Below are 71540 nucleotides of genomic sequence, written 5' to 3' on the forward strand. Positions count from 1 at the left end.
TTTTTGCTCAGGTTTCTGCAGCGGCTAAACCGCAGTGTTTACACCATGTGGGACCCTGGTTTGTAGCTGCTTTACATTAATTTATTTCTTGCCAGAAACCTACATTGATCTGTTAAACACCAGTGAAATGATCCCAAGTCAGACCTCCACCATAGCGACCCTTTAAAACTTACCGAAAATGTCACGCCTGGTGAAATCAGAAAATGTTACCTGCAATGGCCTGAACTGAATAGCTGCACTACTCTGTCTCTGAATATATACCATTTATTTCAGGCCAGCCATCTCAAGCAGCCATTCCTGGAGTTTGTCCTCCAACAAAAGATTTAGAGCTGGAAATCTGCAACTTAAATCCCTGTGAGGAAGATGGAGACTGTTCAGAAAATATGAAGTGCTGTCTCAACAATTGTAGGACAAAAACCTGCAAAAAGCCAGGTAATACGGTGGTGACTTGTATATGGATACAAATATATTGGGGAAAAGGAGAACACAACTTGATGTTTTTTTTGTTGTTTTTTTAATCTACCCACAGTTCCTCCAAGTACACAGTCAGAACCTACAGAACCTGGGAATAACACTATAGCAGCGCCAGAGTCCTCCGAACAAAACGACACTGAAATACCATAATGGCGTCTGTCGCCAGACTCGTGGTATCTAAAAGAGGACAGTGCAGTAATTGTGGTCTAGTGGCTACATGTGGCCAAAGCCATGGCTACTAGCACTGGCCAATGGCCACATGCTTTTGCAGGTCAAGCCATGCAGCTTTCGGCCATGTGGGTACCATATCTCCTGGACTAACTGCGGAAATCACACAGAGATGGCCGTCTGAATGGGCACCAAGTAATACTTTACTGTTCCCCAACACCCCTGTGCCACCAATTCCTGGATTCAACGCTGGTCTTTGTCTGCTGCCCTCCAGCCATGATGTGTTGACACATGAAAGCAATATTCCCAGTCCTGGTGCTCAGGACCATGGTTCATCTCCTCCTGAGAAGTACACACCACCAGTGGTAATGAAAATCCAGCATAGTCACAGGACTTGTTTTACCCTTTAATGAATTGGTCCATGATCATGAAGATCAAAGCACACACCTAAAAAACTCCATCTTAAAAGCCTATGTTCACATGTGAAGATGAATATTACAGTTAACATATATACAGTATAAAACCTTCTTAAAAGTTGACCAATGTTGTAAATACAGTGCATTATTTATGTAGTACTGATCCTGAGTTACAACTTGTCCTGTCCTGCAGAGCTGCGCTTCCAATTCTGCTGGTTGTTGTTAGCTTGCCAACACACCTACACTTCCCTAAAAGTTTTTCTGAGCTCCATTTACACTGTGGGATATTATTGTTGCCTACTTCAGATAACTCTACGCAGACACTTAACCAACAAGAGACAGAAACTTCAGAATTATGAATACAGCTCTGGAGTATCCGAAAAAGTAATGCAATATATGTACAAAGCTACCCAACTTTCCATGCACATTAATTCTATATGTAAACTGTTGAACATAATCTCTCAGGTTTTACATACCAGGGCGCCCCAACAATTCCAGAAGTGATCACCGTACATTTCAATTCATTACCATCCACTGGTACATAACAGCGTATAATAAGTATGGCAGTGACTGTTCCCAGGAGACAATACCTGTCATTAGACGCAAATGTCCTGTACAGTCTTCACACAAGTGACATGTAGGGTAAACTCCAAAATTTAGGATCAGTGTAAACCTAATAAATAAGAAGACGAAATATGTTTATGTAGTGGAGGTAGGCAGACGGCCCCACACCGGCAGAAGCATAAGCCAATGGGCGTCGGTCAGAGAGAGAAGCCAGCTCTCAGGGTACCCATGTAGAAGGTAATATCCTGGTCTCTGCCGCCATACTCTTAGTAGTAGGATACCACATGGGTCACCGCTCTTCACATGTGGGGAAATGTAGCACAGCCTCCATACTGTGCTAGGGGAAATTCACATCATCAGTTCCTTCCAAAGTTTTTGAGGTCCGTCTGGTCTACTAGTTCCATGTCCTGCAGTGAGTTTGGAAGTCATGTCTCCTCATCCTCCTCATCTTCACCTCCTCTGAGTAGAAGCTCCATGTCTGTGCTTAGAGACACTCTGTGTTCTTTGTGGATTGCACATAATAGAAAAAAAAAAAAAAGAGAGCCATGTACACTTGCAGTTATAGTTATCCATCTATGTGATCAATATATTTTATTTATGTACCTATGAGATCTAATCTACCCACCTGTCGCAGTTACAGTATCTATCATATCCCATCTAGCCTTATCTATTGCACATATCACATTTCCAATCATCCTATCTATCTATGGTATCTACTGTGTCCATCTATCCGTAGTATCTATTGTGTCCATCCATCCGTGGTATCTACTGTATCCATCCATCATTCATGGTATCTATCTATCTATCTATCTATCTATCTATCTATCTATCTATCTATCTATCTATCTATCTATCTATCTATCCTACTCACTGTGTCCTATCTAACCTACCTATAGTATCCATCATATCCATATCTATCCCACCTATCACATTTCCATTCATCATAGCTATCTATCTATGGTATCTATTGGGTCCATCCATCAATAGTATCTATTGTGGCCTCCATCCATTCATGGTATCTATCTATCTACGGTACCTATCTGTCGTATCTCTCCTACTCACTGTATCCCATCTATCCTACCTATAGTATCCATCAAATCCATCTATCTTACTATAGACTGTATAAATATAACTATATACACATCCTTGCTGGCAGTTACCTTTAGTATGAGTGGTCCTTAAAGCGACATGCAAGGCAATACCAGAGATGCAGACAGCGAATCCAGACCAGTTGAGCAGTGTTAATTTATCACCAAAGAGATGTGTCGCCAATAACAGCACGCAGAGCTCCTGACAATAAAATCAGTACGTCACTCGGTGTTATACAATACGTTCCTATTAGAGATGAGCGAACAGTGGAATATTTGATGTTCATTATTCGTTTCGAATAGCCCCTCAATATTCGACTATTTGAACGAATATCGAATCCCATTATAGTCTATGGGGGAAAAAAAGCTTTGTTTCAGGGGAAACCACTATTCGACTCAGGAGAGTCACCAAGTCGACTATGACACCCCAGGAAATGATGCCAACTCCCTGGAATGTAACTGGGACAGCAGGGGAAGTATGCCTGGGGGCATCTAACATGCCCAAGTCCCTGTATTATGCCACTAATAATGCGGGAGCTGACTTTTTCCCATAGGAATGCATTGACCAGTGTTGATTGGCCAAATGCCATACAGTGTACAGCATTCGGCCAATCAACGCTGGTTCTGCCGGAGGCTCATCTTTGAGGAGGCAGAGTCTAAGATCGGTCCACAGCAGTCTCCATTGTGGTCCAATCTCAGGTATAGCAGAGTTGACACAGCTCTATATACCCGATGTATTCTTTCAGTGATCCTAGTAGCCAAAATGGCACAACATGTGGTTGCTTGGTTGCACTTAAAGTGCCACCACAAACATCTGACAAACATAGATGTCCAGGTTAGACAACAAGGACATCCTTAAAAACAGCAAACGTCTGTACCTTGAAAATGCCAGCTATGGAGAGAGTGAGACTGGATGTTTTTGAAACCAGCAGAAACTCAGAATATCCAAGGCCGAATGCAAGTAGTCCTCCGACACCAAGAGTAGCTAACAGTACAAGCAGGCTCTCAACATCATGATACCGAAAAAGCTGTGTGGATGTGGATACGTGTAAGCCTAAAAGTCAAGCCGAACAGTTAGAAGTAGTGTTTATGATAAGATTGTGAGAAGGTAGGCACAAAGCTGGCAGCAATATCACTTTATTACCTAAAATGTATCACTGCATAATAATACAGGAGCGATGATCACACATCTGGGAAAGCTAAGTGACATCAAACATAGAGGCTTTAAAAGGGGTTTCACATGAACATAATTATGTAATTTTTAATTTTCTCTAACCATCTTAGCGGTGACATCTGTTGTCTTGATCGGTTGCCATGAATGCAGAAACTTTCTATAATCTGGGACTTGTGAGAAACTCAGCCATGATGTCCTTATTGTGGACAAATTATCAGGCAGGAACACGACATGTATAATAAGATAACCCGGATAACCCGGACACAATAAGGAAATCATGGCTGGGTTACTGACAAGCCCCAGATCATAGAAAGATTCTGCATTCATGGTCATGTCCATTGGCAACAGATGTCACCACTAAGATGGTTAGAGAAAATCCTTAAAAACTAAAATTTTTATTACTTATGTTTGCAAAAATGTATAACTACTAGAGATGAGCGAACACTAAAATGTTCGAGGTTCGAAATTCAATTCGAACAGCCGCTCACTGTTCGAGTGTTCGAACGGGTTTCGAACCCCATTATAGTCTATGGGGAACATATACTTGTTAAGGGGGAAACCCAAATCCGTGTCTGGAGGGTCACCAAGTCCACTATGACACCCCAGGAAATGATACCAACACCCTGGAATGACACTGGGACAGCAGGGGAAGCATGTCTGGGGGCATATAAATCACTTTATTTCATGGAAATCCCTGTCAGCTTGCGATTTTCGCAAGCTAACTTTTCCCCATAGGAATGCATTGGACAGCGCTGATTGGCCAGAGTACGGAATTCGACCAATCAGCGCTGGCTCTGCTGGAGGAGGCGGAGTCTAAGATCGCTCCACACCAGTCTCCATTCAGGTCCGACCTTAGACTCCGCCTCCTCCGGCAGAGCCAGCGCTGATTGGCCGAAGGCTGGCCAATGCATTCCTATGGGTATGCAGAGACTTAGCAGTGCTGAGCCAGTTCTGCTCAACTACACCGTGTGCCGGTCAGCCCATCTGATATAGCAGAGCCAAGTGTGCACACTCGGCTCTGCTACATCAGATGTAGCAGAGCCGAGGGTGCACTAGAACCCTTATGCACACTCGGCTTTGCTACATCAGATGTAGCAGAGCCGAGGGTGCACTGGAACCCCTGTGCAAACTCAGCTCACGCTAATAGAATGCATTGGCCAGCGCTGATTGGCCAATGCATTCTATTAGCCCGATGAAGTAGAGCTGAATGTGTGTTCTTAGCTCAACTACTCCACCGGCGTAGTTGAGCTAAGCACACACATTCAGCTCTACTTCATCGGGCTAATAGAATGCATTGGCCAGTGCTGATTGGCCCATGAGATGTAGCAGAGCCGAGGGTGCACTAGAACCCTTATGCACACTCGGCTCTGCTACATCAGATGTAGCAGAGCCGAGTGTGCATAAGGGTTCTAGTACTCCCTCGGCTCTGCTACATCTGATGTAGCAGAGCCGAGTGTGCACACTCGGCTCTGCTATATCAGATGGGCTGACCGGCACACGGTGTAGTTGAGCAGCACTGGCTCAGCACTGCTAAGTCTGTGCATACCCATAGGAATGCATTGGCCAGCCTTCGGCCAATCAGCGCTGGCTCTGCCGGAGGAGGCGGAGTCTAAGGTCGGACCTGAATGGAGACTGGTGTGGAGCGATCTTAGACTCCGCCTCCTCCAGCAAAGCCAGCGCTGATTGGTCGAATTCTGTACTCTGGCCAATCAGCGCTGTCCAATGCATTCCTATGGGAAAAAGTTTATGTCACAAAAATCACAATTACACACCCCATAGAGCCCCAAAAAGTTATTTTTAATAACATTCCTACCTAAATAAAGGTTATCCCTAGCTATCCCTGCCTGTACAGCTATCCCTGTCTCATAGTCACAAAGTTCACATTCTCATATGACCCGGATTTGAAATCCACTATTCGTCTAAAATGGAGGTCACCTGATTTCGGCAGCCAATGACTTTTTCCGATTTTTTTCGATGCCTCCGGTGTCGTAGTTCCTGTCCCACCTCCCCTGCGCGGTTATTGGTGCAAAAAAAGCGCCAGGGAAGGTGGGAGGGGAATCGAATTTTTTTGGAGTTTGCCATGTGATGTTCGATTCGAATCGAACACATCGAACAGCCTGATATCCGATCGAACATGTGTTCGATAGAACACTGTTCGCTCATCTCTAATAACTACTAGTTATCTACAAATTTTAATATCTACAATATTCATGGAAAAATCCGTTTAGACCGTGACCCCACGTTGCAAAAACACAGTTTTTTTATTGCAATACCTGCAAAGTGGATATGACTCTGGCTAATCCCACTCAAGCATTGCAAAAAAAATTAAAAATTCTGCAGCGGACATGCTGCAATTTCAAAAACATGAGTGTTTAGAAGTCTGTAGAACCTGCTCTGAAAAATACTGCAGAAAAAAAATGTAATGTGATTTCGCAACAGTTTTTTCTGCAGTGTCTTTAGGCCAACTCAGGTTCCGGACCAAAAAACTGGGTAGCCGCGACTGAAAGCTGGTCCACTGCACCGGCATCCAGTCGCGCGTTCCACTCCGGATTAGGCACAATGAATGGGCCTAGTCCAGAGGAGGGAGTGTCTTCAGGCCGAATCGCAAGGTGACTTGACCTGAAGAATGAGCATCTCGAAGAAATGGCTCCTGGAAAAAACTCCTGAGCGGCTCCCATTGATTTCAATGGCAGCCGTCTTTTTGGTCAGGATTTTGAGGCGGATATGGCCTCAAAATCCTGACCAAAAATCTCTGTGTGAACTTACCCTAAGGGTTATTCCCATCTTAGCCAATCATGGCCAAGACAGGAATAGTTGACCTCAAGGCTTAATCAGGGTGGGATTGATGGAAACAGCTGAACTGTGCTGTTTGACGCTGTTCCATAAATCCCTCCCAGGTGGTTGGGAGCTGCAGCCAACTAATAGTGTTTTGTTTAAGAATGACCAATAAATTCCATATTAGTCAGTACCCAGCTTTCTCAGAAACAAAAACATAAGAATCCGCTAAATATTACCGGAAAATCTACCTTCTTAACAAAAACCTTCTATTTACAACAGATTTTTGTTTCATTGTGGTTTGCCATATACCCACTAGGTGCAATTGTAGATAAATCCACATTACTAAACCAATGGTAACACAAGCTGTTAACCTCACCTTCAATGCCAATAAACAGTGGAAATAGGCTAAGGAACATGAGGGGCTGTAAATGAAACATGGTGTCTATAGGATTCTGTAAACCTAGAATAGAAAGCAAGATAGCAAAAATGAGCAGGTACGCTACAGTGCAAAAGTTGCAAAGTAAGAACGCTTTCAGAAGTAGAAGTGTTAGTTTATAGTTTAATTTTATCAAGTAACAAAATTACGAAGAGAGAAATGTAATTCCCATCAAAATTTGATGTGACCTTTGCCCTTTGAAAGAGGAGTCCTGCAAGTGGTAATATGGTCCCTACAGATATAGCCCTGATCTCAACTTCATCCAGTCTGTCTGACATTACATAGTTCGGGGGATATTGTCACTCCTTAGGGAGAGACCACCATATAGGTGTGTGGAGACTTGTTAAGCCTTTAGCACTCCACTTTGCAAGGAACTATGGGAAGAATATGCAAATCCGCCTTCCATGATGTAATTAGGAAGACAGTTGCTGCCTCATTGTTGCAAACCAATAGAGGGCGCTCACTGGAATGTGCAAGCCTGTCTTAAGACAGGATTCCAGTGAAATAACCCAATAATGGCTGCTCCCTTTAGCCTCATGCCCGACCTTCCAAGAGGCCTTTGTTTAGCAATGACGCTGGGATTATTACCAGATTATAGTCTCTCAATCGAGGACAGCTGTTTCGATCTAAGGAGTGACAATATCCCCCGAACCCTGTCTAAGCCTCTCACCTCTACCAGGTTATAGTCCTCTCTACATCGGGCTGATGAGATCCAACCAGATCGAAACAGCTGTCCTCGATTGAGAGACTATAATCTGGTAATAATCCCAGCGTCATTGCTAAACAAAGGCCTCTTGGAAGGTCGGGCATGAGGCTAAAGGGAGCAGCCATTATTGGGTTATTTCACTGGAATCCTGTCTTAAGACAGGCTTGCACATTCCAGTGAGCGCCCTCTATTGGTTTGCAACAATGAGGCAGCAACTGTCTTCCTAATTACATCATGGAAGGCGGATTTGCATATTCTTCCCATAGTTCCTTGCAAAGTGGAGTGCTAAAGGCTTAACAAGTCTCCACACACCTATATGGTGGTCTCTCCCTAAGGAGCGACAATATCCCCCGAACCCTGTCTAAGCCTCTCACCTCTACCAGGTTATAGTCCTCTCTACATCGGGCTGATGAGATCCAACCAGATCGAAACAGCTGTCCTCGATTGAGAGACTATAATCTGGTAATAATCCCAGCGTCATTGCTAAACAAAGGCCTCTTGGAAGGTCGGGCATGAGGCTAAAGGGAGCAGCCATTATTGGGTTATTTCACTGGAATCCTGTCTTAAGACAGGCTTGCACATTCCAGTGAGCGCCCTCTATTGGTTTGCAACAATGAGGCAGCAACTGTCTTCCTAATTACATCATGGAAGGCGGATTTGCATATTCTTCCCATAGTGACATTACATAAAGAGACAGAAGGATTGGAGCAAGCCTACATCCACAGAGGATCTATGCTTAGTTCCCTGAGACGGCAGGAACAACCTCCCCGCCGAGTTCCTTTAAAAACTGTCTGCAAGCACAGAGAAGAACTGATGGGTCAAATGTCACACCAAATAACCATAAAACAAGGAGAACAAGGTGAGATATATGATACCTGCCATAACTGATACAAGGGGGCAGATTTACCAAAGTATTTATACCAAATATATGGCCTCAACATGCTGTCACATATGGTCTGGCTCAATATTTAGGAGGTGCCGACACCAACAATCTCTGCCGCTTTCCTCACTTACTAAAAAGAAGTTAGGGGACTCAGCTCAAAGTGTGAAGTGGTCATGTCCAGAGGGTGCCTGAAGCTGCTAGTGGCTAGGCAGTGCCTCTCCTGGTAGCAGTCCAGTGATTCTGGGGAATTGCAGCGCCATCGGATTCTCAACAGAAGATCAACAGTATGAAAAAAAAACAACATTTGGGGCCAGAAAACCCCTTAAAGTGAGGTCAGGTAGTGTAAGAATCATGACATTATTTGATGGGTATCTGTACATGAGGGCTAAAAACGCACCCCTGCTAGGAGTGACCACAGAGAGTTAACCACTAGTGACTTGGTAACATAAGACCCACTTGGCTGTGCAACAAAAACTGTTGGGTCTAGACAACAAGCAGACCTCATTCACTGATGCCACTTACCCAGTTCTGCTTTCTGCATAAGGATCTGAGTCAGGGTCCACCTGATCCCACCAAGACATGATGCAGCAAGAACGAGAAAGAAGCCTCTGGCATCAAACTGTGTTGACTTGAACGTGAACATGAAGAGGCCTCCAGATATAAGCAGTACGACTAGGATAAGAGCTGGTTTCTACATGACATAGGATAAAATAAGTCTTAGTTTAGTCAAAGAGATCTACTTAGCTTACACCAGTTTTCTCTGACATTACAAAGACATTTCTGGGAGAGGTCGTCCAGAACATCAATACTATGTTTAATAAATGGAGAAAGAGGATGAAAGAACGAATTCGGAACCTGGAGAGCCGTGTTCAGTCCAAGAAACACAGAATGTTCAATGACCAAATTTCCTGGATGGACTGTGGCTTGTCTGAACTAAGTCACTATGAGGCTGTGAGATCTTGAACTATCGCGGTCTACTGTCCTGTACTCCGTATGGGATAAGTTTGACACTCAACAGTCTAATACTCACTGATTTTCCTAAATGTAGGCCTACAAAAACAAAACAAAACAAACAAAAAAAAAACAAACCACACGATAGCCTTTTGCATTGGCCTTAAGTGGCTCTTAGAATGTGATATTATGTCACAACCATAGCGCCCAGTGACGCACACATATACACTACATGCACATTCCTGGGGGTCATAAGCATTTTAGTGGTATGGATAGCTTTTACCTGTGGGCACATCATGTACATACAGCCATGGCATCTCTTGCCTCTTGGACATTGACTACCTGGAGAATAAGGGTCACTTGACTCACACATTGCAAGGTAAGATGGCAAACACATCCAGTTAGATATTGAATGCAGATGTGGCTGACCAGGTTTCCACCTCTTTCTATTAAAGTTAATGGTAGTTTGATAGTTCCCATACCTTGTACTCACAGAGGCATGGAAGTGTGTAGAAGTGTTTGAAAAAAAAAAACAAAAAAAAACTTGCTTTTTCAATTAAAAATTACATAAATTACATAGTTTTAGCTGCCGCTAAGAAGATCCAGTTTGGTTCATGGTACTTTTCCATGGTATTCTAATCCTCTCCCCTAATTATCACCTTTAATGAGGCGGATACATTAAACACAAACCCTCAGCTGCAACACAACACATTAGAAGATCATAAATTACAAATTATTTTAGCAGACGAGTATCGTTCATTCCCCAGATGTAATGCAGATGACACATAAGAAGCTGAATCCAATAAACCCCAGCGGACACCATCTCCACCCAGCACCTGCAGAAAAGTGACTCACCAGTTCCTCTAACTTGAAGAGAAGTGAGAAGAAGAGGATGAAGAGAACAGCAGAAGACTTGGTCATGGTGTACCTGGTGACCACATAAATGGTGCATTACAGACTGTTACACATTGTCCGGCTACAATTAGATTTATAGCATTACATGATATGCCCCAACTCACAGAGACACAGTAATGTACAGGAAACTCCAATTGGACAGTCCAATGTCCAGAGCAGTAGCCACAGCTGAAAGCAAAAAAAAAAAAAGAGAATTACTAAATGCCTTGTAGGTCTGTATTTATAAATTTGGCGGCAAAGCCATAGAAGTCAATATAAGAAACTTTCTGACATATCTTCCATTACAGAAAAATACCCCTTTCTCCACTTATAATACTCCTCCCCTATTCAACCCTGCCTCCCACACTGATCACTGACTCTGAATTTACTGATCAAATCTGTACCCAGGAGTCCATACACCTAGAGATTCTAGAAGTCCATGGAAAGTGGAAATGGGACAAAGGAGCAGGAAAAAAGATACTAGGAAAAGGAGAATCTTCTTCCCAATCTCTCTGCAGACCTTAACTAGAAGCAGTAGTACCATGGAAAATATTACACAAAACAGAGTAGATGTAAATCCAACACTGGGGTGAAACAGAAAACTTACTAGCAGCTGCAGCAGCATCTGCGTATTTCTCACACTTAAAAGTCGCTCCATCCTCCTGCTTCCCATGTACTTCTATAAGCAACAACCTTAACTCCAGCAGTGGGATGAGAGATAAAACGTACTAGAAGCTGTAGCAGAATCTATGTTTGTCTCTCTGCCTCTCACACTCATCAACTGCTCCCTCTTCCCTCCCCCCATAGATGGGCAGCAGCTGTAAGCTGCAGTAAATCTAAAAAGCAGCCTTCTCTCCGGAGAAGGATTTTATCAATGAATTCAGAGTGGGTGATCAAAGCAGGAAGAAAGAAGGGGAATAAAAAGTAAAAAGATAAATTAGAAATCTGAAAACATTTCTAGCTATTAAAAAATGGCCCCAAAAGTAATAACTATTTGCCAAAATTAGGCTTCCCTACTCAGTTCTGCTGCTGTTGTCTGAAATTGCACCATGCATTGCCTTGGAGTCATAAACCTACAGAGTACACGGCACTTTAAAGGGATCCTATCACACAAACCCTTTTTTTTTTTCTGAGTAACACATCGGAATAGCCTTAAGAAAGGCTTCTCTTCTCCTACATTTTGTATGTCTTCTCCGCACCGTCGTTTTGTAGGAATCCTGATTCTTGTTGGTATGCAAATGAGTTCTCTCGCAGCACTGGGGGTGGGCCCCAGAGCTCAAACAGCAATGGGGGGGTTCCCGCGCTGCAAGAGAACTCTTTCCAGCGCCGCCTCCATCTTCGTCAGCAGCGTCCTCTTCATCCTCTTCTTCCGGCGGTGGCTCTTGTAACTTCTAGGCCTCGGGCAGAGCAGACTGCACATGCCCACAAGCCACGAGAAAATGGCCGCTTGTGCAGTATTGTATGCGGCCATTTTCTCATGGACTGTGGGCATGCGCAGTCTGCTCTGCCCAAGGCCCGAGGCCTAGAAGTTACAAGCCACCGCGGGAAGAAGAGGACGCTGCTGACGAAGATGGAGGTGGTGCTGGAGAGAGTTCTCTCGCAGCAATGGGGCCGCCCCCAGTGCTGTTTGAGCGCTGGGGCCGCCCCCAGTGCTGCGAGAGAACTCATTTGCGTACCGAAAAGAACCGGGATTCCTACGGAACGGCGGCGCGGAGAAGACAACGAAAGGTAGAAGAAGAATTTAAAGGTTTATATGATAAATAAAATAAAGGTTTGTATGATAGGATCCCTTTAAACACTTTGACTGTATTTGAGAGAGAGGGGTAATGGCCTTGGTAGAGTAAATTACCCAAAATTTTAAAAAATAAAAAATCTCCAGAGTCTCACTGTAGGCCAATAAATTCCTTATCTCTCGTTAAAGGAATTGTATGACAAAAAAGGAGTGGGAGGATTTCTTCGTCAAGTTAAATTGGGGACACGAACAATAATTATGGGCTACAAGTGACAAAGAGAATGTTCAGAATGTATATGGAAATATAATGTGCAAATAAGTTTTCCTTGGTGGAAAAAAAAAAAGGCAAACCTGCTCTAGCGCCAACTTTTGAAAGGTGGCTCCATATAGATCAATGCCTGATTTTCCAGAAACCTACTAATAAAATCTGGGATTAAAGACAAATCAGAATATCTCCTCCAGGAGACACTTGCTTTCATAATAATTACAGAACAAGGCAAATGTTAATATATTATGTCAGCTGATACTAAATTATATAGCAACCCATTAGTGAGAAATTCTATGAAGCCATACCACTAGATTGTAGGTATACAGAGTATCATACATAACCATGTCCTAAAAGAGACATAAATGCTCTAGAAATGGTTAAAAGGCAATAATGTGACTGTACCTGTGGGGGCCACCTTTTTGAGGTAGTCTGACCACGTCAGGATAACTCGTGTCCGTCCACTGACACAGGCCATCAATGTTCTAGTAAATGCGGAGAAGATGAAGATCATCAGGAGATGAACAAGGGTCATGAAGAGAGGAAAGTGAAATCGCTGTAAAAATTAAAAAAAAAAGATGTTAAAAAAACCTATAAAATATCTACGTACAATAATAAAATGCAACAATCTTTTCATTTGCACCTATATATAGTAGTGACTATAAGAACAATGGGGCTACTAGGGCTAACACCTACTGAATAGGCAATAAACACCTTTGTGGCTATATAATTTATTATTGATTTATATGTATTTTTGGGCTTTTGCAGCAGCTATGTTTTACACTACATAGCAAGCTGCAGAATGATGGAATGGAAGAATGAATAGAAGAATGGAAAGATTCCAATACGATGGCTTGGCTTCCAGTCTCATCTCTTCTGGATCATCTTTCAATCTGATTTATTACCAAATCAGTTAAAAATGGCATCAAAGGTGTCTATAACCCTTAAAATGGCTCTCCGGGGAGTATTTATTCACTTACTTGGTCCCAGGGATACTTTTAATAGACCCAGGGTTTTCAGTGACATCATGATCCTCAGGCCATTTGATCAGAGGCAGCATACGGCTCCCCCGAATACTCTGCCCGCTCCTTCCGCAAACTCATAGGTAATTAATTACACGTGCTATGAAGGGGGCCTTACTATGGCCAGCCAGCCATTAATTTACCTGTGAGATTGGGGAAGAAGGCGAGATGGAGCACTGCCTTCAATCACATGACCCAGAGTTTGCAATGTTGCTGAAACCTCTGGGTCCATCAAAAGTATCCCCAGGACCAAGTAAATGAATAAATACTGCCCGGGCAGACTCTTTAAGATGCCCATTTATAAAACTAAAATCAACCAAACCTTCTGATTTCAGTGACAATGGCCGACAACCTTAGGATCACAGTGCACGCAGAGTTTTTTGGCGCTGATTTTGACGCTGAATCAGCGCCAAAAAACTGTGTACACCGACCCTTATGTGTACAATATAGGGGTTTGCCAACTCTCCCCTGAAGGCACATGCAAAGAGGAAGATGGACGAGATTTGATAAATTTCAACAGACAATTCTTTTATCCTCAAAAGGAGATAAGCTTCTGTCATTCAGAACAAATGCCTGTGTATGGGGAAGCCTGGAACTAAAATTGTCAACTATAGGAACTATATGGCAACACTATTTTGAGGACTCCAGCACATCTGCCACTTCTGACAGTTTGGTAACCCCATACACCTACCTTAAGCAGCCACTTGTTATAAAAAGTTATCCCAATGGAGAAAGAGTAGTAGAAGAGGACCAGGCCTACAGTGAGAAGGATCTTCCATATTACGGCCCAGCAAGGTAACGCCATTTTCTCAGCAACACCATCAGTTTTCTGTATTCGGATGTACGCATCCAAGGGGCAACTGTGAACAAAACCATGAAGACATAAGAAGTAATAAAGTATCGCAGTGTTTTATCTGAGTTCTAAGAGTTGAGAACACTATGCCAATCTCTAGCTACCATAAAGGTGATCGTTCAGGTTAATCGCCTTGTTGGCCACAGCACCCAACCAGTCACCACAGTGTAGTTTAGAATAAGAAAGCTAATCTCTGATTGGTAGATATGGAAAACAAGAATCCCAGGATTTAGGGCGGAGGGAGTAGACGCGACCAGCGGTTATCACCACAAACTCCCAGCCAATAAGTTAACACTATAAAAAATCCAAGTCAAAAACACTACATTCAAGTATCGGGAAGAATGACCCCATAAACAGTGCCAGACAAAGCGTGTCAAGAAAGGTGACCCCATATACAATGGGAGAAACAACATTACAAGCATCAAAAAGACTGATCCCATAGTCAGTAGTGACCACGTAAGTAGCGCTAACCAGAGACACCCCATACAGAAGTTAAATACTATCGACAGTGTGGGTCACTCCATATCAACAGAGCTCACCAGAGTCACCCCAAAATCATTGAACATATTGGCTGTGTTTATTGAGTGACTCTGGTGAACACTATTGATGCTGTCACTCTGGCAAAGTGCTGGTCAAACTTGCTCCATAACAAATGCCATACAAAGAGTAACCCCATCATTTGTGCTCACCAGAGTCCCCCTATATTCAGTGCAGACAATATGTTAAAAGCTATAGATAGTGCCAGCCAATGCCATTCCATGCATCAGGAAAAATGACCTCATACACGGTGCTAAGCAGAGTCACCCCATATACCATGTAGTCAATAAGTTAAATGTTATAGACAGTGCAGGTTAGAGTCCCTCCATAACTAGTGCCATTAAAAGAGTGACCCCATAAACAGTGTCAGCCAAAGAGACCCCAGATCAATGGGGCTCACCATAGTCACCCAATAGTTAAAAGCTGTTGAAAGCGTCAGCTAAAGTCACTTCATGAAGAATGTCCCCATAAGCAGTGCCAGCCACAGCGTGGCCAGATCAATGGGGCTCACCAGAAAGTGCCAGCTAGTCACTTCATGAAGAATGACCCCGTAAACAGTGCCAGCCGCAGAGTGACCCCATAAAGCAGTGCTAACCACTCACCCCATGTATAGCCAATAAGTTAAATGCAACAGTGTTGTTCAGTCACTCCGCAAAAAGTGCCAACCAAAGACTGACCCCATAACCAGCGCCAAACAGAAAGTGGACCCAGAAATGGGGTCAGTAAATAAGTTAAAAACACAACAACATAACAGTCGCCTGCTCCTGACTCCAGAGTCTCTGGACCTCCTTAGGATATAATCTATAATGTCTTGAGGCTTGTCATTCTGACTTTTTCCTAGAGATGACCTTTTTTGGGAGAGATTGTACCATATGGGATATTTGTCAGCAAGGCTGTAACTATTGAGTCCTAGGGCTAAAGCCTTACCCATGTCACCAAGTACTGATGAAGCTGTATACCTGCAGTGTGCAATAAGCAAGATGAGAGGGTAAGAGCAACTTCACCCCCCATAGATACCCCTAGCAGACAAGTAACTTAGAACTTACCCCTGCAGCCTCCACACTTACTGCCCCTGCAGCCTTAGTATTACGTTAGCCATAACTTTTAGTAAGCCTGTGTGTAGGGTCAGGGCTCCTATCTGCAGCCTTTATTAGTCTGGTAGTCCTAGCTCCTCCATACTATGGACTTCATCGATTGCAAGCTCTTGACCACAGTTTCTGCAACAGATGGGACGTGTCCATCATGCACCGGGGCTACAGGCGCGGTCACAGACTGGCAGGAGCATCATTGGGTGGCCTAACAGATAACACGGGGTCACCACACTGTCGGGTCACTGTACTGAGCCCCTCTGACAACTCCGCCCGCCTGACACCCCACTACCACCTCTACTCAGCGAGCGCTCCTTAACCAAGACGTGGCTCACGGCGCGGGGCATCCTGGGAGCAGTCCGTGACGTATCACAAAGACGTCCTGCTCCTTCCGCCATATTGGTAGAGGCATGTGCAAGGTCTGAAGCACATTAGGAAGATTCTTCTTCTGTTTCCTGACTAAAAACCTTATGTTATTCAGTCATTGTACCCACTGCACAACTACAACTCCCAATATCATGGGAGAGGTGGAGAGCCACAGATTGGAGACCACTGCTCTACCCTACCTTGCCAGGAACAAGTTCACTCTCACATGCAAAAACTGGTTGCTATATTTTAACCTCTTAAAGAATTTATCCTATCAAAATATGATATCCCCAGTAGGCAATTCAAGTATAATTACTGGGATCCCCGACAGTTACAAAAATGAAGGGCCACAAGTGCCCCATGTGAATTAGTTTCACCCAACCAAGTACGCCCGGTCGCCTTACAACTCCTTCATTCATATTAGTGAATGGCGTCGCGTCATGATGCCAAGGGTGCTGCGACTTTAAGTATCAAAATAGTCAAACAATGTACAATTTGATGTAGGAATAAGCAATTTTGCAAAAAAAAAAAAAAAATCTAATTTTTTTTTATTTTTTTCAACAGTATAGATGATTTTCGATTTGAATCATGATTGTCTTATTTTTCATAACTTTGCAAAATGAATTTTTTTTTTTTTTTTTAATATAAATGTTTCTGCCTGTGTACAAGATAATTAAGATTTATGTGGCGGCAAAAGGTGCAGTTTTAATTTACACCATTTTGAGGATTGTCTGTTACTTTGATCATTTTATTTCTTTTTCTTTTTTTGAGGGGGGGGGGGGGTAAATTGGCAGAATAGCGATTTGGCTTTTCAATGCATTTTATCTTAAAGGAGCAATTTAAATTTTTAGACATTCTTTTTCCTGGTTATTTTTATATATTTTGGATATTGGATTTTTTTTTTAATGGTTATATTATGGAAAAACACAGCTTGGAGAAAATTGATCAAGGGTTGGGGGCCACACGGTGGCTCAGTGGTTAGCACTGCAGCGCTGGAGTCCTTGGCTCGAATCCTGCCAAGGGCAAAAAACCATCTGCAAGGAGTTTGTATGTTCTCCCCGTGTTTGCATGGATTTCCATCCCATTCAACAAAAAGACATACTGATAGGGAAAAATGTACATTGTGAGCCCTATGTGGGGCTCACAATCTACAAAAAAAAAAAAAAAATTGATCAAGGGTTGTTTGCCTGGTATGATCGCAATCGTACACATATATTCTTGGGATGTGGGAAAGAGACCCATATTGCAATAATCAGGACAGGGTCGAAAAGGTTTATAAATAAAGAAGTCAAACAATGCCCCTTTTTGTGAGCCCCATATAGGGATGACAATGCACATTTTTTTTCCTATCAGTATGACTTTGTAGTATGGGAGGAAATCCACACAAACACGGGGAGAACATACAAACTCCTTGCAGATGTTGATCCTGGCAGATTGGTACCCAGGACTCCAGCGCTGCAAGGGGTGCAGTGCTAATCACTGAGCCACCATGTGGCCCCACCCCCCTTTTTTTTTTCCTTCAGGAAATTCACCTTGAAAGGGTTAAATCAGTCTTCACAAGAGATAAATATATATCTTTTAAACATGTTTAAATACAGGAAAAGATGAGTAAATCTATCTGTTAAGGGGCATTCACACTAGCGTCAGTGTCCGACAGCTACTGTCCGATGCTAATGGCTGCGCAAAATCTTGCGTGGACATTAGCATCGGACACTAACTGTGTCTGTTACATCTATTACAGTCCTGTGTCTGTTACATCTTTTACAGTCCTAACTGTGTCTGTTACATCTTTTACAGTCCTGTCTGTCCTTAACTGTCCGTTCACAAAGATGTCCGATTTTTCACGCAAAAACCTACATGTAAGACAGACACGGACTGTAAAAGAACGCACATGATGTCTCATTAAATCAGTGCAAAATCAGGTTGCAGGGAGATAGCTTACAAGCCGCCAGAAGTAGGAGAGTCAACGAGCGTCCCTATCCTCAGCCTGGAAGGGGTGGAAAAGCAAAGTGGGGGAAAAAATATATATATATATATATATATATATATATATATATATATACATACACATACATACATACACTCACCGGCCACTTTATTAGGTACACCATGCTAGTAACGGGTTGGACCCCCTTTTGCCTTCAGAACTGCCTCAATTCTTCGTGGCATAGATTCAACAAGGTGCTGGAAGCATTCCTCAGAGATTTTGGTCCATATTGACATGATGGCATCACACAGTTGCCGCAGATTTGTCGGCTGCACATCCATGATGCGAATCTCCCGTTCCACCACATCCCAAAGATGCTCTATTGGATTGAGATCTGGTGACTGTGGAGGCCATTGGAGTACAGTGAACTCATTGTCATGTTCAAGAAACCAGTCTGAGATGATTCCAGCTTTATGACATGGCATTGCATTATCCTGCTGAAAGTAGCCATCAGATGTTGGGTACATTGTGGTCATAAAGGGATGGACATGGTCAGCAACAATACTCAGGTAGGCTTTGGCGTTGCAACGATGCTCAATTGGTACCAAGGGGCCCAAAGAGTGCCAAGAAAATATTCCCCACACCATGACACCACCACCACCAGCCTGAACCGTTGATACAAGGCAGGATGGATCCATGCTTTCATGTTGTTGACGCCAAATTCTGACCCTACCATCCGAATGTCGCAGCAGAAATCGAGACTCATCAGACCAGGCAACATTTTTCCAATCTTCAATTGTCCAATTTCGATGAGCTTGTGTAAATTGTAGCCTCAGTTTCCTGTTCTTAGCTGAAAGGAGTGGCACCCGGCGTGGTCTTCTGCTGCTGTAGCCCATCTGCCTCAAAGTTGGACGTACTGTGTGTTCAGAGATGCTCTTCTGGCTACCTTGGTTGTAATGGGTGGCTATTTGAGTCACTGTTGCCTTTCTATCAGCTCGAACCAGTCTGGCCATTCTCCTCTGACCTCTGGCATGAACAACGCATTTCCACCCACAGAACTGCCGCTCACTGGATGTTTTTTCTTTTTCGGACCATTCTCTGTAAACCCTAGAGATGGTTGTGCGTGAAAATCCCAGTAGATCAGCAGTTTCTGAAATACTCAGACCAGCCCTCCTGGCACCAACAACCATGCCACGTTCAAAGGCACTCAAATCACCTTTCTTCCCCATACTGATGCCCGGTTTGAACTGCAGGAGATTGTCTTGACCATGTCTACATGCCTAAATGCACTGAGTTGCCGCCATGTGATTGGCTGATTAGAAATTAAGTGTTAACGAGCAGTTGGACAGGTGTACCTAATAAAGTGGCCGGTGAGTGTATATCCATACACACACTCACCAGGAGCAACCTGTTGCCCATAAGTGCCCCCATCCTGAGGACAGAGATCCTGAACGCAGGCGTGTTGGGGATGTGAATCCTTTTATTTTTTTTTGAGTTGCTGTAAACAGACCACGTGACAAGAGAACATGACATAACTGGCTTGTGAAGAAGCAGCACTCATCCAAGCAATGCTTTGAGAAGCTGATCTGCAGGGGTCCCAGGCATCAGACCTGCATAGATTGGATATAGATGACCTATCCTAACAATAGATCATCAATATTTACTTTCTAGAAAACCCCATAGTATACAGTATATGTGGCAATTACCTGATCTGTCTTCTCTTCTCTCTGGTGGTTCAGTTTCTTGTAGTTTTAATCTCTCTTTGTAAGAAAAATCATCTCAGGGTGTACAGACTTCCTGGAGTGGTGAGTCTAAATAAGTGGATCTGCAGTGTGTTAGCCGATGGCTGGTCAGGTAATGGAGGGGGTGTACATCTCGCCCAGACTACTCAGGTGGGTGAGATGAGAAAACTCCAGGAATGTTTGTTCTCTGCAGACAACTTTCGTCTGCTGAGCATTTTGGTAAATGCTCAGTACTGGGCTGGATTTTTAGGAATGGCAGGTAGGTTGGTAGTGGGACCTGTGATTCCACCCACCTCCAGTCCACACTTTGGGGATGTTCCAGCAGCGACTCAGCCGCAGAGAGTCTCCTCGTCAAGGAGGCCTAAGAAGTTGCTCCAGCAGCAACACTTTGGCAGAGTTTGGTCATAGTTTTGGAGCTGTGTCCTGAGTGATTCAACTGGCTTTTGATTTCTGTTATTATAGGTGAGGTAACCTATTCTATGTTTAGTTAGAGCCTAGCCGGGCAGGTATTTATTTTTGTATTGTTTCCTTTGTTGCTGCACTACCTTTTGTGAGTGAAAATAAAACTCTACCGTTGTTTTGGACTTGTGTGTCTATTCCACCCCACCTAGAAACCCCAGACCCTGACAAGTGTAAAGCACGAGTGGGATATAGAACAGCAGTCTCAGTCACTGATCAGACAGGAGATGTGTTCTTAGACTTCCTTTGCAAAGTAGACTATTATGCAGCTGAGCTGTGTTCCAAAGGGCAAAGATATAAACATTCAAACTGCCTTAAAGGGGTTACCCAGGAACTTGAAATAAACTTACCTGGTCCAAGCGTTTATTGCAGCTGGACAAAGGTAGATCTGAGTTAGTTATGACCCTGTCACATCATCAGAACCAGCCCCCACCTCTACACTTCGTACCTGCTCCCCTGTGTACTAAGGAGACTGGCTTTATTATAATCATCCAGCCCCCATAGCACAGGTAAGAGGAGGGAGGAGAGGAGCAAACCAGGGAATGGGAGCCACTTCCAATCACATGACTGGGACCCAGTGGTGTAACTAGGAATGGCAGAGACCCATGGTGAACTTTTATAGTTCTATTGGGAGGCCTTTTTTGGAGGCCGATTTTGAGGTGGATTGAGCATCAAAATCCTCGCCGAAAAACTCCATGTGAACTGACCCTAAGAGTATAATAATCAGAGACCCAGGGGAGGGATACAAACATAAAAAGACACTGTTACTTACCTATCCCTGGCTCCACTGCACTCCCTGCTGATATTGGCCATCTTCAATTATGAATGGGACGTCACTTGACCCGGGCCTGCGTCGCAATGCATAAGGTCACAGGCTCAGGTCATGTGACATCAGAACGTTGCACAAGTAGGCCCAAAGCCTGCCTGGAGCCAGGAGAGGTAAGTAAATAGGGCCTGGTATCAAGCCAGTAACGGCCTATAAAAAAAAAAACAAAAAAACACAGCTGTAGCGGCTGTCGCCGGGTCCCCTAATGTGCCGGGGTCCCATGACAGCCGCTACCCCAGTAGTTACGCCCCTGCTGGGACCTCCAGGTAAGGCAGCAACAAACACCCCGACCAGGTAAGTTCATTTCAAGTTCCTGGAGAACCCCTTCCAACTGCAGGCATTTATCAATTTTAGTTTTTGACTCCCTTTCCAAACTTCGTAGTAATACAATTAAAGGGGTTGTCCCATCACAAGGATCCTATCTATACTGCTTGTTAATGTAAGACTTTTTCTAAATACATTGCTTCAGCAAAACTGCTTTGTTTGTCCACTATCTTACTTTATTCAATTATTGTTTACACATCCCTTGACTTATCTGGTCAAAAGTCCAGCGACATAGCTGCCTGCTGTGAGGGGGGGAGGGAGGAGGGGCTAAATGCACGGGAGCCTGCCTGGGTCTCTCTATTTTATTAGTCCCCCCCCCCCCCCAGGGGGCTTGAACCTGCAGTCATTTGATTGCAGTTCCCATAGACGTCAATACAACTGTACTGTAGTCTATGGGACTTTCTGTATATTACTATTACGGCTGGTCATAGACCAAGCCGCAATACTAATATAGCCGTGACAGACCTGGGAGCCTTCAGTAGGCTCTCGGCTGTCACCGGGGTAGGGTATTTTACACCTTGGGGGGAAGGGGCCGCCAATACAGACCCAGCATCCGCTGTAATAGAAAGGCGGATGCCGGGGAGGGTTAGACGCTGGCACATCGCTACGCTCCTGCCCTGCATGAAGCCAGCTGCGGCAGGAGCAATGCTGCTATTTCGGGGGAAGGGGGGGCGGAGGAGCGGAATAGCAGCATCGCTCCTGCCGCAGCTGGCTTCATGCAGGGCAGGAGCGTAGCGATGTGCCGGCGTCTAACCCTCCCCGGCATCCGCCTTTCTATTACAGCGGATGCCGGGTCTGTATTGGCATTGTGAAGGGTGGGGAACTGACTGGTCTTCACAATGCTGCATCGGGAGCGCGCACGCAGAGCCAGCGGCATAGAAAGCCGCTGGCTTTGCATATGTAACCCCGCCCACCAATGACACAACAAAGCAGGAAGAAAGAAGATTTTCCAGCAGCGAAGAGTGGTGAGTATGCGACGTGGGAATACCCCTTTACATATTCTGTACAATGTACTGCGAAGCTGGAAAAAAAAATTCAGAGTAGGGTGAATTTGTGCAGCTTTCTTAAAGGATTTTTTACTGTGTTCACTGTGCAGCCAAAATGACTTCTCACCTGTATTTTATGAGTCGGTACGATTCCAAGGATACCAAATTTATATAGTTTTTAACCCCTTAAAAAAAAAATAAAAAAAAATCCAAAACACGTGGCCATATATAACCTCTGCAGCCATCCTGAGTGGCCACAGCCGTCACATTCTGTACTACTGGCATCTGTGTTGAAGTCAGTGAAATGCGGGCGTTTATTGGCTGCAGTGGTCAAGTGCTGATAGCAAAAATGATAAGTGGATCTTAAAAAATTAAAAACAATTGCACATTTTTTTTAACCCCTTGTTAACTGAGTATCTGAACAACAGTGTCACGCAATGGAATCACACCCCTTCCCTCTGGTCACTCCATCCCCTCCTTCCTATCTGCACAGTCCTCATAGCCCAGGTAATTTAACCATGTAACGGAGTGCACAAAAAGAACCAAAGTGTCAGTCAATTATTTATTAGTAACATTACATATCTTGGATGTCAGCCTCCTGTACCTTGACAAATCCCTAACATTCAATGCCCCCTCCCAGTGGTCATTTATAGTTATATGGGATGAGATTCGTACCACGTCAAGAAGGCTTTTGTACGTAAATGATAAAATTCTCCCACTTGTACCAACCTCTGAACAAAGAGGAAGTGGTTAAAAAATAAAATAAAAAAAAGGCTTGCAGGAAGAGAGGCAGATCCTGTTATAAGACAGAAAGTGTCTCCCTGGCGAAATGAAAGAAGACCGATTGTGCTTTTACGTAGTGCATTGTGCACAAATGCCTGTGATTGTGCCGCACTCCATTTTGGAGGTGATGGTAATAAGCAGCAATCTGATTGGATAAGCAATCGCTAACATTAAGGCAAATATGGAATTGAACTGATTTGGACCCTACAGATCTACTGACCATAGTATAAGCAGCCTCCTTCAGTACCTAGTAAAAAATGAAGCTGGAGAGAGAGGGCAGCTGGTGGGTGAGAACCGTAACCCCAAATATCATTGGAGACCCTCACTGCTCCTCTCTAGAGCTGCAGCAGCAGACCTCTGTCCAATGGGAGATCTTCTGAGGACTGGACCTGTGGTTGGGTGGTGGGCAAGGTTCTGTAATACATAAGCCCCCCTTCCCTCAGGGCAGACCTGGTTTGTTATACAGCTTGTTAATGAGAGGTGTCTCCCCCACGTTAGTGGGTGTGCATGTCCTCCATTTGTGCTTCAGGTCAGCCATAGTGGTAGACAAAGTCATAACTGCTGGGCTCTTTGGGGATTGGAGGAGGCACCTCAGGAATCTGTATGTTCTCCAGATCCAGCAGACGCAGCTTCATCTCCATACTGAGCAAAGTGTCCATGTCACTGCGGGTCAGCTCACTGCTCATCTCTCTCCCCAGCAGAGCGTTCACTCCGTCAATCCAGATGCAGTACTGGTGAAAAGAGGAAAAAAAAAAATTAAGAAATCACAAAGGAAAGGAAAGTTTTATGATCCATCTTGCAAACAAAGTTGGTAGAAGAAAAGCAATTTCTGGTAGCTCACTCCCATTCATCAAGCCAAGGTGACCTCTGTACCTATACTCATTGGCCTTACAGTTCTGCTTCTTATCCCTGTTTACAGCTTTGGTGGGTGGCACAAAGCAATTCCTGCACATAACCAGCAAGTGGCGCTGTGGTAGAGATCACAGCGTCGCTTATACAGCATGAATGCTCCTGATGCTGCACAGCTAAATAGGATGTCTGTAAGACTGCCCCATGTGCCTGTCAGCCATTCTATTCCCTTCTAGGGCAGAGGAGTGTAGCAGTCAGTCTGGGAGATACTGCACATATGATCAATGCAAGCTCCCAGCATGCCAAATATAACATTGTATGCTGTAATGTTAGAAAGGAGCTTCAGGAGCGAATAAAACCCACTTACTTCATACTTATTTGGTGCAATGAAATTCAAAGTCTCATCCGGATCATACAATATGGAGAAAGCCAATTCCAATACCTCCTACAAAAAAAAAAAAAAAAAATCTGTGAGAGGACATGACAAAAAGCAATAAACTATATGAACCATAGATCAGTACACACCTTATTCTGCTTCAGGGCACTCTTTTCCTTCATGTGCGGGCAGTCCTTTCCAGTGAGAACAGCCTTAATATCAGCAACTGGGACTGCAAGGAAAGCCATATTAGTGAGAATAGGACATGCACCCCTGGTCTAAGCAATTCATTGTAGATTCTTACTCTTCTCCTGTAGGGATTCATATGGCACCTCCCCTTGTGCGTTCTCCTCCAAATCTCCATAGTGCAGAACCTTATGGTTTAAGGCCAAACGACAGAACCAAAACCTCTCTGTAAGAGACGTAGTCATAAGCAGATAGCCTCAGAAAGCCCTCTATGTATGGATTTAATAAACGTGTATAGAACATCTCCGATCACCTTGCCTCCGGCGGTTGCCGATCTTGCGGAAGCTGCTTCCTTCACATAACCGGTTCAGCCGTTGCTGTTTGATTAATTCCAAAATTTCGGGTTGGATTTTCTCCCGTAATTCACTAAGTAAGGAAAGAGACTGACAAATTGGCAAGGAAAGGAAAATCCATCTATTGGTGCCATTTACAATGCAGGAGGCTTCAGAGCTGAAATCTCCTTGCAACCCATCAAAAACCATTCTAAATCTGTCCATACATACAAGATAAAAGCAGAAATGGCGGACTTCATCTGACCATCTTTTGTTTTTTTAACCTTCACAAATGACCACTTCAGACTTCTGCTTCCCAAAAATGTGATCAGCCATGATGAAAAATTTTTTCCCCAGTGCTAACAGTACACATTGTACAGAGCCGGAATAACACAGTTCAGTCCATTGTGTAGAAGCCATTCCTAATAACTGCAGCTCAAGTGATGAAGTGTATGGGAGCTGAGCTGCAGTAACCCAGCATGGCCACTACACAATGGATGGAGCTGTGTTGCCTCAGTTCTGAACACTGTGTAGTTTTGGCCCGCCATCCATACGAAAGCTCAGAGCCTGGTGTGGTCATTCATATAGAAGATGCCACAGACAATTGGTAGGCCACAATGTATTGATCATCCTCTCATGTTTCTGGCTGGCTTATCACATGTAGTTGCTTTCGGTTACTCACACAATGGGTGGAGACTGGAAGTCATCTTGGCTCAGTCGTTCGGACTGACGCAGGCGAAGAATTTCTGTGTAACTCAAACTACGAAGCTTGTTTTTCAGCTGCTCCAATGAGTTGGGTTTTGAGGGCAGGGCGCGCGTGATCTGTTCCCTTACTACTTGCATTACCTAAAACGAAAAGTGGGAGAAACCAGACAATTATTTAAAGTGAATATGACAAGCCAGTTTACACATGCCGGAATAATTGTGAAGTAGAGGTGGTGGAAATTTCCACACAAACAATGATTAATTGTAAATAGGTTCATAAAGGAGGGGTGCGGCTCCAGATCATTGCCACTATGTGCCTTGGTTGCTAGAGGTATTAGTGCTATTCGTTTTGGAACAGATTTCACTACCTCTACCTGTCACATGACCCTACCACCTCAGTTCACTAACCATACTCCCTTCATGATAATCTTTCTCATACTCTGCTTATAGTCCGGTCGTCTTCAAGGACATATGAGAGGGTGCGGCTTACATGAACATAAACTATGTCATGCCATCACAAGAAGAACCGCATTGGTCCAATCTTGTCACAAGGGTACAGAGTGGACCTCAAGAGTAAAGCGTAAATTCAATCCCTATAAGTAAGAAATGTCTGTAACACCCATATGAACAGTTACAATTCTTTTTGTTAAGCAGACAACCCCATTAAATTCCTAACTAAAGGTGTTTTGAGAACTTTCTTCTAGGCTGAATCCATCCTGAGAAGGGTAGAGTGAGATGACCAGCTTTTGCAGTACTAATCTCCATACGTCAAGCCAAGAAATAAAACAAAAAACAAAGGCATTTTACTATGTAGCATAACCTACCTTGTTAAAATCCTCAGCCGTGGCTCTCATCTCCTTCCAGGTCTTATTAAGTAACTGGATGCAAATACAGAAGAACTCCTCAAATGCCCTCTCATGTGTGAAGAACATGGGGTGGTAGTCATTACGGCCTTCATTCGCTGTGGAACAGAAAGAAGAATATTTATAATGTGCTAAATGTGAATCTGCCCAAAAGATGAGTCTACCCATAGTCAGCTGCTCAGTTTATAAACATTGGGAACAAACCCCTTACATACACAATTATTATACAGTGTGATGCAGAAGTGTCCACACAAACGTTATTATCAGAAGTGTCTAACCAAAAATACATGTGACGTCCTGCAAAAAAAAAAAAAAAAAAAAAAAGCAGCCATGTTTTCTAAGTCCTGCACAATCCCTTTAACCCTTTCCGGACATCCGCCACACTAGTATGGCAGATGCCAGGTGTGTAAAGATGACGGCCGCTTGTGAGCAGAGCGTCCGCTATAGCCTCCGGGTGTCTGCTGTATAAAACAGCAGACACCCAGCGCAAGAGCCTGTGATCAGTGCCCGCATTAACCCCTTTGGGACCCCAGTCAAAGCTAACCGTGGAGCCATTTTCCCTGGGATCGCTGGCACTCAAAGCAAGTTCCAGGTCCAGCATCCCCTTACCATGACAGCCAGGAGCCTTGTGAAGGCTCCCAGGCCCGTCATTCAATAGATTCTATTGCAGGCTACTCTATCTATCCTGCAATAGAACTGCCGGTATATTGCAATGCATTTGCACTGTAATGCATTGCATTAGTGATCAGACCCCCTGGGGTTCAAGATCCCTAGGCAGTCTAGCAAATGCATTTAAAAAAAAAAAAAAAGTTCATCAAATCACCCCCCCCCCCGGTTTCCCTAGAACATTTATAGAAGTACTTAAATTAAATACTGTGAAGCACACACATTAGGTATCCCTGTGTCCGAAAAAGCCCGGTGTACAACTCTATAAAAATATTTTTCCTGTAGCGACAATAAAAAAATCTAAAGTGACAAACTGCCATTTTTTCACTGCTTTGTCTCTGATAAAAATTGTAATGAAAAGTGATCAAAGCAATAGCAATTTCCTAAAAATTGCAAAAAAAAAAAAAGACACCCTATGCATCCCCGTACACAGAAGTATAAGAAAGTTACTGGTGTCAGAATATAGTGACTTTTAGTTAAAAAATGTGGGCAGTCTTGGATGGATTTTTGTTAAGGGGTTATGAAAAGAAATGAAAATAAAACCATATAAATTTGGTATCCCCGGAATCATACCAAAACATAGAAATCAGATGACATGTCGTTTTGGCTGCACAGTGAACACCGTAAAAACAAAGTCCGTGAGAAAAATCGCATGAATGCACTTTTTCTTCAAATCCACTCCATTCTGTATTTTTTTTTTTTTTTTACAGCTCCCCAGTACATTTGGTAGCATCATGAAGAAAAATTTGTCCCGCAAACATTAAGACCTCATATGTCTCCGAGAGCAGAAAAATAGAAAAGTTATGGGGTTTGGAAGGAAAAGGGGGAGTCAAAAATGAAAATTGAAAAATGCCTGCGGAGGGAAGGGGTTAAACAAGGAACTGACAAAAGACCAGAAGCATAAAGATTTTTTAATCCCTCCTGTAATTTTCCAAACTTCACAGTTACAAATGCTTTATACCCAGAGACAACTAAGGTAAAGTCAATTTTACTTACGCAGTTCTCCAACCTGCAGAATTTCACATAACATTTTGGTCAGTTCTATGGCGCTGCGCCCAAATGGACATTCGTGTTTATCTTCTCTACTGCTGTTCTCCAGGACAATCTGCCGAACCAAGAACTTCATTGAGACACATATAAGACTGACAATTTGTAAAATATATGAAACCCAGAAATTAGGAATTCTGTTCAGACAAGTGTCACACCAAAGCTGCTAGATTGGTGTGGCTTCAACAGAAGGGGATTCCCAAACTCCCTGTATGAAGGCTGCATTTGGGGATGGAAAACACCTTTAAAAAGGCATCTGTCACCAGAAGGCAGCCCTGCAGATAGGTTACAGTGTTTTCTCTTTGATGAATCGCTGCCTCCTTTTCGGAGATATCGCTGTTTTTGTCAATATGTAAATGAGCTCTAAGAGCACTGAAGATGTTGTCTGTAGTACAAAGAGGTAAGTGGCTATGTCCTTGTTGCTCCATTGAGCTCATTTGTATACTGACTAAACTAGCGATATAGAAAAAGGGGGAAAACACTGCTTGATTCAGGTTCATATATTGGTTTCCGGTAAGAGACTCCCTTTAACAGGCAGTGACTTTAATATGCTTACCTGTACATGTATAAAAAGACTTACCCTAACATAGGTGTCCTGGTGAAACTTTGCCAGGTACAGCATGTTGTCCAATGCCAGCATGCCAGGGGGCGTCTGAATGAAATCCATAGCTGGGTTGACATGATTCTGAAAAGACAGCATTATGCATATGTCAGGGCGTCTTTGCATCCAGAGAGGTGAATTTCGTTCGTACTTTGACAACACAGACTTTGCCTTGTTTATCTGTCCTGAACCTCATTAATATTGAAATCCAATGAGGAAAACTAAATTATACTTTTAGATCACCCCACAGGATAAAGACTGCACCTCAGATGTGGAGCTGAATGTGTTATCCCAGGCGAGGGCACAGAATACAGAATGGATTAAAGAGACAGACCTTTTTGTTAGAAGGCGCCACCAAAAACAAGTACCCTCTAATGAAATAAATGAAGACCCCGGAAACAGGACTTTGCATCAGAAACTCTACTATTGTATGTAGGCGAGGTCACAACAAAGGGCTTTACTGGGCTAAAAGTATTGATGGCCCATCCTAAGAATAGTTGATCTGATCAATGTCATATGGGGGGAGGGGTGTTTTTTTCCAGCAGCTGATAGCAGGAAGTAGACAATGCTGTTCTGTGTGTAGTGGCTGAACGGAGTCATTGCAGCTTAGCTAAATTCACATGAATATGGGGATCTGCAATACCCTGGTCTGGCCACAGCACAGAGAACGGAGCTGTCTGCTTTCTGCTCCATTCTCAACTGTTGTGAACAGCTGATTGATGGGGGTTACCAGGCACCTTAATAAAGCTATAGCAGTAATGTATCTCTGACTGAAAGCCACAGAACAAGGATAATGGTGGCGAGAGCAAACAATCAACTTTTATGTAGATTAATTGGAAGCTGTTGCTCTGATAGGCAAATACAATCTTAAAGCAGTTGTCTTGTACGCTGATATTCTACTCCATTCCCTCTTCTCAGGCCAGTGACATTGCATTCATTGGCCAGATGGCCATCTCGCATCTCAGTTCCATTTAAGTGAATGGTGGTGAACTACAATGCCAAGCACAGCCACAACACAATATAAGCCACTATATTTGGAAGAGACGACAACCGTCAGTATCATAGTCACGAACAACCCCTTTAAAGAACATCTGGCACCAGGAGTATGCTACTCCTCTCCCCTCCCATGGCTGGCAGATAACTTTCTTCCTATTGGGATATACAGTGAGAAAGCTGTCAATCAGCAATGACTTAAGCGAGCCCACCTCTGATGAATAGCATGGACTCTACAGTGTGTACTGCATTGTGAGGACTTGACAAATAGTGGTTTTATGAGAACTAATACAAGATTTCCTTTAAAGGGGGGACTCAGTGGTTAGCACTTAAGCCCTGCAGCGCTAGAGTCCTGGGCTCAAACATCTGCAAGGCGTTTGTATGTTCTTCCGATGTTTGCGTGGATTTCCTCCCACACTGCAAAGACATACTGATAGGGAAAAAAAATGTACTTTGTGAGCCCTACATGGGGCTTACATTCTACATAAACAAATAAATTTACCTTTAAAGGGAGTCTGTCAGCAGAGCCCAGTATATCAACCCAGCCCCACAGATAGATTGATTAAGGCGACCCTAACCTTACAGTTACCTTACAGTGTTTTTCTCTTGTGCATTGCTGCCTCCATTGCAGAGATATTGCCATTTTTGACAATATCCAAATGAGCTTTTTGGAGCAATGAGGGTGTTGTCGTCACTTACCTTTCTGGAGCTACAGCAATGCACTCGTTGCTCCAAAAAGATCATTTACATTTTGACAAAGGCAGCAATAGCTCCACAATGGAAGCAACGATTCACAAGAGCAAAACACCATTAGATTCAGGTGACCCTGACCTATCTGCGGGGCTAGGTTGATATGCTGGGATTTGGTCACAGACTCCCTGTAAGGGCCCGTGCACACGGGCATAGAGGGGGCGTATTATGGCGCGTAATCCACGTCATAATCCACCCCCTCACAATGTTGGCGGATTCTTTTTGCAGCTAGCGGAAAAAAGAAGCGAGCTGCCCTTTCTTCAGGCGGATTCGTGGCTCGCTGAGCTGCGGCGTCCGCCTGGCGGCAGCAACCTCTGGCGTCGGCCCATTCATTTGAGCAGACTCCGGAGGGGGAAGCCGCGACAATCGTGGCAGGCGGGTTTTGACCAGAGAGTAACGCGGCTCCCCACGTCACCCTCGGTGCCAAAATCCCCCCCCCCCTCCCCCCCGTGTGTGTGAACTAGCCCTTAGTGGTCCTACACTGGAATTCAGGGCGTCTTTCACTTTAAGCTGTCCTCAGATCGGGTAGTATGTAACTGGTGACAGATTCCCTGTATAGAAAAACATAAAGGTGTTTAGATAGGAGTGAATAGTATTCGAAATGACGAATACCTCGCTCCATAGGAATGAATGGACGCAGCCGGTGTCCAGCCGCTTAACTCCCTACGCGCAGGCCGCTCCCATTCATTCCTATGGGTGCGTGGTATTTGTAACTGCCGTTTAGAATAGTATTCGCTCATCTCTAAAAGTGTTGTATTGTCTCTACTAGCCTATTCTGACTGAGGGCCAATTCTGCCTTAAGTAACCATAGAAACAGTCGGAGAATTACAGCGGCAACTTCACACTTTTATTGCGGGAAAAATAGGAAGTTGCCGTTTACAGTATTTTCCATCAGTGGAGATATACAACCGTGATGACAAGTGAGAAAACGCTACAGCTGTCCTAAAACTAGCAGCAGACATCTTTTATAGATTCACAGGCCTATGACATCCCACAAACCGAGGATGCGTCTACTCTCACAGTCCTTTATGCAGTCCTGTACATTTACACGCTTAACACAGCAGTGTCCAGAAACCTTGGATTGTGTGTATAACATCTCCCATGTTAAAAATATAGAAATATGAAATAGAGAACTCTGCCTTGCTATCCCTTACACCTGAATATAACACTCTTTTGATTCTGTCGCTACATTGGGAGCCTAAGGTTAAGTTCATGTGGAGTATTTTTGCAGGAATTCGCTTCTAAATCTCAGAAAATGCCTCCCAACTTTCCCATTCACTTCATATATTTTCCTCCCATTGAAGCAAAATGGAAGGCAGAAGAAAACACTAGCTTGCTTTTTTTTTTTTTTTTTTTTTTTTTTTTAAGCTGTTTTTGCCTGCCTTCCATTCATTTCAATAGGGTTTGCAAGATAGAGGCCATGATGCTTTTTTGTTCCTCAAGCCAAAAAATCCAATTGAATGAATAGTAGAATTGTGAGGTGTTTTTGAGGCAGATTCCACCTCAAAATCCACCTACAAAAAAAAAAAAAAAAAAAAAATCAGTGTGAACTAACCCTAAGGGTACATGTCTCTTATGCGGCAGGAGCTCTCCCTGCACATAGAGCAGTCATGCAGAAGAAGTGTAGCATGAATGGAGACGAGTCTACATCCCAGTCATGTACAACCTACCACATAGCACTGCATCCAGGGCCGTGTTGCACTACTTGGTAGTATTGAAGTGATATATATTGACACTCACAGTGAAGCCCAGCATCTTGTAGTCCTTGCTGTACATAGCTTTACGCTTTTCAGTACCGCCGCCGGATACACCACTCCCATCAGACTCCGCATCAAATGCAATTCTTCTGAGCTCGAATATGATGTCTCTCTGAGCCTAATGAAATTAACGACAAATAAGCAGAACATAAAGCACAACCTGATGAAGGTCAGGCACGGTCGAAAGTTATCATACATATAGATTTAGAAATAAAATCTGATTATTACGACAATCTGGACAACAGAGTGGCATGATTGGTGTCAAAATATATATATATATATATATATATATATATATATATATAAAAATCAGTTAGCAAAACATTGCCAATCCACGTCTAACTAGGAATCTTCTTAAATGGGACTGTCAGGCAGCTCATCACTAAGAACCAGTCTGGGCAGGGAATATGCCAATAAGGCCACCTTGGTGGAAAGGAGGAATTTGATCTAGCACCATCTTTTGGAATATAGTCTCCTATAGCTCAATGCCTGATTTTTCATAAAACCTAATTACTAGAGATGAGCGAACACTATTCGAAACAGCCGTTTGGAATAGCACGCTCCCATAGAAATGAATGGACATAGCATGCGCCATTAGGCGGCCGGCCACCGGCAAAGTCAGCGTGCCAGCTGCTCCCATTCATTTCTATGGGAGCGTGCTATTCGAAACGGCTGTTTCGAATAGTGTTCGCTCATCTCAACTAATAACGTAAAGGGGTTTTCCAGACACAAATAGAACTTTTATCCACAGAATATGTCATCATTATGCGATTTGTCAGGGTCCAACATCCAACACTTCACAATTCAACTGATCTAGCTGTCTCCAGCTGTTGGAAGCTTCCAATGGACAGGTCGGCATGTGCAGCACCGCTTCTTTTCAAGTAATAGAAATGGTCCAGCAGTCCAGTCCACAGAATAGTGGTGGTAATGGGGAACTGCAATATCTCTCTTACTTGAAATAGGAGAAGTTCTGCATGTGCTCCCCATCCACTAACAGCTTCTGGCACCCAAAGGCTACTAGAGTAGATTATCTGTGCGGGTCTGGATGTCAAACCCCAGCAGATCACATAATGATGATCTATCCAGTATGATAATCAAATAAGGGCGGGGAAATCCCGTTAAAAGGGGAGGGGGGGGGGGGGGTACACCTGACATCATGAAGGAAGACCAGATTGTTACGATCATCTTTCTTTTTCCTGTACAGCCTCCACGGATCCCATATGTGCATTACAGGAACTTTACTTTGCGTTCTTTATCACTCCTCTGAACAACCAGAAGTGATATACGTGGTTTGGTGACAAGTTTCCTCTAAAGTCATGAGCCATCTTATTTCATAAAATTAATTCCCAACAGTAAGTGGATGTACCTGGTCATTGGGGTCCATTTTAGTCATCATCCTTTCTTCCAAGAGGTTAAAGGTCAGCACCTGCAGCACATACAACTGATGCGCCATCTCAGTCTTGATTGGTCGATTTCCTCGGATAATATGCTGGATGGAGCAAACAAGAAATATTAGAGAGTAGCAATGACTGGATGCATCATGGAAAATTCAGGAACAGCAGCATTGCAGTAGAGCGGTGAAGGTAAGCCAGGATCTCACACAACAGCAGTTTTGGGTATTTGTTTTAAAAAAAGGATGCATGCCCAAAGCTTGGAAAGAATGAAGTGATACGGGGTAAATGATACGGGGTAATAATATAGGCCAGACACCTGTACTGGAGGGGTCTGTATATTACACTGACATGCAGTTCTACTATTCAGCAGTCTGAAGAACAATCCATCATCCAGCTCAACACTTGCAAGCAGCGCTGTAAATCCAGATGGTAAATAACTGCTATTGGCCCGTGATAAGCATCTGCTGACTACGGCCTCATTTATTCTCAGTGTTCATTTTGATAAATGCACCCATAGCTAAAGCTATGTTCACATCACATCTCTCCTGCAAGCTTATCCAGAAAATTGTCCTGTTAAATACGGCTAAAGGCCTGCCATATGTCATACGTCAGCCACTTGTCACAATGTAACAAAATACACACACTCCCATGCACGGTTTATTGCCTACTGTATAGAAAAAGACATTAATTTAGTCACTGGGGATCTATGGATACATTTGGCATATGCACTGCAAGCTTTTCCAAGCAGGCAAAGTAAACATGATCTGAACAAAGCCAAATCTGGAAACTGAAATATGTTTAATAGTAGCAGTAGAACATGCCAGATAGCACAAGATGGTATATATTACAGAGTTAGCCAGTGCAGCTGCTACGAGCCTGCTCATGAACCACAGGGTACCCACATATGACTGGACTTATCCCAGTTCCCCATTGTAAGCAAGAACCTAAAGAAGAATACCCCTCAACATGGGTACTAGCAAAGAGATTATGCATGGACTGATAAACTAACAGAGTGGGAAAGGATATATACAAGTTTGCTATGGGGCCCTCCAAACTCCATGTAAATTCTAGGCCAGTAGGTGTTGTCCTGTGATTGAACCCTATCACCTACCTGCACCTATTCTGTTTGTTGTAGGTTCCCCAGATGGAACCTCTACAGATTATGAGAATGGGGGTCCTGTGTGCCCCAATGGAAATGGAATGGTATACTGCCTCCCCATTCCAAATCTATCACTACAGTGTTCAGCTATCTCAATTAAAAAATAAATAAATAAATACAAAGACTTGTTTTAATGCTTCTCTCAGAGGATAAATAAACCCCTGTTCTGGGCCTTGGAATACTGGACACCCAGCGGTCAGACAATTATCTATACTGTGGTAAGGTGGTAGGTTTCAGTCTTGGAACAACCAATGGCACAGGGTAGAGGTTCCACAATACTTACATTAAGAATAATCGATCGGAGGTGTTTCTGCACAAAGATATTTGCCATTTCCTATACAAGAAAGGAAAAAATAACCATTATCTGCAAGTCACACTGGTTAGGAAAACTAAAGTAAGAAGGAAAGAGTCACGTGGAAGAGATAAAAGCTTGGAATCACTGAGGAACATCACTAACAGTAAAGATAGAAAGAGAATCCATGGGTGAGGAACAGGAGGACAACAGAGACTCCCACACGTGGTACTCACACTAACAGGAACTTCCATGATATTCTGCGGCTTCTCCTGAGTGCACCACGCACACAAACAGAAGCAGAGATGGGAGTTAAGAGCAGACAGCAACCAAAAGGACGCCACGGGATAATTACACAAGAAAACACACAAGGACACAGAGTTACGCTTGTCATATGCTTGCAGAATGTGAGCAGCGGGAACTCACCTGTCGCTTTTCCTCTGGCGCCTTCAGAAACAGAGCGTTGATGAGTGCGATGGCGTAGGTCTGGATTTCCTGGTTACAGCTGTGAAAATGAAGAAAAGTAGGAAATGAGAGAGGTACATGGTACATGTACATTTATGTAGACACAGAGCAGGCCATACTGGGGGAGGGGTGGAAAACTTACACTTGCAGGTGGCAAATAAGTTGGCCCACAGTGATTTCCTCTGCGATTTTATGGTATAGCGCCTGGCTGTTTAGTACCATACTTTCCAATATCGCTAAAGACCGTTGCAGAATGGAGACATCCACAGACTGCTGAGACACATAGCCACAAATCTGCAGAGAAAAAAAAAAAAAAAAAATGTCATTACAAACCGTAATATGCTGGATGTAATATCAATTCAAACTTTAGATATACATTCTCCTCATTAAAGGGGCTCTAGCATTGGGAAAAGTCATTTTTAGAAAAGCACATCCTTACATAGCCTTTAGAAAAGCGATTTCACACCTACTTTTTGTATGTAAATTGCCTCAGTAGATTTTGAATAAATCCGATTTTATTTATATGCTACTGAGCTTCGACCGTGCAACTGAAGTGTCTGTGATCACTGTCTGCTCTATGTGTATGTACAGCAGAGGCTGCTGGGCTGAAGACTCATCTCTGCTGTATATACACATAGAGCAGACAGTGCACAGTGGAAACTCATTAGCATATGAATAAGAACAGACTTATTCAAAATCTACTGAGGCAATTTACATACAAAAGGTATGTGTGAATTAGCCTTTCTACAGGCTATGCAAGGATTTGCTTATCCAAAAATGTTCCTATGCAGACCTCTGTGTCTCCTGGTAACAGATTTGCGCCTCCTTCAACCTTGGGTAGTCTAATCCTGCAGCTTTATTCCACTGAATCTGTACTTGCCTTCATGGTCAGAGGTCAGGGTTGTGTAAAGACCACCATACACTACAATTAAAGGGTTTGCCAGGTTTTCAGTTTTAAAGGCCTGTCCTTAGTATAGCCTATAAATATCTGATCGGTCGTAGGCCAACAGGTGCCCTGCACCCATCTGCTATATGGGACTGTTTCTGGCACCTGAACTATACACTGCATGAAGCCAGAAGCAGCTTCTATATAGTAACCAGGCGTTCAGCTCCCTTTGACTTCAATTGGAGCTGAGCTGTAGTACTGGTACCCAGTCACTATACAAGGACCAGAGTTATATACTTCCAGCACACAGTACGGCTGGCAGAAGTGGTCCTATACAGGTGATTGATGGAAAGAAAACTCCAATCTAAAGTGTACCGGTAGTGTCTGTTTATTAAAATTGATCATATAAAGCAGTAGGGGATTAACATGACAAAAGACTCACCTGTTTTATAAAAGTTAGAGAGACCATGTCCCAAGAGACTATCCCATGATCCATCAACTCCAAGAAGGCTGTCAATGTGAAGGCCAACATCTCACTGTAACTGAGAGAAGAACAAGAGAGGTCATATGAAAAGCACAAGAGCGGGGGATGGTTTATGAAAGGACAGGGGGTGATAAAATAAGCAGTGGCTACTGCACTGGCTTGGCTAACAATTGAGGAAACCCAGCACAGTGCTATAGTGGATATAGGGTCTGATGTGTCCTGACGCATAGGCTACCCTCACTATGCAACCAGCCTCCTGACTCTAGTATACCTGGTACCTGAAGCCAATACACTTCTGTGAACAGTGTAATGCTTTAAAGGGGTTGTCTGAACAAAACAACCCCTTACAATATGCTCTATTAGGATGAACGGAAACCAGTATCAAGAAGCATTGTCACCTCCTTCTCTGAGCCAGAAAGGACATGGATTAATATATTAAATATATTCTTAGCAAGTATACTGTACAGTAGGTGTTCTACATGTACTAAAAGGGCACAATTTTTGTGCTACAAGTATAAAACATTTCTTGTACCACAAATGAAACGTATCCCCAATCCACATAGAGACAGATTGAGTGTCTGGCAAGTGAAGTGTTGACAGGTAGAGATCACTAAGACACTAGAAATAGATTGCTGCCAATCACCGTACATTGCTTCTCTTTAGTAATCTCAAAGACGAATAAAGCAGCACACACAAGTGCCAGCCTCAAGAACACCCAAGTCTTGCGGTCAGGGGACCACTTATTCCCTATTCCAAAGGTGCAGGATAAGGTCAGTTTGCGGCAAAACCCCTTTAAGGCTAGGATCACAACTGCATTTAGATTTCCATTTGGGGAATCTGCTTGAGGATCCCCCGAATGAAAACCTAATCCACATTATAAAAAAAAAAAAAAAAAGTGGTTACTTTAGGAAACCCGTGGTCCCCATAAACTATAATGGGGACCACATATGGTTTCCACACAAAAAATGGGAAGAGAAAAGTGCTACTTGTGGTGCCCTTCTCTCTCTGCATTTTTCATGTGGTAAGGTGAACTAAATCCCCGAATTCAGATGTGAACCGTACCTAAGTGTACCAGAATCCACCTGAAGAAAGGGCAGTTCACTTCTTTTTTCCGTGAGCGGCAAAGAGCGCTAGCGATCTAAATAGACCTCCATTGTGAGGGGGTGGATTAGTACGTGGATTCAACGCCATAATTCGCCCTTAAGCTCATATGTAAGACAACTATACACAATATACAAGTTTATCTCCTAATACTGACTGTGATAAGAGCTTTGTGCCTCCTTCAACCAGACGGGTGAGGACAGTCACTCCATCCATATTAATGAACTCTGTTGCAAAAGTAGTGTCTGCAGATAGCTTAGCCAGTTCCTTCATAGCGTCGAGCCTGGAGTCCATGCTGGAGCACTGTATCCTCTCCAAAAGCTGGCGGGCCGCACGGGACTGATGAAGAAATCATGGTTAGAGTGAGAGAATAATGTGTAGTTTTAAGAAGGACAGACACCACAAGCTTTCCAAGGAACATGTAAGCTATTGTATGAGCTTGGAGTGAAGATAATTTCAGTGGTATCTGTTATAAGCCTCAACTGTAAATTACAGAGGGAATGGGTGAATAGAGTTACCTACCGACTTAAACTACAGTCTCTTGACTCCCATTTCCTATCCACAGGATACCACAATGTTGTCTGACCGCTGGAACCCGAGAACAGAGGCCCGAAAGTGCCTTGTGAGTGAAGTGGTGGTGCATAAATGTGGCCACTACACCAGTTATTTTTATTGGACTTGGATGCATGGACATGACCACTCCATTCACATGGGGCACATGTTGTCATGAACAGTGGGATCCCACTGTTGGACTCCCAGTGATCAGACATTTATGGACAGATGTAAATGCCACTAATGAGGAAACCCCTTGAGGCTGAGGCCCCACATTGCGGAAACGCAGCTTTTTTTGTTGCGGTTTTTTTGAGCCAAAGCCAGGAGTGGCTACAAAAGTAATGGGTAATATATAGGCAGATCTTATGTTTCAACCTTTTGCTCAATCCACTCCTGGCTTTGGCTCTAAAAAAACGCAACAAAATCTGTAACATAAAAAGCTGCGTTTCCGCAACGTGGGGCCTTAGCCTTAAGGAAAGTATTGACTTCCTTGTGAACAGGTGCTTATACACAACAACTATTCTCAGCAGACACAGCTGCAGTGTAAAGCATAGAGGAGGTACAATGCTGTAACCGGAATCAGTAATGACACTAGTTACACAAAATGTTAAAGTTACAATACAGGTAAATTTATCAAAATCAGCAGGGTTATATATAACTTACTGGTGAAACGGCCAGGCGTAAAATGGTTCCATTCTTTATGTCTCCGCGAGTCTGTAATAATACAGAGAGTCAATACAAAGAAATAGCCCACAGCACAAGTACACAAACCACGGACACATACACACAATATATATTATCTATATATGTATGGAAAGATTCATTATGCCTTGCATGCAAGTTTTCTGGCATACAAGACATATAAAAGTTGCAATATTTTTATGCAAGTCATTTTCTGTAGCACAAAAAAATTCTGAGTTTTTATTTCCTGCGCTGCCCTCACCACTTTCCTGGGAGAAAAAAAAAAAAAAAAAAAAAAAAAGTGTGTGGCGAGGACATGCACAGGGCAGATTTATCATCATTTATACCAGAATTTTGACATAAATGAAGCAGGAAATCTATGGAAAATTTGACGCACAGTCCAGGGAGAAATGCTGCTCATCTTAAATAAGGCACCACTCCCACCAGCTCAGGAGTTATAAAGACTAGTGATAAAACGCCCATCTGCAGAAGTGGCCCCCACCCCCCCACCAAAGAGAGAAAAAAAAAAGCATAACTTGAAGTACCTGGACCCAACTGCAAAATCTGTATTAAGGAACCCCTCCAACCATGTGACATTTTTAATACTGGTGTCAAAGGCCTTTATTTAAACCCCCTCAAGCACCAAAGTCCAGGTCGGACGGCCTACTCTGCATTCTAGATCTGCACCCCAGCATACTGGTTATGTAGTGCTGCACGGTGGCTTACCTGCTCAGTGATGTACAGTTGGGGCCCATCTGCATAGCGAAAGGCGTAAAATTCAGGATTTGGCAAAGACCAACTGTCCAAGAAAAAAAATATGATATTACAAAGTAACACATTAGATTTCTAACTATAACATGCTCCACATCACCACAACTTTCACTTCAATCACATGGCAAGCTTGTCATATGGCCATATAGTCTAGAATGTTCCTCTAACACCAGTATTTCCTCCTGGCGCCCCATAGAAATGTATGCACCACTCAGCCAAGTGTGCAAGTATTTTTTTCATTTATTTATTTATTTATTTTTAATAGCGAGGGGAATAAGTTGCTGCTTGATACGGTGAAATCCAACATCCCTGGTCCTGTTTTACCCACACACATTCCTTACACATTTACTGGTAGGACCCACAACATCTGCAGGTTTGGACAGCTATCATTTGAAGCCCAAATCCAGTCATTTTTGTAATCTTCAGCCTTTGAGTATGCGGCATACCATAGTATAATGAAAGGTGAGATCACTCAGCCGCACACCCTTCAGTTTCTTTAGCAGCTCACCGACTAGTCATGTGATAGACATCTGCCAATTCACACACCAGCGGGAAGATTTCTATGGAAGTCTGCAGGAGAGTTACAGCCGGTCTATCATAGACTGACATTGTTACAAAGGAACTTCAAGATGATGTGTGAATGGGCAGGTCAGTCTGCCAATAATATGACCAGCCAGGTAAGGGCGGGTTCACACTAGTGCCCAATCTCTGTTTTGCAGGTTTCAGTTTTCTGTCAGCAGAAAACGGAAACCCAGCATTCAGTGTCCACCGGTGAGCGACCATGAGAGTCTTTTGTTTCTGCGGCAAAACTGTTTTGTTGGTTTTTTTTAACTGGACACAAAGTCCTAAATGTCCGACTTTGTGTCCAGTTAAAAAAAAAAAAAAAAAAAAAAAAAGGGTTTCGCCGCAGAGAGAAGACGCTCACAGGCGCTCACTTTTCAACCCATTCAAATGAATGGTTTTGAAAACTGCCTGCCGGTCTCCATCTCCTGTCCAGTTTCTCAGGCAGGAAACGGAAACCTGCAAAGCGGAGACCGGGTGCTGGTGTGATCTCGCCCTGACCCATTCAGAAACAAAAAAAGGTGAAGGACGAGCAGGCTGAGAGATCTCACCCCATTATACTATACTATGCCTTATACCTAAGGGCTGCTGACTATAAAATAATGACTGAAGTGGGTGGGGGGGTGGTTAAAGAGGATCTTTTCTGTCCTGTAACACTATTATTGTTGCATACCACTGAAAAGCTAATTTCAGAATTTAGTGCATTGTCGGTTTTGCCAGTGTCTGCCCCAGTTACAGAGATCTCACAGCACTGTCAGAGGGGCTGGCCTTACTGCACAGAGTACCTTGCATAACCTAACCAGCTCTGAGCATGAATGTCAGTATAATGATTTTATGTCGGTCAAACCATGTAATGTGCAAACTAATATGAACAAATGTGAGCACTTACCCATCACAGACCTCCTTAATAATTGATGCCAGGGGCCGTTTCTGCAGGAATAAATAATAATGAGAGGACTAAATAAAGAAAACGCGTAGCTTCATCATGTATATTTCCAATCATATCTGTCACTGTAATATGACCAATGTCATGTCCAATGACTGTAGAAATGATCAAGGAGCAGCCATTCCAGGAAGAATATCTACTATCTTCAGTTGTCAGCACAGACAACAGCTGATCACTAGCGGGTATCCCAGATCAAGTCATATACATACAATACTGAAAGCAATAGATTTACACATCTTGATGCAGGAAAGAATTTAATGATTTTTCCAGAATTGTGAAATTGATGAATTATCCTTAGGATAGATTTTCATCATCAGATGAGAAAGGGGAATGCTGAGAACAGGACTGACCTGCACACAGACCATATGATCAATGAATATGGCATCTCTGGTCTTTGAAGCTTGAAACAGCTGATCGGTGGGAGTGCCAGGTGTCAGACTACCACCAATTCTGGAAAACCCCTTGTATTTAAAGTTTTGCCATGCCATAATGACATCACATGAGTAGGGGAGGGGGTCTTGGTTTTGAGAACAATTTGCAATAAAATAAGTGTTCAGAAGAGCTCTCTCGACATCCGGACTCTCACCAACCAAAATATCTGACATATCACTATTTTGTGAAAGGACAGTCACTTTTTAAAAGGGGTTATATGGGGATTAATAAAGTTTTATTGCTAGAATACACCCGGGGCCCCTGGACAACCCAGACTGCAGCTCCATTCAATACAATGGAGTTGGTTGTAGCAGCAGAGTTCAGCCCCCCCCCCACAAAAGTAACAAATAAGGTTCTGGGAAGTACATTAGTACTAAAGCTTAACCAATGCATTGATAAGCTTTATAGGTTCCCACATAACCCCTTACCCTGAAAGGGCAAATGTGGCCATGTAAAGGATTCACAGCCCTATGAATTGCTCACCTGATCTATTTCAATCAGCTGGGCATTAGCTCCAGGCCACTCGATGGCTACCTTCACTATATCTGGCGGTGGAGGCATGTCGCCGGGTGGCTTTGCTGGCCAGCCTTCCGCTGGAGCTCTTACTCAGCTCTGAAAGAAGAAAAAAAAGAGAAATCAATTCTGCGTTTCTCATTTACTGGCAAACTTGTCATTTAATCACAGTAAAACAGAGAGTTCAATGGCAGCCATAATTCACTGTGACAAGAAAAAGAAAATACAGGAAGTCCCTTTAATCTGGCACCCAAGTCGTCAGGTAATCCTACTAATCCAGCAGCATTCACACTCACAATCCATGAGGGGCTGAAGCTTTTCCTAGTTCACCATAAATGTACAAGAACCAAAAGCACCGATTTTACGATATGAGGAGCAAGAGGAGACTCCTGGAGGGGACTTCACTCTAATATACACTAGATATAATATACAGACTAATATACAGTAGATATTATATAGAGGATAAATGTGTGTACATCGCTGATTCCAATTCCAGTATCACAGTGACAGTCGCACATCAGGGAAACCATAAGACAAATATGCTAAACTGGTCTGACAAAAAAAGGCATCTGATCACAGACAGGAGAGAATAGCGGACAAGAGTTATATCATCACTACTCATCACATGGCAATGCTAGCAAACTATCATATAATCCTATATATCACAGAGCTCAGCTTCTCTCCTCTATCATATAACCCTATATATCACAGAGCTCAGCTTCTCTCCTCTATCATATAACCCCTATATATCACAGAGCTCAGCTTCTCTCCTCTATCATATAACCCTATATATCACAGAGCTCAGCTTCTCTCCTCTATCATATAACCCTATATATCACAGAGCTCAGCTTCTCTCCTCTATCATATAACCCTATATATCACAGAGCTCAGCTTCTCTCCTCTATAATATAACCCTATATATCACAGAGCTCAGCTTCTCTCCTCTATAATATAACCCTATATATCACAGAGCTCAGCTTCTCTCCTCTATCATATAACCCTATATATCACAGAGCTCAGCTTCTCTCCTCTATCATATAACCCTATATATCACAGAGCTCAGCTTCTCTCCTCTATAATATAACCCTATATATCACAGAGCTCAGCTTCTCTCCTCTATAATATAACCCTATATATCACAGAGCTCAGCTTCTCTCCTCTATCATATAACCCTATATATCACAGAGCTCAGCTTCTCTCCTCTATCATATAACCCTATATATCACAGAGCTCAGCTTCTCTCCTCTATCATATAACCCTATATATCACAGAGCTCAGCTTCTCTCCTCTATCATATAACCCTATATATCACAGAGCTCAGCTTCTCTCCTCTATCATATAACCCTATATATCACAGAGCTCAGCTTCTCTCCCTCTATCATATAACCCTATATATCACAGAGCTCAGCTTCTCTCCTCTATCATATAACCTATATATCACAGAGCTCAGCTTCTGTCCCTCTATCATATAATCCTATATATCACAGAGCTCAGCTTCTCTCCCTCTATCATATAACCCTATATATCACAGAGCTCAGCTTCTCTCCTCTATCATATAACCCTATATATCACACAGCTCAGCTTCTCTCCTCTATCATGTAACCTTATATATCACAGAGCTCAGCTTCTCTCCTCTATCATATAACCCTATATATCACAGAGCTCAGCTTCTCTCCTCTATCCTATAACACTATATACCACAGAGCTCAGCTTCTCTCCTCTATCATATAACCCTATATATCACAGAGCTCAGCTTCTCTCCTCTATCCTATAACACTATATATCACAGAGCTCAGCTTCTCTCCTCTATCATATAACCCTATATATCACAGAGCTCAGCTTCTCTCCTCTATCATGTAACCTTATATATCACAGAGCTCAGCTTCTCTCCTCTATCATATAACCCTATATATCACAGAGCTCAGCTTCTCTCCTCTATCCTATAACACTATATACCACAGAGCTCAGCTTCTCTCCTCTATCATATAACCCTATATATCACAGAGCTCAGCTTCTCTCCTCTATCCTATAACACTATATATCACAGAGCTCAGCTTCTCTCCTCTATCATATAACCCTATATATCACAGAGCTCAGCTTCTCTCCTCTATCACATAAACCTCAGCTCAGCTTTTCTCTTTATCATATCCTGCATATTTACCAATGTGCACCTATAATGATGGCCATATTGGTCATTCACTAGCTCTCTCACAACAATTCCAGTCCACCGGCTCTATTGGAACAGACTCATATGGGAGCCTACCCTCTCTTTAGACATTTATTTCTGCAGCACTCATGTAATGATATATAATATTTCTGTATGCAGCAGGGGAAACGTCATCCTGCCTTCTATTTGTCTTTACCGTAAATGACTTTTAAAGCAAATGTTCCACTAAAAGAATGAAAAAATTATTCTATTTAGAAAGGCCACAATGACACCAAGAACAGGGGTTCCACTCAGGTTTCTTAGACGCTGTAACAAGATATAATAAAAGGCACTTGAACGGGATCTTCAGAAATAACTTGGCAGTACTGTGGCACACCTCTGCCAGGGCAGCTGCACCCACCTACAGCATTCAGTCAGGCTACAGAGTGGCACGACACTGCTCATAGTGTTATCCTGGAACAAACAAGTCTATGGCGCTGATGGGAGAGAACGTCGCCCACACGCTGCTCCTACTTTACAAAACATCAGTTCTAGCCACGGTTCCATCTATTGAGAAGCTTACGCTTATGGCTGCTATAAAGTCACGTATGTACAGGGGACATATAGAGCTATAGCATGCATACTTCCATTTCTATGGTGATACTAACAGTACAAGTATCGGTAAGAAGAAAGCATTTGGAGATGATGTCATACAATCGCAAGCTCCTCCCACTCCAGTTATACTTTGTATATGGAGAGTAAGTGTAACGAAAATACATCTCAGGGAGCGTTCACATGGAGCGGAAACAGCAGAGTCCCTGCGGACTATAACGCCGTGGCTTCAAGCCAAATCCAAGAACAGACCCATCAAAGTACGTGCGTACATCATCATGGCGGTAATAATCTGTTCTCCACCACTGCTTGTCGCATCAGTGTCTCTTACAAGCACCGCTGCCTTCTGGCTGCTGGCACACAAAGAGTCTGCTTCTATATGAATGCCAAAATACATTGCACCTCGGGTGACAAAGCATGGCAGCGGCGCCTGTACCGACCATTACTACGTGAATGAATGCACAGTCAGCTCTGCGTCTTGGAGCAGATGGTTGGCTACTGATGACAAGTGACAGAGCAGGTGACAGGGCAAAATGTACCCTGACTGGCACACCGACAGAGGGCAAGAAGAGACAATAAAGAGGTACAGAACTGCTCGGAGCCTTGTAGTGAAATACAGAGTAGACCCTTGGTGTAGGCAGAGCAGGATAACCTGGCACAGCGGTGACTACCTGGCATAACACAGCAGGAACAACAAGTGGTCAAAACTGTGGCTAGCACAGGTCAGTAAAAATAATTTTAGCATAAAATTAAGATTGTCATCATTAACAGCAAATTCACACTTCGTTTTCTGCAAAATAAATAAATAAAATCTGCTGCAGAAAATCTTCCTGCCAGCAACAGAAAGACTTACTACTCCAATTAACTTCAATGGGAGGTACAGGCAGAAAAAAATCCTCTGTGTGAACATACCCTAAAGTTCCTACCACTAGGTATTCTAGCAAATTTGCAGTTCGCTGCCTGTTCCTAGGGATGTTTTGTCTCCATATACAAGACAGGTTCGCAGTGAATGCAGATGGAAGGGCTAATTTTCCTCATAGTACATCTACAAACAACTTTCTCTGTGCACTGGACTGAACAGGCTGCAAATCTCACAGCTTATGATGTAAGAAAAGTCTTCTATGTATTGGTATCTATTTGTGGATGCTTGTATGGTTACAGATAAGATGGTATTCACAGACAGCGGCAGCTTTCCCGACTGTGCTCATGGACTGCTCCTTTCTTATATCATGCATTTGCAGTTCACGGTTTCTGGATCTCATATTATAGTCACTTTGGCTGTCCTCAGCCATTTGTCTGCTATTGGACAGTTACTCCTGGCAGAATTACATATAAAGAAACCAATTAGTGGATGATGCAGACTTCACCTTATTGTACATGCCCACAGTCTCAGAAGCAAATGTAAAATGTGCTGCAGCCATGAAGGGGATATTAGCAGCAGAAAAACTGATAAGACTCATGTACGAAGGCTTATACAGCTATAGAACAGACTGCCCAGCAAGATACTCCATATATTTTAACTTTTCATGAACTCAACTCAGGTACCCTTTAAAGTGAAGGGAAACGAGGCAGGGGGTTCCTGAACATGGGACTCCGCCTTATTACTTTAGGAGTTCTCCAACATGGTATCCAGACATGTACTTCACTATTTCTATGTATAAACCTTCCTCCTTTTTAGACCTATTTCAAGCTCCACTCCCCACCCCGTGCACTGTGTGAAATATACTTCTCTCCTCCTCACGAGAAGGAAGTGAAAGTAAATGGTGTGGACCATGGAGTCTGGACAAGGAGGAGGCCATTTCTGTGAACAGCTCTATGGTCCAGTGAGGGGAGGGGGGGCTCTGATGGTTTTGAGGTTCGCTCTGTAGATTGACCTCCCGATTAGCAGATAGGACTGATGTCATAGATGTGTGTTACAGGCAGCTGTAGAGGAGAGGAAGCCAACATTAGTCAATGTGAAACCTCAGTGTCCCTTTGCGCTTCTCTTCACAGTGTTTCAGCCAATGGCATAAGTCACCGTCCACTGTCCTAATTGCACCACGGGTCACACATCGCTCCCCCTTTTTTTGTCAATAAGGCTGCGTCTGTCCCACTTTGTCTCCCTTCCAGCCAGTTCAGTGTATAGTGCCTCATCCCTGATATCATACATGAAAGCTGGAAATATATATTCAGGGTATGTGCAGGACAAACACACCCTGGTGGCATCATGTATACACATAGTGCACCTGTGGGGTAGGTGTACTGGGTGTATCTGAAGCTGGCTGAGATGAGTGACCTATGCAGTAGAGAAAAGTAATTTTTAGGATCATGGGAGTGTGACATGGGACCTGTGGTAGCCGTTCCCCTCAAACTATTAAAAAAAATAAAGTTTGCAAAATTTAGCAAAATTGCAATAGCAAAGTTTAGAAAGAAAAAAAAGTTAACGTGTATGACAGGAGCATTTCCTGACATCTACATAATTTGCACAGAGTGAAACTTCATGCATGTAGATAGTAAATTGTGAGTCATGAATCCTGTTATCAGTGTAATAAAAAAAAGAGAAATAAGCAAGATCCGCTGATAAGAAAAAAAACAAAAAACATGACCATACATCTGAAAGGACATCGGAAGCCATTGTGGGTTATAGATAACACTGAAGTACCCACAGCAGTATAGATATCATCTCTCTCTATTCCTGCGCCTTTCTTCATATCTGGTGCCGATCCAGTTTCTTGTTGTCATGATCAGAATGTGACACATGTGACTGCTCAGACATGGCAGACGCAGAGACGTAATGACTAGATGTTCTGTGGGGGGCATCTGCTCTCTGCATAATGTAATCTCTGGCTTCTATAGTTATGTACATTTCTAGATATGTTCATTTAACCTCTAAAGGGGTTTGCCAGGCTTAACAATTGATGACCTATCCTTAGAATAGGTGGGGGGGAGGGATGTCCTAGGTGTCAGATAAGCCGTCAGAAGAGGCTAGGTTCAGGTGAGAGCTTCGGCCTCCTCAGTACCATACATAGCATTACAGCAACTGAAGAGCCAACAGGCCAGGTGAGCGCCTGTGAAGTGGAGCACCACTGCCCCATTAAACTGCTGGTCTGGGGGTCCCCGAACAATTAATAAGTTTCATAAAAACTCCTTAAAAAGAACGTTAGTCAACAGTTTTGACCCATAAAAACTGCTAACAATTTTATAGAATGGGGTTAAATCTACTAACAGATGCCTTCTAAGCACTCACCATTCATTTTATAGGCGACGATTCACTTTAGATAAACATTGGCCTTACATAGCAAATCTAATACATATCTAATGTATAGAGGATCCCCCAATTCTCTCTAGGAAGAACGTCACTGCCATATAGTATGGTGCATTTCCTTAATCCTATCAAAAACACATGCACATTAAGTCGAGACAACCACACATCACGGTTGTTCTGCATGATCCTTCAGAAAAGTAAAAAAATGTGAGTTTTTATGTTCGAGTGAATGGGAACAGACACCAGACAGAAGGGGCTCCATCTGCATAGGTCACCTTATTGCCACTAGTATCGGTTACTTACGGTATATCCTATGACTATAATAGTAGTGTGAGCAAGTTTATTAAAAATAAAATAATAATAATAATAATAAATTATACTACCAGACAACCCCTTTAAGAAAAATAAATGTAAAACAAAATACAATTAAAATAAGAACAACAACAGAAAAAAAAAAAAGGGACACAAGTAACAGGTCTTTACTCCTCTCAAGGATTAGACACCTAGAGAGACAGAAGTGCTGACAGATGGATTGTTACCTACAAGGGGTAAATCTTCTCACTGACTAGTGTCATATGAAAAACCTGGCTGCCATTATTCAGTCCCTCCCCCTCCATACAACCTACTGTGTCACAAGACGACGCTGACAATACCAGATCAATCTATTGATCATCTCGACACCAGTACTTGCATGAAACAGGCTGAAGCTGGCTGTACGCTAGATGTCTGCCCCCCATCCTCGCACTAGTATGCAGAGTCCAATAACCTTTGTGTTCATTGGCAGAGATCTCAGGAAAAACAACTGCCTGAGAAAACCAGATAGATCGAATACATAGTGTATACATGAACCACACAGAAGCCAAAAGAAACAGTGTGGGTGTCTTTTACCGCAACAGTTGCAATTCTCGAGGAACAATGTAGCTGCCGATCCTGGGTGCAGTTTTGGTCCTCCATCCTCTTTCCAGTGCCCTGTTGCTAAAGTGACGTCACGGCATGGCATAAAGTGCTGCATGATGTCATGATGATACACTGCGCACCACTGCCTTGGTAGTGAACTAACCCAATCATCATCACAGATCCAGGATGATACCCATTCAGCATTATAGCCTTTTCACTGCAGAGCTGTGCACTTTGCCAATGAGCTGTGCAGGGGACTGCGACTAGTCCTATACATTAATATGAAACTATGCTGAAGTTCCCCTAAATACAGGGTAGCAAGAGCTTGTGGTGCAGGAGAAGACCGTGAAGATCAGACCCCATTCAAACACAGCAACGACAAAAAAAGAGAAGGAGGCACTGAGCCGATCCTAGTGTATTAACTTTGATAATGCAGAAATAATGTATAGGACAGGTGACTGCTCACCTGGTATGGTTGTGTATTGCACAACAACCACTGAACATCAAGCAAATATGTGTAGAGGGCAGCTGCAGGTAACCGTCATTGGGATGTCAGGACATGTGGAAGAAAAGGACCAGCCTCCAAAGGAATCTCCAAGGACCAGCGCTCACCCATTCACAATAAAATGAACTTTATGGATCCATTTCCATCAGATGCCATTGACATTGATTTGTCTGCACTTGAGAAAGGGCATTTAGGCCCGGAACGCGTCGTGCTTAATAAAGTTCATTTTATTGTGAATGGATTAGCACTGGTCCTTGGCTATTCCTTTGGAGGCTGGTCCTTTTCTTCCACATTCAAATACAGCAGTCATTTATCATTGCAGAAAACAGCTATGAGGACCTAAAATGTCCATACATGACAAGGCAGCCACTGATATTCACTAGGCACTGTGCAATGCTTCATTTTCCCTGTGGTGGTTCTATCGGATTAGCGCACTTGATTTCATGTTACGCTACAGTGTATAACAGATCAATGGAGTCCTAGCAGCCAGACCCCGCGTACCCAGCTTATCATTAGGATTGGTACCAGTACCAGGGGGTGATCACACACATCAGCTGTTCTGGCAGTGTCCCGATACCGAGAGCAATAAAAGTGAACAGGGAGCACGTGCAGGGTCTCATCCTCTATACTTATTCCCCATCCACTGCTACAACTTACTGCTCCCAGGCAATCCCGGGATCTGTGTAGTGTCCAAATGTTGGACCCCTGCCGATCACACACCGATGACCTACCCTGTGGAAGAGGGGGGGGGGGAAATACCTGATATAGACAACCACTTCAGCTAAAAAGAGGATTACCAAAGCTTACCTTAGTCATAGCATCATCTCCATAGGGACAACTGGCCAGGTGACGGCGGTACCACACTGCATCATGATGGATGCAACATCACCACTACAGTCACCTATGGCAAGTCTTGTTGGATCAGCATACACATAAAAGACAATGGAAGCATTGGGGGAATGGACAGGAATAGTACAGGCTCTTATCTATCCATGGTAGGGCCCCTTTAAATACCATTTTTTACTTTTTAAAAAGCCTTAAAGGAGTTGTCCAGCCATACTCTCCCACCTGATCGGACATTGAGAAGCACAATGTGAAGTTGGGCTGTCAAGACAACCATCCAATGTGCAGCAAGCATCATATTAATCAGAATAGGACCCGTACGTGATACTCGCAGGGGATCAGCTGCATGCCCCAACATTGTGGCCACCAAGGTCACACCGAGCAGGCGCTACACCTGGACAGATACTGTTTATTGCAAATGCCAGCGCCATCCAAAAATGCAAAACGGCCATGACTGACACTAAACTATACTCTATGGAGCCCCTATTCTATAGATAGGTAAAAAATAAAAAATTCCACCTGGATCCGGCTTCTTATACTAGTCATTGAGGTCCAGATGTCAGATTCTCAGGCCCCTTCACCATCAGCACAGGTCCTAGGTCAATGGCGGATACATCGGGGTCACATCTACAGTCTGTAAAGTGTCAAGAGGGGGAGGCCATGAGAACAGATGGGATCAGACAGGTGACATATTGGCGGCTATTCCTACGGCAGGTGGTGCGACGAATGATTATTTACAAAGATTACGCTAAAGTATTCATGGCATCTGTGCTGCTGGGCTCTGTAGTCCTCCGCAGCCTGGACTTTACCAGACTTTCTATGTACGACCAGCAGCCACATTGCCTCCAGCAGTGAAGGAGTCAATAGGTTAACCCTTCCGTCCCTCCCCTGTTGGGCACTCCTGGCATACGGCGCTAAATATAGAGGCAGAGTACAATATCCAGACGCTACACATAGAGCCGCATTCACAGCACCCGTCCTGGCCGTGTGACACCCCCTCAGCACACACCTGGCCTGCAGCCTCACTCACCTCCACATTTGTGCCTCAGTCTCCCGCTACACCCCACTAAGTGGTCCGAATTTAACCCGTTCCAGCATCCCCAGGCCCTCTCTCACCTCTTCCCGGCTCCGCCGCTCCCTTCAGTCCTGTTGCCGTGGTAACGCCCCGGGGGCGGGCATTTCCAAGTCGTGTGCTCATTGATGCGGTGAATCTGTCACTCAAAATGTGAAGCTGCGGCGCTAATGGCAGGTGGGGCGTGGCTAATGGTGCTCTCGTAGCCTGATTGGCTGTCTCCGCTGTCATTCACTAAAGACTCGTCCTGGACTCTGACTTTTATTAAAGTGGTAGAACGGAGTAGTGGGAGCGTCCCATAATGCAGTGCGGCGGTGACCGGCCACCCTGGGGAAGAGGAGTGGGGGCAGTGATTGTAGGAGATGTGTGGGAGTCTGTGCAGGGCTTCCTAATCTTACAGCCTATGACTACACATGACTAGTCAGGATCCTGCAGCTTATGCCATAGAAAAGCTGGATCCTCAGGCTTCACCATAGTAGCCATGGCCAGAGGTCACCGACTGCAGGACATGGATATTATCCAGGTGCTGCTTTCTACATATTCACACAACTGATGTTAAAGGGGTTGTCCAGAAATTACAGGCCGGAAACGGTTAAACATATAAAAAGTCAAACCTGTCCCCGCTGTCCGGCCCGGTGGTCACAGAATGGGAACTGGCGATGACACTCGCACCGATTCCTTTTCTGAAGTCACTGACTGGTCTCCGCAGTCATGTCTGAAATTACTAGAGGGTTCGACCCCCGAGGATCAGCTGTGTAACTAGGTGGCATTGCTCTTCTGCTTTACATGCTACGTTACTTCATATTTGGAGGTCACATGGCCTGGTCGCAGCTCAGGCCCATTCAAATGAACGGGCCTGAGCTGCAATACCAAGCAAAGCTGCAGTCATTTTATTGAACTGTGTTACATGCCCCACCAATCTTCAATTAATGACCAATCCTTAGAATAGGTTATCAATTGATAAGCCTGGAAAACCCCTTTAGGCTAAAACCCCACAGGCCGTAATCAGAGCGCTAAAGCGCTGTGGAAAGAACCGCTGCGTGAACGCATTGCGGTTCTTTCCTCAGTGCTTTTAGTTTTCCTCTGCGGACTTTTTATTAACATTATATCTACGTGAAAGCCGCCGGCGTTTCCGTAGATATAATTGACGTGCTGCTTTTTTGCAAAACTGCGACAGTTTTGGAAATCGTAGCATGTCCGCGCTGCGATTTTTTCCGCAAAGTGGGCATGGGATTTGCATGAATCCCATCCACTTTGCAAGTACTGTAAAATGCCATGATTTTTCCCACAGCGTTTCCGCTGTGGGCAAATCGCGTCGTTTCCAGCCCTTGGGGCCCCGGCCTTAGGCTACGGCCCCACGTTGCGGAGGCAACAGCTTTTTTTTGTTGCGTTTTTTTGAGCCAAAGCCAGGAATGGATTGAGCAAAATGTAAAAGTATGAGTAATTTTTATAGATTTCCCATTTCCTTTTGTAGCCATTCTTGGCTTTGGCTCAAAACAACCGCAACAATAAGAGCTGCTTTTCCGTAACGTGGGACCTCAGCCTTAAATTCAAACTGAGAGTCCCCTGCATGCTCTTGCATGGCCGACACGCCAATCACTTCTATAGTACTGCCGGAGATTACAGTATTGGCAGCCCCATAGCAGTGAATTACACCGATCACACAAGAGCACAGGTGCTTTGTTTGCATGGGTAGCTTTTAGTGCCCCATTTTCTTCATCGCTGAGGAACTTGGTGGTCAGGCCCCCAGCAGTGTGACACTTATTTCCTATCCTAAAGATAGGGAATAAGTGTATTTAATGAGATAACCCACTTTAACAAGTGCTGTGGCTCCTTATTTTCTGGGATTGATGGGGGTCCAGAAAATTGGACCCTTTTCAATAAGGTAGTGACAGCTTATCCTCTGCCATCACTTCCTATGAGGTTAAAACCTCTAAAGGGTATGTTCACATTTGGATACTCTGCAGCTTTTTCTTCCAGTCGGAAAATCCACAGCATAACACAGCAGCAGCAAAATGGACGGCATGTTCACAAAATCCCACTGCACTAGTTCTATGCACTTCCTTCATGGTGACACAACAGATTAGAAATAAGTCATCAAAGCTTGGACTGCACACCCTCGAAGAGACAAAAACCACAGGCAAAATGCAGAAGCTTTCTGATCTTTTTTATTAAGCCACCACACCCATAGGTGCTCAAAATAAGAGCAGCTTGTGCCAAAATCCCTAACAGTGTTACACTTGTTCACACTTGCGCCTGGCATCTGTCCGCTTGCAAACCGTTTAAAAATAAAAAAAACGGTTTGGTACAAAAAGGTTTCCAAACGGTTACACAGCGGATACCAGAATCTGTCTAATGAGACAGAGTCCGTCCAAAAAAAACCAGACTGTTTGTGTCAGTTTGCTGTCAGTTTTTATCAGTTTGTGTCCGTTTTTGACCAATCCAAAATTTAATTTTCTTTTTCTTTCGTCATTCTGAGCACGCGCAGAGGGAAAAACGGATTGCAAAATGGACACAAACAGATGATTATAGTCCATTTGTAACCCGCCTTCCATGTTAAAATAAATAGTTTTGAGGCGGTCTGCTGTGTATCTGTATTTTTTGTACAGACACAAAGTCCTTCAAATCTGACTTTTTTCCCTGTTCAAAAGAGCGGATACACGGCATAAAGACTCAGAACTTACACCTGCGGGTTGTTTAAACCTTTTCCCGACATCTGCCATACTAGTACAGTGAGTGTTTAAAGATGGCGGCCGCCATAGCTACCGGGTGTCTGCATTAACCCCTCTGGCGCCTCAGTCAAAGCTGATCGAGGCACCATTTTACCGGTGACACGTGGGAGCCATCTTTTTCCTGGGGATCGCCGGTACCCAGACCAAGCTCTGGGGCTGGCATCCCTTTGCTATGCCAGCCGGGAACCTTGTGAAGACTCCCAGACCTGTTTTTCAGTATGTTCTATTGCAGGCTACTCTACAACAGCCTCTGTTTTGTTTTCACCGTGTGGCTAAAGCAAGCCACACGTATAGCTAGCATACCTGTGTTTAGTTAGCCACTCAGACGAGCAGGATTTGTGTGATTGTTTTTTGACTGAATTTAAGGCATGTTTATTTTTTTGGCCAGTTTTGCAAAATAAACATACAAGGTAAAACCTGTTGATACCTGATTTTTGTGTCTGTCTTTGACTATCTGAGTCCGCTGCTGCTACCGCTGATCCTGCTCTCCCACACTATACAGTAGTAAAGAGGTTGTCCAGGATCTGAAGATAATTGATACTGATGACCTATTTCAGAGTAGTATTAGCTTGGTCGGGTCTAACACTGATCAGCGGGGCGGGGCTTTCAGTTCCCTGGTGCCACCACTACAATATACAGCTTCTGGTTTGTACAGTGTAGTGGTGGTGCAAGGGAATTGCAATTCTGCTCCCTTTCCTTTGAATAGGAGCTGGGGTGCATCCGGCCATATGCCTTATGTACAGTTTAGGGTGTCAGACCTGACCGATTTATTACTGATGAACAATCCTGTAGATAGGTCATTAGTATCAATTATCTTCATCTCCCAGACAACCCCTTTAAACTTTTTGCTGCCCGAGTTTCCGAATATTCCGAATATTTTGCACCTCTGGTAGCCAGGGCAATTTTCATTATACTAAAGCCAGGGCAAATTATACTAAACCCCCCCCCCATACCTACAGTATATACACTGCTCAAAAAAATAAAGGGATCACTCAAATAACACATCCTAGATCTGAGTGAATGAAATATTCTCATTGAATACTTTGTTCTGTACAACAAAATCACACAAAAGTCATCAATGGAAATCAAATTTATTAACCAATGGAGGCCTGGATTTGGAGTCACCCACAAAATTAAAGTGGAAAAACACACTACAGGCTGATCCAACTCAGATGTAATGTCCTTAAAACATGTCACAATGAGGCTGAGTAGTGTGTGTGGCCTCCATGTGCCTGTATGACCTCCTTACAATGCCTGGGCAGCTCCTGATGAGGTTGTGGATGGTCTCCTGAGGGATCTCCTCCCAGACCTGGACTAAAGCATCTGCCAACTCCTGGACAGTCTGTGGTGCAACGTGATGTTGGTGGATGGAGCGAGACATGTTGTCCCAGATGTGCTCAATCAGATTCAGGTCTGGGGAACGGGCGGGCCAGTCCATAACTTCAATGCCGTCATCTTGCAGAAACTGCTGACACACTCCAGCCACATGAGGTCTGGCATTGTCCTGCATTAGGAAGAACCCAGAGCCAACCGCACCAGCATATGGTCTCACAAGGGGTCTGAGGCAGTGCCGCACCTCCCATGAGGCGACCGCTTCAGGCAGCGCTATGCCAGGGCCCCGGGGAGGGCGTCATTTTTGCTGACATAAGCCAGTCCAGGACTGTCCTGGACTGGCTTAGAGTCACCGTCACTGAGCGGTGGATTGGGGAGGCCGCTGGAACAGCGCTGCTCCAGTGGCTGCCCCTCACGCTCAGGCAGAGAGCAGGTCCTCTCCCTGCCTGCTAAAGACGCTCGCTCTGCTCGGCCCCGCCCCTCCACTCGGCCCCGCCCCCTACACCCCGCTCCGCCCCCTCCTCCAGGGGGGGGGGGGGCGGCTTTCTGACGTCCGTCTCAAGCGGCAGAAACCCATGGTTCACCCCTGGTCTGAGGATCTCATATCGGTACCTAATGGCAGTCAGGCTACCTCCAGCGAGCACATGGAGGGCTGTGCGGCCATCCAGAGAAATGCCACCCCACACCATTACTGACCCACTGCCAAACCGGTCAAGCTGAAGGATGTTGCAGGCTGCAGATCACTCTCCACGGTGTCTCCAGACTCTATCACATATGGTCAATGTGCTGCTTTCATCTGTGAAGAGCACAGGGTGCCAGTGGCGAAGTTGCCAATACTGGTGTTCTGTGGCATAAGCCAATCGTCCTCCACGGTGGTGAGCTGTGAGCACAACCCCCATCTGTGGACGTTGGGCCCTCATACCATCCTCATGGTTTCTAACCATTTGTACAGACACATGCACATTTGTGGCCTGCTGGAGGTCATTTTGCAGGGCTCTGGCAGTGCTCCTCCTGTTCCTCTTTGCACAAAGGTGGAGGTAGCGGTCCTGGGTTGTTGCCCTCCTACGGCCTCCTCCATGTCTCCTGGTGTACTGGCCTGTCTCTTGGTAGCGCCTCCAGCCTCTGGACACTACGCTGACAAACACAGTAAATCTTGCCACAGCTCGCATTGATATGCCATCCTGGATGAGCTGCACTACCTGAGCCACTTGTGTGGCTTGTAGAGTCCGTCTCATGCTACCACAAGTGTGAAAGCACAGCCAGCATTCAAAAGTGACCAAAACATCAGCCAGAAAGCATTGGTACTGAGATGTGGTCTGTGGTCCCCACCTGCAGAACCCTCCTTTATTGAGTGTGTCTCCATGATTGCCAATAATTTCCATCTGTTGTCTATTCCATTTGCACAACAGCATGTGAAATTGATTGTCAATCAGTGTTGCTTGGAGTTACATTGTGTTGCTTAAGTGTTCCCTTTATTTTTTTGAGCAGTGTATATATTTACAGGTACGGGTGTTAAAGATACACCAAAATTGCTAAAATGCGCCAATCAATGTTATAGATTCAAATTAAATAGGAGTTTACATACCGTAAAATATAAAATTTTATATCCCCCTATAAAAATTGTAGAAATGTATACATTCATCTCTAATGGTAATCGTTATTACTATTATTTTAATGTGTAACGGATATGGCTACAGACGTATTTTAGTCTATAAAGAACAGGTATAGACAAAGCCAAATGCATACCTCCCAACTTTCAAAGGACAGAAAAAGGGATAGAATGTGCGGTGCATCTGCCACCAGTTTAATGTCCCCCTTTATCTGCCCTCAGTTTGATACCCCCTCCATCTTCCTCAAGTTTAATGTCCCCTTTCACCTACCACCAGTTTAATATCCCCCCGTTCATCTGCCCCCAGTTTAATGTCTCCCCTTCATCTTCCACCCATTTAATGTGCCTCCTTCATCTGCCACCAGTTTAACATAATAAAAACAATGATACTCACCTCTTCGCTGCTCAATCTGCAGTCTCTTCTCCCAGAGACTTCAGGGACCTGTGGGCGCAATGTGAGTGACGTCATCACATTGTGCCTACAGCTCCCAAGGCCAGAGGACGCAGGGGCAAAGACACGGATGAGTTGAAACCGAGACATACCACCCGGAACAGGACCCGGAATCCGAGACTGTCCCGCTGAATCTGGGACTGTTGGGAGGTATGCAAATGGCAACTTCATTGAGGACTTTGTGTATGTGTTGTGTAAGTGTTCTGAATGCAGCGGCCAGGCTCATCTATCAGGCTAGACGCTACAGCGATGCCTCCGGTCTGTGCCAGTCACTACATTGGCTGCCTATTCATTATAGAATAAAATATAAAGTTATCACTCTCATCCACAAGGCTCTCCATAATGCCGCACCTCCCTACATTTCTTCCCTTATCTCTGTCTACCGCCCAACCCGTGTTCTCCGCTCACTCAATGATCTAACACTTACATCCTCTATTATCAGAACCTCCCACGCTCGTATACAAGACTTCTCCCGAGCTGCACCACTTCTCTGGAATGCTCTACCCCGGACAATAAGATTAACTCCCAACTTCTACAGTTTCAAACGCAAACTAAAGACGCATCTTTTCAGACTAGCCTATCACAATTCCTAATGCACAAAATTGTCTGAACACTGTATAAGCAATGCTACCTCTTGTGTCACCCCCTCTACCTCATAGATTGTAAGCTCTTTTGAGCAGGGCCCTCAGTCCCATTGTGTGAAATGACGTTCTTTGTTATGTATGTCTGTATCTGAACCCTATAAATTGTACAGTGCTGCGGAATATGTTGGCGCTATATAAATAAAATATATTATTATTATTATTAAGTGTTTGGTGCTTGCAACTCTTTTGACACTGCGATCTGGACGATGGTAAAAGTCTGGGTCACAGCGCCAATAAACTTCCTGGTTATGTTCAGAGGGGCATTACATAAGAATACCCCTGTAATTAGGTATTACATTATCTCTCTGTGACAATAAGAGAGAAAAAGTATAGTATGCTCATTGATAGATAGGAGAGGGAAAAACAGAAGTTTCCTTTGCTAGCTCAACCGCCCTTTCCTGAGAGCAGCAAACATAGAGAAGGAGAGCAGAAAGGAGAGCAGAAAGGGAGGCTAGGATGCTATGGCACCTGTTTCATGGTTAAATCACAGCAAGCGGTTTAAGGCCTCATGCCTTTTTCACACTAACCCATTAATTTCTATAGCTCCTTACAAATAGACTTTAAGAATGTACTTTAACAGCCAACCAAATTTTATCCAACAATATTCAATAGCCCCCAAACCAAAATAGCCATAGCATAACAAAAACTAGGGGTCATAATAAATTATAAAAATATATCAACAAATATTTATTTAGAAATATGGGACACTATCCCCTGAAGTCTGTTACTCAGGCTAATCTCTAGGTGCATTCTTTATTTTGTAGCAGTGTTTACATTTATATTTAATACGATCTTGTTATTTGGGTTGTTACTTCGGGTACATCACCGGTGAGAGGGTTCTGGTTTTTTGTCTGACTGTTTTAGCCAGACACCACTTGTGCTGCCCTCTAGAATTTTTGTAATGTATGTTTTGTATATGTTTATGTATTATTTCTAAATAAATATTTGTTGATATATTTTTATAATTTATTATGACCCCTAGTTTTTGTTATGCAATGTACTTTAACAGGTCTGTGTATGGGGCTGTGAGCCCAGGGCAAAACTGAGGGCAGGTCCTATCGCTATCCATTTTGCAGCCTGGGATCACTGATATTAGTGAATGGGGCAGTGAAGGCATGGGTGGCACATAGATTTCATCTGTGCTCTTCGATCACGGCCAGGCTACATGTACATGGCCTTGTGCAGGTATCCTGAGGCTCAGGCCTCCCATTGCAGAAAAGCAACCTTAGGGTGCATTCACACTAAGTATACGCTGAGCTGATTCTGAACGTAAAACACGTTCAGAATCAGCGCATACAAAGCAGATCCCATTCATTTCAATGGGAGCCGGCATACAAGCGCTCCCCATTGAAATGAATGGGCTGTTTTTTTCCCTATCACATTGAAACCAATAGGGAAAAAAGCAGCCCATTCATTTCAATATATATGACTACAGGGTGTCGGGTCTGTATTCGCATTGTGAAGGCTAGACTGGTGTATGAGCGTGCACGCAGGGCCAGCGGCATCTCGCCGCTTGGCTTTGCATATGTGACCCCGGAGCGGAATAACAGCATCGCTTCTGCAGCTGCTTGCTTCAGTGATGTTGCTGGCTTCACCTGTGCCAGCGTCTAAGGGCTAGTTCACACGTGAGTATAAGGGGAGGTTTTTGACAGCGGATTTCGCGTCCAAAACCTCCCCTTATAATGGTGGTCTATGGAGACCGCCGGGCTTCTGTTCTCCGCTAGCGGCGAGCTGCTGCTAGCGGAGAAAAGAAATGACATGTCCTTTCTTCAGGCGGAAGCCGCGCAGGCTCAGCCACGCGGCTTCCGCCCCCGGCAGCTCCCTCCTATGTCGGCTCATTCATTTGAGCCGACAGCAGAGGGTTAAGCCGCGACAGCGATGGTCGCGGCGGGCGGGTTTTGACAAGAGAGAGACGCGGCTCGCCGCGTCTCTCTCTGTGTCAAAACCCGCGCAGGCAGTTCATGTGTGAACTAGCCCTAACAGTGTATTGGCGGCCCCTTCCCCCAAAGGGTAAACTACCCCCCCTCCAGGCTCGCTCCCGTGCACTTAGCCCCTCCTCCCTCCCCCCTCAGAGCAGGCTGACACATCACTTGACTCAGGAGCAACTAGGTCAGGGCTGTGGCCACAAAAAAAATGTATAAAGTAATATAGTGAACAAACAAAGCAGTTTTGCTGAAGCATTGTATTTAGGAAAAGTCTTACATTCACATTTACAAGCAGTATAGATAGGATCCTTGTGACGGGACAACCCCTTTAAGTTTTCAGTACCCGACTCCCTGCCTCACAGTGTCACTAAACCAAGGCAATACCCTCATCCGCCGGCAGAGGGCGCTCTCCCGGAACTAGTATCCATTCATTCTCACTCTATTGTACGTACATGCAACGGCGCGACTTCCGCCTGTAGCACAACTTCCGGTATAAAGAGAGCGCCCTCGGAGTCATACTCCCTGGCGCAATTTTTTTCATTCCCCGAATCTGCTGTGAATCCGCGGCATCCACGGTGCAGCCATGGTGAGTACTGGCCGGGCGGGTGTAGGCGGCCATTACTGAGGGGAGGATGCTTGTATTTACTGTGAGGGGTGTGCAGAGCCCGGGATGACCGGCTTCCCGCTCGCTGCCGTCCATTGTACCGGAGCTTGCCTCTATGAGCTGTGTGCACTGATGGGCTGAGGCTGTGTACAAGGGCTCTGGGCACCACTCGGTACAGTGACTGCAGACTATGAGTGTCATAAATCTCTGCTCTTTTGTTGAGGGCTTACCAAGAACATGGCGGCCCCCTATGAAGGAGCGAAGTACAGGTTTGCGCTCTGGTTTCTTGGGTTAGTTGTGTCAACAGAATGATACAGGTTTCCACATTAGAGCAGGGTCACTGTTGGGGGCTTTCTCAGGCTGGGTTGACCTCTGCATAGGGGTCTCCATTAGAGACTATCACACAGACTGCTGATAGTATGCAGAGAATCGTCTGGTAGTCACCTGACAGACCCCCATTATAGTCAGTGTGATCTGCATAGGCTCCATGTGTCGCCCCTTGTTGTAGCGGTCCGGCTCTCTGTCGCTCAGGTTCCCCAACATAGAGCCCTGCGCTAGTGTGAACTTATTTAAGGCTGGGGCCCCGCATGACAGAAATGCCGCTGCAAAAATTATGGCATTTTACAACCTGGGCAAAGTGGATTGGGTTCTACTGAATCTCATGCCCACTTTGTGGTAAGAACTGTGCTGCAGACATGTTGCGATTTCCAAAACCGGTGTAGTTTTGGAAATCACGGCATGTCAATTATGCTTACTGAAACGCCAGCGGTTTCCCCATAGGTTTAATTAAGACAGAAAATTAGCAGTGGAAACCTTTGCAAACTTTGTCTAAAGCGCTTCAGGAAGAACCACATTGCGTTTCTGCCACAGTTTTTCCTGCAGTGCTTTTTTTTTTTTTTTTGCTGTGGGACTACACGAGCCTTAGGGTGCATTCACACTGAGTATACGCTGACTGATTCTGAACGTTAAAACACGGTCAGAATCAGTGTGTACAAAGCAGATCCCATTCATTTCAATGGGAGCTGGCATACGTGCGCTCCCCATTGTAATGAATGGGCTGCTTTTTTCCCTATTGGTTTCAATGTGATATGCGCAAATGAATGGGATCTGCTTTGTACTCGCTGGTTCTGAACGTGTTTTAACGTTCAGAATCAGTCAGTGTATACTCAGTGTGAATGCACCCTAAGACTGGATTCACATCTGCTCCCCACTCTGCTGGAAAATTGCAGAGAAAAGTCTTACAAGCAGGACTTTTTTTTTTTTTTTCTCTCTGCATTTTTTGGGTGCAAACCCAGCAGACCTCATTATAGGGCAACCACTTTGTAAGTGAATTAGGTTTCTGGTTTTCTGGGTCCCCAAGCGGAGCTGAAGAACAAGAATCTGAACACAAGTGTAAGCACACATGGGATATTTCTGTATGAGGCACTGGTGGATGAGCCGCATCTCCATGTCCATTTATCGTTGGTCCTTTTAAAAAATAAAGCAGCATACTCTACCCTATCTTATGTTGGGCACAGAGAGGCCGCTGCTGAGGAAACTGCTGGACATCTATCAAGTAATGTCCATCGGTCGAGGGTATATGAGATACATAGACATAAAGGTGCTAGTGGGGTTGTGTAAAGGCTGATCAGTCCTCATGTGACAGGCACCTTTCACATTCAGACTTACCGCCCTTTCCACTGCGTCCACATTAGTTGTGCAACACATTTGCAGTCTGATAGTCACAGACTGGTGCTTTGCAGCTCTTAAACACCTCTTGGGGTGATTTTTGTTGCTAGTGGCAGGGGTGAAGGGTGCAGGGCCAATGACTCAATCAGTGCCAGTTTTCTGCCGTACGCTATTTCTAACATCTATACCTGCAAGCAACTGGCGTAGATTTCAGTGTAGGTGCAGTTTATATATGACAAGGCGAGCCCTATTCTCCACTGGACCATAAGTGATGAGGACTCTTCTCCCCCCACCCCCATAAAGTTTAGCGAGTTGAATGCAAAACTGCCCATTTTAATAGCTACTTTCCACTAGAGAAACTTAGTATGGTACAAGTTGCATCTTGGTAGCAGTCTGATGGCTGGTACGCTCACTGATCGCAAGAACCGGGGGTGTTTAGCTCCCTAATGTGCATGGAACGATAGTGAGTAAGATGCCCTAGCCATGCTTCTTTTTGATGGGATTGCCAGAGATGGTTGAGCGCTGAGCCTTGGCTATCCCTGATGGTCCCATTCAAATGATTCTGGGGAATTAGTGGAGCAATCGGCAAATCCTGCATCTCCTATCTTGTTTAAAATGCAATTCATGGATAATATCTTATTATGTTTAGTGAGGAGTAAGAGTCCTAAGAGGTGTGTGTTACCCCATAAACAAGTGTTTCAGAGTATCCGGTATAACCCAGCTTATGCATCTTAATAGGAATACCTGCTACAAGCATGAATGAGAAATCTCTGCTTCACAGCATCTCGTGTCCACTAACAGAGCTCAGTCTGTACATTGTATTGTTACTGTATACTGTCCAGCGGCAAGGGTCTTAACTTGGACTTCTGCATTTCTTTTAGACGGTGGGGAAAAGCAGCAAAATGCTGCAGCACATTGACTACAGGATGCGCTGCATTCTGCAAGATGGCCGCATCTTTATAGGAACCTTTAAAGCTTTCGACAAACACATGAACCTCATTCTCTGTGACTGTGATGAGTTCAGGAAGATCAAGTAAGTATTGAGTGGAGTTCCTGGGACACATGTAAATACTTTACCATTGATCTGTCTATATGCTAACTGTCCTCGCTTTGTTCTTAGGCCTAAGAATTCCAAACAGCCAGAACGTGAAGAGAAGCGAGTACTGGGTCTGGTCTTGCTCCGGGGAGAAAACTTGGTGTCCATGACAGTTGAGGGCCCACCTCCAAAAGATGTAAGACTTTAGAGTAACTATACAACCACTGTATATGGAGGTTTTATGATTGAATGTAACTTTACATTTTACTTTTCTGATGTAGACTGGCATTGCACGTGTACCACTGGCTGGGGCAGCTGGAGGACCAGGAGTTGGCCGGGCAGCTGGCAGAGGTGTTCCTGCTGGTGCTCCTATGCCACAGGCACCTGCTGGTTTAGCTGGACCAGTGAGGGGTGTTGGAGGTCCATCTCAACAGGTTAGTCATTGGGGACACTCTTAATTTGTGGTTCAGCATCTTCAGTGTCTTACGCTAGGTTCACACCTGCGTTCTTCTTTCCGTTCTGTGCTTTCCGTCTTCTGCATGCCAGAAGACGGAAAGCACAGACCAGGTGCGGCGGTGAGCGTTTTATGCTCTCCGCCGCGAAACCGGATTTTTTTTATCCGGACACAGAGAACTGCATGTCCGACTCTGTGTCCGGATTATAAAACCCGGTTTCGCGGCGGAGAGCGCAAAACGCTCACGGCCGGACATCTCTCTCACCCATTCAAATGAATGGGTGAGAGAGACTCCTGCAGGTTTCCGTCTCCTGCCTCTGTTTTAGGCAGGAAACTGAAACCTGCATAACGGAGTTCACAACGCTTATGTGAACGAGCCCTTAGTCTAAAATAATTCTGTCAAACACAAAAAGCCCCCCCAAAAATGGACTAGTATTTTTATAGTAGTGACATTGGCATCTGTTCTTCTCCAGGTAATGACACCTCAGAGTCGTGGCAATGTTGCTGCTGCAGCAGCCGCTGCTACATCTAGTATTGCTGGAGCTCCAACACAGTATGCTGCAGGAGGCCGGGGAGGCCCACCACCAATGGGCAGAGGAGCGCCACCACCAGGTACACGACAGGTTTAAATCTTTCTTTTGTGAGGGTTGATCAATGATGAAAATCCTCTGTCTGATTGTTTTGATGAATACTCATGCAGGATTACCCTGAGATCTCATCAGATGGTAACACTTCTTACAGGACTTCTATGCGTTTCACTCACTAGCTTCTCTGTTCTGTCCTAGGCATGATGGGACCTCCTCCAGGAATGAGACCACCTATGGGTCCACCAATGGGTATGCCCCCAGGCAGGGGTGGACCTATGGGAATGCCACCACCTCCAGGCATGAGGCCACCACCTCCAGGAATGAGAGGTAAGCTTATATGGCGTAGTATAAGTAGTTAGTATTAAACAGTAGCATAGTTAGTCTTATAATTACTGGTTATAAAAATGTAGCAGAATGTTTTTTTTTTTTTTTGTTTGTTTTTGGGAGCTGAGGACATGTAGTTTGGCTACCAAATGTTAAGTTTCAATCTTGCAACAATCCCTTTATAGCCTATCTATGTAATACTTGTTTGTTTCGGGGTCCTACTACTGTGACTTCACGGTATAAGAACAGGGGTCCTGTCTCCCTCTTTGACTGGAGCATGTGCCACTATTAAACTATATGGGACCGCTACATATACCTGAGCTCTTTAGCAGTCTGGCTTTGAACAGTGCAGCACATGCCTGACTGCCGCTCTATTAATATGGGGCACTTAGAACGCCCAGTCTTGTTTTTGCTGAGAAACTCCCTAGCAATATCACTGTGTTTGTTGCTACCTATTCCACAGGCTAGGTACCCTGTTTCTATTGAATACATCTTATGGCATCTTCTCACTTGAGTTCCTCTGTTCTTTCGCCAGGTCCCCCACCTCCAGGCATGAGGCCCACCAGGCCCTGATCCACCTGCTCCTCCTTGCCCTCCTCATTCACTGACTGATTTGTTCTCATGGAACTGTCCTGGTTAAATGTTTTGTAACTTTTATTTTCTATGTAAATTGAGTTTTTAATAAAGAAGTAAACTGGACCCTTCTGCAGTCTTTGTCCAGCTGTCCATGAAGGTATGGCTTCAGGAAGGATCCATAAAGAAAGTGCAAGCATTACCTTATTGATTTCTGAATCTCCTTGTCAGACATCTCATTATGAGCTGCTTTCATCCCAGATTGTTTGGGCATTGTCTCTTGTAAAAGAGGCAAACTATATATTGAACTGGTCAGTGGCTGATCCTGTGACATGAATATCTTACCTGTGATTTCATATGGAAAACTCTGCAAATATTTGAAGGTAAGGGGTTGTGTTACATACTATAGATTTGTTCCGCTGGCAAAGAGAAACTGGTTCCTCTATTGGCCAGGCTGTTTGCAGTGTGATCGAAGTGTTGCTATACAGTTCTTCAGGATCTAAGACATGAGGCTTTGCTAATAGGTAAAGCTAAAAGTCTTGCCTTGTTCTGTGAATGGTTATAAAATAGGAAGCCTCTACCAGTTTCATATAGAAGTGGGAAAGAGAAATGATGATTCATTAAGTTTCTATACACCTTGAAATTTAAGGGCCCCTTCACACAGCATAAGCGTGCCGCTCATTCAGACACGTATACACGTGTCCGAGCGCGGCGCTTCAAAACAGAGCCCATTGATTTCAATAGGAAGCGCGTGTATATCGAAATATACGTGCGCTTGCCATTGAAATCGATGGGTTCTGTTTTGAAGCGCCGCGCTCGGACACGTGTCTGAGCGGCATGCTTACGCCGTGTGAAGGGGCCCTTATACTGATGATCCATCTTGGAGAGGTAACCGATATCAGATGAGGTAGCCTAAGATAGGATTTTGTCAGTGACCCATTCCAATCCCATTGACTTATCTTTTCACATACTAGGCCTTGTCAGAGACAGGGCCTAATAGTGATGGCTAACCTTGTGAGCTTGGTGTGTTAAAAAAAAACCTAGCTAGACTCAAGTGCCATGTTTCTTTTATGCGCACACACACCTTCCCAAAGAAAACCAAAAAAACACAGCATATGACCACTTTCTTTTCCCCCACAAAATAGTTGATTTTAACTCTGCTATCCACACTCCAGCCCTGGTTGTCCTCTGCTGCTGCCTCCAGGGTGCTTTATAGACTGTTGAAGAATGCTGCACGTAGCATCCTGGCCTTTTTCAGCATTGTGATACAAATGTGGCACCATCTAGTGGAGGTCAGACAGGAGTATGAACAACTGAGAATTATCAGCAGCTCCTTACTGCAATAACTCAAAATTGTGCAAAAGTACCCACAATAAATAAATCATCCTTCCAAAAACAAGCCCTAAGTCTCCTTGCAGAAAGCTGTGTCAGGGTTCAGTGTGCTGTCTGGGTTTTTCCAAGATGGCACACTGACCCTTTACACAGACGGTCCCTGCTGCAAAACTCAAGACAGGTCTTATTCCTGTCCAGTTTTTCAACCATGCTTCTGCAACTCCTAATCCTATTAATATTATAAATGTGAAAGTTTGCATGTTCGGATGTTTGTTCCTCAATCACAGAAAAACCGCTCCACCGATTTGGCTGAAATTTTCCACAAACATAGTTAATACACCCGATTAAACAATAGGCTACTTTTCATCACAATAGCGCACATACGTTTGTGCCAGGACCCCCACAAAACCCAAACTCACACCACCATCTCTGCAATCTCACACACTTTGGACCATAGCAAGCCACAAAATTCATATTGCCCTCTACAGCCTCGCCCCTAACCCCACACAATCACATATATATACTTTACCACTTTGCCCCTCCCCTTAACGATACTCCAGGAGGTTCCCTTTAACGCTCCGGAGCAGCCATGTTTGCTGACCCCCACCGCTCTGACAATCCACGACACCGCCCACCCATGTCAATACCCCTAGGCGGTCTAATAAATGCAAAAAAAAAAGTTTAAAAAAAGTAAAAATATAAAAAATAAATAAAATTAAAAATTCAAATCACCCCCCTTTCCCTAGAACACATATAAAAGTAGTTAAACTGTGAAACACATACATGTTAGGTATCCCCACGTCTGAAATCTCTCGCTCTACAAAGCTATACAAATATTTTTCCTGTTCGGTAAACGCCGTAGCGGGAAAAATGGTCAAAAGTGCCAAACCTCCATTTTTTTTCACTGTTTTCATTCTGATAAAAGTTTGAATAAAAAGTGATCAAAGCAATAACATTTCCCGAAAATGGTAGAACTACAAAGTACACCTGGTCCCGCAAAAAAAAGACGCTCTATGCATCCCCGTACACGCACGTATAAAAAAGTTACGACTGTCGGAATATGGCGACTTTTCAAAAAATAATTTAACACAGTTTTGGATTTTTTTTAAGGGGTCAAAATGGAAATAAAGCCATATAAATTTGGTATCCCCGGAATCGTAACGAAACACAATACAGGGGACATGTCATTTTGGATGCACAGTGAACGCCGTTAAACCAAAGCCCGTAAGAAAGTTGCAGAAATGCATTTTTTCTTGAAATCCACCCCATTCTGAATTTTTTCCCTGCTTCCCAGTACATTCTACAGAATAATAAATAGTAGCATCATGAAGAAAAATTTGTCCCGCAAAGATCAAGACCTCATATGGCTCTGGGAGCGGAGAAATAAAGTTATGGGGTTTAGAAGGAGGGGAGTCAAAAAAACGAAAGTCAAAAAATACCATCGGTGGGAAAGGGTTAACTTCAAATACTTCTGTCCCAAAGTCCCTATGTAAAGTTTCTCACAACACCGTATATATAGCAGCTCAAATACAAAGTAACTTCAACACAAACGTCTCACGTATTCTCTGAATTACAGCAAACACAAGATACAAAGTTACATTTCATATCCCATACCTTATACACAGTACGAAAACCTTACCCACACCTGTATATACCCACTGCTACAATCACCGCAGACGAAGTCGCGGGTACCAGCTAGTCATAGAATAAATGTGACCACAGAAACCAAGGCAGCATACTGATAACATCCTTGTGCTGTTCAATCATGGTCAGGCCATGGCTGTCTGCAAGAGACCTTTATAGGTAAATAAAGTTGCAACTTGAGCTTTTATGAGCACCTTGTTCTACTAAATGTACTGCAGTCTGACATTTACTACAGAGCAATTGAAGCTAGTTTATGCACAGCCTCCGTAGCTAGACTCCAGGTGGGGAAATCGGCTCCAGGGGGCAATATAAGATATCAGCTGTAATATTACAGGGAATGCTGGCAATTCTGAAGCAGAGCAGGCACTAGCTCTCCATTGTGTTACATAGAGACCTGGAGCTAATGCCTGCAGAGTTCACTGATTGCAGGCATTGCTTTCTTAAAGGCTGCATTCACATGGAGTTGTTTGATCAGTAATTTGGTTAGGAAGAGGAATTTGAGTCAATTTCCTGACCAAAAAAACCTCCATGTGAACGCAGCCTTCGGGGTCATTCACACGGAGTAACGCCGGGCGTGTATTACAGCCGTACACGCCAGCGTTACGGCAGACTGCCGAACACTTCCCATTCACTTCAATGGGAGCGCTCGTAAACGCCTCTGTTACGAGCACTCCCATTGAAGTGAATGGGAAGTGTTCGGCAGTCTGCCGTAACGCCGGCGTGTACGGCTGTAATACATGCCTGGCGTTACTCCGTGTGAATGACCCCTTAGGGTGAGTTCACACTGAGTATACGCCAGCTTATTCTGAACGTAAAACACGTTCAGAATCAGCGGCGTATAAAGCAGTTCCATTCATTTCTATGGGAGCCGGCATACGAGCGCTCCCCATAGAAATGAATGGGCTGCTTCTTTCACTACGAGCAGTCCCATTGAAGTGAATGGAAAGTGCTGGCGTATACTCAGTGTGAACTCACCCTAAGGCTGCGTTCACATGGAGTTTTTTTTGGTCAGGAAATTGACTCAAATTCCTCTTCCTAAAAATGCCTCTTCCTAACCAAATTACTGATCAAACAACTCCATGTGAATGCAGCCTAAGAAAGCAATGCCTGCAATCAGTGAACTCTGATTGCAGGCATTAGCTCCAGGTCTCTATAACACAATGGAGACCTAGTGCCTGCTCTGCTTCAGAATTGCCAGCATCCCCTGTAATATTACAGCTGATATCTACTCACTACTTTCTGTGATCAGTTTATCAAATGCGCTTCTGCCAAATTTTCTGCACAGATGTTAGGGCAGTTTTTTTCCATTCTTATTATACCTGCACAGAAACACCAGCGTTTACGTAGGTAACTTTTTTTTGTGATGTGTGGATAGGATTCGCTAATTTCCTATTCATTTTGCAGGTACTGTAACATGCCACCATGACAACCCTGTTGCACAAATGCTGCAGTTTTAGCTACTCCATTATCTCAGCTATGAGACTCTCACAAATCTATGTTTTACCTAGCCTAAGAATAGGCCATAAATATTAGGAAGTAGATAACTGCTGTTAACCTTTGTTTGCTTCATATAAACTCCCAAGTGTAATATGTTCGGCTGATCTGGCATTAGTCTTCACCTCCAGACAAAAAATTAATTATAAAACTGTATTTTATATAGCACAGAAGTATTAACAAATCACAATCCTCAGCAAGTCCATTCTAGCAGAAGAGACAATAGTCCAGACACTATATCCTATGATGGTCAAGATGTAGTTTCCACAAAGTCCTGGCAGAGTTCTTAAAGTAGCATCTCGTACACTGACAGATGATACAATCACTTCCTGCGATACCTAAGAAATGAAACACTGGTTAGTATACAGATCAGTCACAGCATGAGAATCGAAACAGAGATTATACTTTGTCTTCATACCCTAGGCTGAATATAAATCTAGGATCCTGCTAGCCCAGGGCTTTAGACTTATGGCCTTGATACTCCCACTGTAGGCAGCCCCTCTCCTAACTAGTAACTTGTATTTCCCCCATGAAACAAGTCTGTATGCTCTAAGGGGCCATTCACACGGAGAAAAATGGTGTGGAATTTTCCAAGCTGAAAAAAAAATAAAAGCCTCCCATTGACTTCAATGGGTTCTGCTATCTTTTTTTCTTTTTTTTCCCCCCCACTAGCGGAAAATTCCACTAGTAGCTAGAGGCTCCTATTGAAGTGAATGGGATGCTTGCTTTCTTTCTCTTCAGCGTGGAAAATTCCACACCATTTTCCTCTGTGTGAATTGCCCCTGGGGTGTGGATAACAGCATTATTTTTAATTTAAAGAGGCCATCTGGGGACTTAACTTTACCTAGTTTTAGGCCGCACACTTTCAAGTGCTACACATCAGGTTTCTGGGCTGGTTCTGAACCAGGGTCATGTGATCAGAACCAGCACCTGAATCATCTCCTTGTTCACTAGTAGTAGCTGTCCTATTGGGGGCTGGGAGACTAGATCACTATAAGGGTGCATTCA

General features: G+C 44.0%; 4 protein-coding genes across 7 annotated transcripts in view; 1 reads left to right on the top strand and 3 right to left on the bottom strand.

Moving 5' to 3' along the window:
* Nucleotides 1-1044: 1044 nt before the first annotated feature.
* On the bottom strand, nucleotides 1045-16361 carry SLC35H1 (solute carrier family 35 member H1). Of its 2 annotated transcripts, none has more exons than XM_075277476.1 (10): nucleotides 15988-16361; nucleotides 14243-14411; nucleotides 12935-13085; nucleotides 10658-10721; nucleotides 10494-10566; nucleotides 9210-9378; nucleotides 7039-7122; nucleotides 3589-3764; nucleotides 2783-2912; nucleotides 1045-2124 (listed from the first exon to the last, which is right to left on the bottom strand). In XM_075277476.1, exons 2-10 carry the CDS (start codon nucleotides 14354-14356, stop codon nucleotides 2048-2050), a joined length of 1038 nt encoding a protein of 345 aa, XP_075133577.1. In that variant the 5' UTR covers nucleotides 14357-14411; nucleotides 15988-16361; the 3' UTR covers nucleotides 1045-2047. The 2 variants fall into 2 exon arrangements, with proteins under 2 accessions (XP_075133577.1, XP_075133578.1); XM_075277477.1 differs by having other exon boundaries at nucleotides 16322-16355.
* Nucleotides 16362-23204: 6843 nt separating this feature from the next.
* ELMO2 (engulfment and cell motility 2) lies at nucleotides 23205-52215 on the bottom strand. 3 transcript variants are annotated; one of them, XM_075277459.1, is made up of 22 exons: nucleotides 52168-52215; nucleotides 42775-42903; nucleotides 41803-41843; nucleotides 40308-40380; nucleotides 39564-39614; nucleotides 38506-38687; nucleotides 37206-37305; nucleotides 36020-36171; nucleotides 35839-35917; nucleotides 35649-35684; nucleotides 35404-35454; nucleotides 33934-34056; nucleotides 32551-32685; nucleotides 29047-29151; nucleotides 28416-28524; nucleotides 26715-26851; nucleotides 25868-26031; nucleotides 25167-25279; nucleotides 24972-25079; nucleotides 24817-24899; nucleotides 24659-24736; nucleotides 23205-24173 (listed from the first exon to the last, which is right to left on the bottom strand). In XM_075277459.1, the coding sequence occupies exons 2-22, from the start codon at nucleotides 42850-42852 to the stop codon at nucleotides 23973-23975; spliced, it is 2199 nt and encodes a 732-aa protein (XP_075133560.1). In that variant the 5' UTR covers nucleotides 42853-42903; nucleotides 52168-52215; the 3' UTR covers nucleotides 23205-23972. The 3 variants fall into 3 exon arrangements, with proteins under 3 accessions (XP_075133560.1, XP_075133561.1, XP_075133562.1); XM_075277460.1 differs by having other exon boundaries at nucleotides 52082-52168; XM_075277461.1 differs by lacking the exon at nucleotides 35649-35684.
* Nucleotides 52216-61274: 9059 nt separating this feature from the next.
* SNRPB (small nuclear ribonucleoprotein polypeptides B and B1) lies at nucleotides 61275-66188 on the top strand. The gene is made up of 7 exons (XM_075277440.1): nucleotides 61275-61402; nucleotides 63970-64121; nucleotides 64209-64320; nucleotides 64406-64558; nucleotides 65052-65190; nucleotides 65364-65492; nucleotides 66025-66188. Exons 1-7 carry the CDS (start codon nucleotides 61400-61402, stop codon nucleotides 66060-66062), a joined length of 726 nt encoding a protein of 241 aa, XP_075133541.1. The 5' UTR covers nucleotides 61275-61399; the 3' UTR covers nucleotides 66063-66188.
* A 4519-nt stretch (nucleotides 66189-70707) lies between these two features.
* DDX27 (DEAD-box helicase 27) overlaps nucleotides 70708-71540 on the bottom strand; it is a 16212-nt gene continuing 15379 nt past the window's right edge. The window contains exon 21 of the mRNA XM_075277441.1: nucleotides 70708-70870. Within this exon, the coding sequence (XP_075133542.1) occupies nucleotides 70855-70870 (16 nt within the window). The 3' untranslated portion in view covers nucleotides 70708-70854. The remainder of the gene's footprint in view (nucleotides 70871-71540) is intronic.

Source organism: Leptodactylus fuscus, chromosome 6, assembly GCF_031893055.1.
Source record: "Leptodactylus fuscus isolate aLepFus1 chromosome 6, aLepFus1.hap2, whole genome shotgun sequence".
In the NCBI taxonomy this organism is placed as follows: Eukaryota; Metazoa; Chordata; class Amphibia; order Anura; family Leptodactylidae; genus Leptodactylus; species Leptodactylus fuscus.

Coding starts and splice junctions, on each gene's coding strand:
- SLC35H1 (XM_075277476.1), bottom strand. CDS start 14,356: ATGGCGTTACCTTGCTGGGCCGTAATATGGAAGATCCTTCTCACTGTA. Junction 13,086..14,242: donor ATAACAAGTGGCTGCTTAAG/GTAGGTGTATGG, acceptor TAATTTTTACAG/CGATTTCACTTTCCTCTCTT. Junction 2,125..2,782: donor AAGGACCACTCATACTAAAG/GTAACTGCCAGC, acceptor CAATCCACAAAG/AACACAGAGTGTCTCTAAGC.
- ELMO2 (XM_075277459.1), bottom strand. CDS start 42,852: ATGCCTCCACCGCCAGATATAGTGAAGGTAGCCATCGAGTGGCCTGGA. Junction 36,172..37,205: donor CTCTAACTTTTATAAAACAG/GTGAGTCTTTTG, acceptor TTTTCTCTGCAG/ATTTGTGGCTATGTGTCTCA. Junction 35,918..36,019: donor CTTATTTGCCACCTGCAAGT/GTAAGTTTTCCA, acceptor TCATTTTCACAG/CTGTAACCAGGAAATCCAGA.
- SNRPB (XM_075277440.1), top strand. Junction 64,122..64,208: donor GATGAGTTCAGGAAGATCAA/GTAAGTATTGAG, acceptor CTTTGTTCTTAG/GCCTAAGAATTCCAAACAGC. Junction 65,191..65,363: donor CAGAGGAGCGCCACCACCAG/GTACACGACAGG, acceptor GTTCTGTCCTAG/GCATGATGGGACCTCCTCCA.